At 36.5% G+C, this 72089-nt stretch overlaps 1 protein-coding gene and 2 long non-coding RNA genes across 4 annotated transcripts; all 3 read left to right on the top strand.

Moving 5' to 3' along the window:
* Positions 1–11551: 11551 nt before the first annotated feature.
* LOC112182051 lies at positions 11552–13124 on the top strand. 2 transcript variants are annotated; one of them, XR_002929259.2, is made up of 4 exons: positions 11552–11690; positions 12462–12598; positions 12853–12889; positions 13018–13124. It is a non-coding gene; the product is annotated as an uncharacterized LOC112182051 (long non-coding RNA). The 2 variants fall into 2 exon arrangements; XR_005805078.1 differs by lacking the exon at positions 13018–13124 and adding an exon at positions 12995–13016.
* Positions 13125–14157: 1033 nt separating this feature from the next.
* LOC121050754 lies at positions 14158–16259 on the top strand. Its single transcript, XR_005803787.1, has 3 exons — positions 14158–14530; positions 14787–15915; positions 15993–16259. It is a non-coding gene; the product is annotated as an uncharacterized LOC121050754 (long non-coding RNA).
* A 14464-nt stretch (positions 16260–30723) lies between these two features.
* Positions 30724–36093, top strand: LOC112194410 (protein NRT1/ PTR FAMILY 7.2). Its single transcript, XM_024334651.2, has 5 exons — positions 30724–30890; positions 31059–31185; positions 32334–32551; positions 32807–33372; positions 34909–36093. Exons 1-5 carry the CDS (start codon positions 30858–30860, stop codon positions 35786–35788), a joined length of 1824 nt encoding a protein of 607 aa, XP_024190419.1. The 5' UTR covers positions 30724–30857; the 3' UTR covers positions 35789–36093.
* Positions 36094–72089: the final 35996 nt, after the last annotated feature.

Here is a 72089-nt window from a genome sequence, read left to right on the forward strand (position 1 = left end):
AAATGTTCTCTTAAATATATTGAATGATTAAGAGGGAGTGCATGAGCATGAGTTTCAAGAGGTAAGTTGAGTACTCATGGCAAGTGAGGGCTTGAATTTTGAGTAATTGCTTGTTGCATCATGTAAATTTGAAAAGATTGCTCATATTTATGACTTCCATTAGATTCTACTTTAGGATTGTATATGAATTATGAACATATTTATGACTTCCATTGGATTCATAAAGCATGATTCAATTAAGTGCATGACTGAGGCGTGCAAATTTCAATTGACAAGCAAGTAGCTTCAATGTAGGTGTGGATCTTCACTGATTGAGGTGAACATTACGGCAACTGGCCGCCTCAATCGCATAGCCCCCAAGTGTCAAAGCATATTATTCTGATATACTTATTGTTTTCGAGTGTGATGATGATACCGCGTTTTGCTTGGAATTGGCTTGACTGAGCATTGATTGCTTCCTTTAATGATTTTGGCTTGATTGAGTATTGCTTGCGGCATGATTGAGTATTGTCTGCATGCTTTAATCGTTTCCTTAAAAATGTGTTTTGCATGTGAAATCAACATTGGTAACTTGCATGTATGCTTTGATAAAATAGACAAATAATTTGAATATATGTACCATTTAAGCGAAGTGTACAAAGCCATATAGTTAGTCAATCACAAACCCATTGGTCATATATAAATCTACTTTGTCTTTTGAATTGGTAAGCTAGCGTACAAAGCTCATTATGTTTAATGATACGGCAACTATGTATGAATGTATCAATAATGCATGGTATATGTCATCTTGATCTATTCATGCAGCAGCTATATGGAAGTTTGTCTTTGTACTTTGATAAAATACTAAGAATGATGTATAAGCAATGTAAAAGTGTAGTAGCTGATGACAAATTGATATATTTGACTGTATTCTTCTAATGTGACTTTCAAGTAGCTGATGATATCTTAAGGAAGCATTTCTAGTGAAACAATGTGTGTAGGCATTGAGGCCTATATATAGAATTATGCACAAGTACACTGGTATTACATATAATAATGCAAATAGTGATCTAGAATGGCTAGATTGGGTTTGGACCAAAATTCATTCTGTTTGGAATGGCAGAATGCATAATCTGACCTGTGGTGAGAGATAGAACTCTGAGTATATAAAAGACAATATAATTCAAGCATAATATATATATATATATATATATATATATATCTTTAGGCTTTTGAAATAAAGCCATTAATCAAGGGTGAGCGTGTTATGTGTATAAGCTGTATATTCAACTTGCACCCACCAAGAGAAAAACATATATATATATATATATATGTGTGTGTGTGTGACTAAATTTTACATGATGAGACTTGGACATGGCATCCACAGTAACACAATTAAGCTGCTTATGTGTACCAACTGGTGGTGGTTTAGTTTGAAATTGGTTGAATGTGGACATCCCTATGTGATAAGTCTTTGCATATTAGGGAATGATAAATGGACAGCAGCTATGTGGGGAGATTCAGACGTGGTGAGCAACGCAGCTCGCACGTGATGAACACACAACAAATATTCTAGTGAACAGATAAAGCAATGGTGGAATGTTTCAGCAAGAGGAACATGATGAGTTATGCAGGCATGTAGCAATAGTGAGAAGAAACTCAAATTTTCAAATACTTTCGGGAACAGATCGATGGTTATATACACTTGGATTATGGGCAAAAGGTGCCCAGGGAGCAGAGGACATATGATTATTGATGACTGAAGAAGAAAAGGGTATGAGAACTTAGCTTTCGTTTGTAGCAGTTTGTTGCTTGGAGCAAAATGCACAGTTTTGGAGCATCTCTAGGATTTACTCTGAGGCGTGGAGAAATAGGGTTGTGGATGAGCACACAATTGCTATTGGTCATGGGTATGTATAAATGCAATGTCATATCCTTATCAATCGTCACTGATGATAACGAACTCAACATGTATCATGTAGAGTGTGGTAGTGATTAGGTATTAAGTAAAGCAATACTTTAAACCATTTGAAATAAGCACTTGAGTAGTGTGATGCTGGGAAGTCTCTATACAGATGTCTTAATAAAACGTGTCAGATGTTTGAATATCAACTGATTAAGCACAGTATAGGTATCTTATACGTGTGTGTGAAGCAAGTATAAATACATAACGTGTGTGGCTTTGTGTAGTGAGCACATTGGAGAAGATTAAATAAGCATGCTAAGAAGATAAATATAGATAGCATATTAAGAAGACAAGTACTCATGGCATGTATGATGCATCTTTAGCTAATGAATAGCAGTCATTCGTTTAGTAACAGAAGCAAAATGAGCTGTTGTGCAAGGATATAGCAGTAGCAAGAAGAAAACAGATTGATGCATGTTGACCCGTGTTGTGTGAGTATTACCTCCGAGGAATAAATAAGCGATTAGTAACTTATCCATGTAAATGTATGTGATTGAGATTTTTTGTGGATGTATTGAAGCATAGTATAATTATGACTTCATGGCATTGATTGACAACCGGATGCTTAGATTTCACGAAAATGAGCAAGTGTACATTTGTGTGCCATTTGAAGTGTGAAGCCAAAAGTGAAATATGCTTGGATTCATAATTGTATAGATGGGAGGCATGCTCAGTAACAACTATGGCATGTGTTCATGAGCTATTATCTATTATGTACATGCAGCAATAGCTATACAAGTATTTAAAACAAGAAAAAAGGGTGTCATTGCCGGTGCTTTTAGCTTTGAGAACTTGATGGTGAATAATGTAGCAAGCACAATAATAGGAAAACACACATGTGGTCAATAGCCATCCAGTAGCAATGAAATTTGATTTGTGCATAAAATTTTAAGGCTACATGTTTCCTCCCTCATGATGTGTCAAGAGGCAGCGAGTGTTTATAGCTATGTATGTATATACAAAATTGAGAGACGTAAACGTGGAGGCATGTATAAGGCGGTGGAAGTAAGTAGAAAAGAAAAACTTATCTGCATATTGTAATTTTCTAGCTGATGCTCCGTGTGACTATATGACATTTGTGTGATTGAGCATGTGATCATCAATTATAAAGGGTAAAATGTACTCACAGCAAAGCTATTTGGGGTTTGGAATTAATACTTAAATGTAAAGCAAAGCTATTGCTTAAATGTAGGTATGAATGTTTGGAGGTAGCAAATGATTGGCAAGGGAGCTAGTTTGTATGTGAGACAGCTATTTAACAATTAATGCAGCAATAAACTTCAGCCTATAGAACATCATGTATATTGATCATAGAATATGTAAAAAGGACATGTGTGTGTTGATATGGGAAAATCGTTCCAATAACACTTATAAACATAGTAGTGACTTGAATACACATTTACGCAAGCGTACGTATCATTGTCAAGATAGGGAAATATTATGCCCAAAGTTTATCGTACCACGGGGATTAGTGGCTAACCCACAATCCTTGGGTAATCGGAAATAAAGACACTTAGCAAACAAAGAAAAGAAAAAGAAAATAAATAAAAATGTTAATCTAAGGCACCAAGCCCTAGCAATGCTCGGTTTTGGTTCTCACCAAAGCCTAATCACAACTAAGAGCCTAGTGATGATTATCTACAATGAGTCGAAATTCAATATTTTGAGAGATAATTTTATATTAACAAAATGTAATGAAATGTAAAGCAATAAAAAATAAAAATGAAATGTAAACAATAAAAATGAGAATGTCGGGTATTAGGGAGGTTCCTTCACCCAAATTCTATGTGTCGGAAGCTAATATAATGTGGATGCAAATCCCTACTTTGGCGGTAGTCGTATCCAAGGCGGTTCAAGGCTCAAGGACCGAAATTCCCTTTCATGGTATTCCTACTCCGGTTCAAGGGCGGTAGGAACTCACTTGACATGAATTAGAGCCGGTTCAAGGGTCACTAATTCACATCAAGAGGCGTAAAGATTGAGGAATTAGACTACTAAGCGACCCGCCCGTGCAATCACTCAACGGGTGTAAATCACCATGCTTATAACCCCTCGAATACGAAATTGAAGGTTTCTAGCTTAGGAATTAGAGGGGGTCAAGCCTCTAACTCGGTCCTAGACATGCTCAAAATACACACCCTAGAGTTGACTAGGCTCCTAGACATGCATTTTAACCCAACAAAAATAGATATAAGCATCCATCATATGAAAATTGCATCATTACATTAAATTAAACATCTTTTACACAAAATTTGGGTTAGGGACACAACCCTAAACCCCAACAAGGAAATTACTCACAAACCATAATCATAGACATTAAAATTACAAAATAAAGAGTAGAGAAGTGTAGGAGAAAACAAGAAAAATCATAAATAGCTAAAAAGCTAGCATGACTAGTCTTGAATTACAACTCCCACAAAATACCCAAATATTGAATCTTGTAGAGGTTGAGCCATTTGATAGATTCTTGAAGCTTTGGGTGAGTAAATCCTTGAAATCCCTAAACTAAAACTAAAGAAAAGAGGAAAAATGGAGGAAAAGAAGGAGAGGAGAGAGAGAGAGCAGCCCAAAGGGGCTGCCTCTGTTTTGTGTGGTGCGGCTACTGTTCGTGTTAGAGAGGAATGAATAGGGTTGGAGCTATATATACATATCAAGAGACAAGAGAGAATGGGTTGGATATGTGGCTGGTCGTGAGAGAAAGGAAGAAGAGAGGGACATGTGGCAGCATGGGATAGGAGAGAGGAAAAAGAAAAGAAAAAGAAAAGAAATAAAAAAAAATAAAGAAAGAAGAAGAGGCAGCACGTTGGGGGGGGGGGGGGTGAAGTATTCTGATGCTGACGTCATAAAGCCTTTTTTTTTTTTTTTACTTCTTTTTTTCTTTTCTTCTTCCTTCTTTTGCTTTCTTCTTCTCTCTTCTCAATACACTTCCGCATATGTTATCAGAGACAATTGGATTCCACTCCCTTGATAGCGTTGACCATGTTGACCCTCATTGACTATTTCGTCCTTTTCTCGAAAACTCCAATTTATTCCAATTTTACTTCATTTTCTCTTGTTTCTGTAATTCCGCTTATTTGTACAAAATAATGAAAATGAATTAATTACATATTAATTGACAAGGGGATTGACTTATTTCTAGTGTTTTAGATACAATTAGACGCATATAAATGCGTATAATCAAGTAGCGAGTGGAATTACACGTGGCCACCCTTGACTTTCATTCATAGCTCACGCTTGTTGTGTGAATAGGTGTGTCCAGTACTCTAGTAACCCATATGTCATAGATTTAACTTGGCTGAAATATGTAACCAAGCTAGATGTAGTGGCATGGTGGCACTATAGTACGAATACTTATTCAGCAACAACGTGATTGGATAGGCATGTGGTCTCCCAGAGAGATAATCAACATGATCACAATATGCTTTGACACGATGACTACCGATGCAATTGTACTCTTGTAGTGTGCATAGGTGCAGAAAATATATGTGTGTGCATATAGACAAATGATAGGTGTCTAGCAAACAAGTTGTTCTGTGGACATACGGAATCAGAATAAAGTATACTCGTGTGCATAGCAGGGGAGGCGTTATGCATGTGCAGACACCAAGCATGATTGTATAACCAGCATATATGTTTAATTAATCGCGACTTCGAAACATTGGCAGAATTGCCTATGAAAGAGAAAGGAACTAAGTTTGTGAATTGAGCACCTAAGTGGTGTGCACAAGCCGGAGAAGCAAGGAAGATGAGAGAAAAATCTCTACAAGGTCAAGTGTATTGAGCAGTTGATTGTTTGCCGCAACTCTTCGATTCGCCCCGCTCCCTTTTTTTCTTTTTTTTTCTTTTTAGGACAGTGAAGGCCGCTGAGACGCTGAGTGATTGAACAAAGTTGGAGCCCGCTGCTACCCATTATACCGAGAGAGTTGCAATATAGAGATGGTGCGTGTCGCTGCCGGACACCGAGAATTGGGTACCGAGAGTACGAAGCTTGAGAGTGCTAGTCCGATAATTGTATACCGAGATTGGGTCTTCTTTGAACGTTGCCAAGAGTGACAAGGCTGCCACCGAGAGCGCGAACCTAAATGTGTCTTTGCTCTTTTGCAAAGTGGTAGTAACGAGTCACCGAGACGCTACCAGAGAACTCAAATCCGAGACTTGGTGTGGTAGCAGGTGTGCCAAATTTGATACCGGGATGAGGAGCCGATACCCAATGAAGTCACTGGTAGTGTCGTTGAGATGAAGATCATTGAGAGATGAAGATCAGGAACTAGATTTCAGATCTCTCCCGTCTCTCTCTCATCGATAAAACTGGGACTATGAGATTTCCAGGTACTGTAGGTTGATGGAGGTGAGGGATGATAATGCTAGCCAAAGAAGAGATGACTTAAAGTGACGACCGGTGAAGGAGGCGGAGGTCGTGGGTGACCTTAACTCAGGCAAGGGCTCGTCGCCGGCGATTTGATGGTTGGGCCTGACCCACTGATTCCTTGCGAAGACGATGGTGGCCGTGGTGAGCTTCGATTGCGACCGGAGTTCGTCGAATACGGAGAGGTAGAATTTGAGATTCAGTTTCTCTCTCCTTGTTACTCTCACAAATTCACAGATGCCAATGGTTTTGTGATACTTGTGGTGGAGACAGGTGCCTTACTGAGTTGATGGAAAAGAGTTGTAGCAGTCAGGGAGGAGATAGGTTGCTGGCTTTCGTGAGAAAACTCTGGGTGTCCAGAGAGGTTTTCTAGGTATTGTGTGTCGACACGTGACCTCTCCCCCGACATCGTCGGACATCGCGGAGGCTGAGGTGGACTCGTCGGAGGCCTGTAAGCATGGTGGTAGTGGAGGTGAGTTGTGGTGGAGACCGGAAGTAGGTGGTGGAGGAGAGAGAGAAAAGCCCAGATCCGTTTTCTCTCTCCTCAAACTCTCTGTAAATTGCAACATTGATTACAACTTGCACAGGGTGTTTATAACTTGCGCCTAGCATTGATTATCAAGATCAGAGATTAGCTTGGCATACGTTGAGCAAGGAAGAGGTTAGCTGCTGGAATAATGGCCTAGTCCCCAGTGAAGTCGCCAAAAATGTGGGGGCATTTTGATCGGAGTTGTACGGCAGTGAAAATTCATGGGTAAGGACCCAAGACTTTGCCCATTCGTCTGAGTAAGCAGCAACTAGGCCCAGCAAACCTCAAAGGATAATAAATCCTAAGAAGAATGTTGTTGATTTCTTCCGAGCAGCTCCTCTCCATGTTCACGGCAGTGAATTAGTGTGCAATTTTAGTAAAGGCTTGGCAAGATGTGCGTGGCGTGGGAGCTAGAAAAGTATGAGTTTCAGAAGAAGAGATTCCGACAATGGTATGATTTTCTGGGTTTTTGGGTTAAGGTTGATTGGGAGGAATTAATGGCTAGGGATTCAAAGATAGGGCTGATCTCTTGCTTGGGTTGTTGTGGCTTCTGTCCCTCTAGTGGGAGAGTTGCTTGGGCTGTTTTGTAGTTAGCCCTCCTCTTTTCACAGCATCTATCACCATCGATTTATAGAGTAGTGGTGGCTTAGGTCTGCTGCTGTTCCCAGGAATCCTGCTGCTGTGTTTCCAGGATTCCGGTGTCCTCAAGATCTCATTGCTAATTCCAAGAATCCTGCTATTGTGATCCAAGGATTATGTGATTCCAAGGTTTTGTTGCTGGGATAAGAGAGGTCATTGTTTTGTCTCGGTTCAAAGGTATAGTTTTGGTAATTGTGTAAAAGAATGTAGTATGGTATTTGAGATGTATGGTTATTAAGTAAAATGGTTTGGTGTTGGGTAAAAGAAGTGTTGCTGTGATTAGGGATTTTTGGGTTCTTTCTTCTTCACTCACCCATAATCAGAATTGGGCTGTTGGGCTTGAATTTCAGTCCCCAAGCCCGAAATTACCAACAAGCCTAAAACTAATAATGGGCCTCATGCATTTCTGTTACCTTCCACACCACACCCGCTCTTGCAAGCCCCAAATGAGTGAATGTGGCTGGGGTCCACATGCGTGGCATGATAATTGTCGGTATAATTTGCTTATTAGGCTTGAGAAATGAATTGGGCCTGATAGCTAGATTTTTGGGCATCAACACAACCAAAATAGAAACGCATGCTTATAAAATATCCACTCGAAATTAAATAAGGTAACACTAACTTCACATAATCACATTTTCAACTCACGAAAAAATAAATCAACACGATGATCATTTCCAGAACTCAATATCATTTTCAAACTCACAAATTGTCAACACTATGACGTATTCAAAATTCACACTGTAATCCCTGCATAGAAAATTAGTTCAAGAGATTATCCAACTCACTCAAAATCACTATTTCTTTATCTTACAAGAAAACATGAGTCACCTTAGCGTCATTTCAAGTGAATATTCTCTCAACAAATCAAAAGAAATCGACGTTCCTCATGAACAATAAAAGACATAAGGGCTTTTTTGCACCAACAGTGTTTGGACACTTAGAAGACTTTTAAAATAATACATGAACTCTCAATGTTATTAATGTAATACCTAGACTTATTTTTTCTTATCAATGTGGTACCTCCGATCATTTTCCGTCACGGAGCAGTTAACCTAAGCACATGTGACGCACGTGAGGTATCCAAGGATGGCAAAAAGACTGATTTGCCCTTAATATAGCGCTATATCTGACATTTTACCTATTTTTAATTAAAAAAATTAGAGTTTATCTAAATATATGACCGGTTTACTTTTTGTTTTTTAAATCATTTTTCCCACCCTCTCCACCTATCGTCTTCTTCCTCTACCCTCTCCGCCTCTCGTCTTCTCATTGTTCTATTCATCTTTCTTTCTCATTATTCTGGGCATAACCAAAGAAATGATTTTAATTGATCAAATTAATTTTCCCCAAAACTCTTTTGAGAAAATTCTAGTTTAGATCCAAATAAAAAAAAAAAAAAAATCGTGTGTATCTTCTTGTTTGGTCATGAAATAAAATGAATTTCATAGAAAGAGGGCATTAATTAACTAATCAGATAGCAAAAGCCATTATATGTTATAGCTGGTGGAAGAGAGAAATTTTAAAAGAATCAAAGTCTGATAAATGAAAAAGAATGAAGAAGAAGATGAGGAGGCTTTCCTTTGCTGGATATTGAAAGGGTATGGACAATTCCTTGTTTGATAGAGATGAAACAGATCTGGAACTTTTTGATGGTGGAACTGTAGAACAAAATAATGGGAGTATGAGAACGGTGAAGGATAGAGATTAAGGAGAAAACGTAGTGTTTGGTAGCCGTCATCCATTGAACCATACACTCTCCTAGAAGAAGAATTAAACCCCATAAAGATGCAATTTCTTTCTTTCTCACTCCCTCCCTCTCTCTCTTAGCAATTAAATGCAATTGCACCCTCTCAATACGCTCTGCAATTATAAAGAGAGAGAAATACGAGATCTTCCTCCCCAGCAAACCCAGAAACATAGAGAACCCAGTTTTCAAATATGATTTCCATTATTAATTTTACAAACCAAGGATTGATTGAATACCAAAACGTCCCAATTCCAATTGTAAGAGAGAAAAGCCGTCTCAGAGAGAACAAATTCTCTGGTCGCTAGTTTCTTTGAGGGACCTTCACCACAACAAACCCATCATCTCCGCCATCACTATCTCCGTTAGCGAAAAGCTTCGACCTTGACATCGCCGACGACGTCCAAATAGAAATGTCTCTAAGCCTCACCAACCAAAAAATGTCGTCCTCTTCTTCGTCTCGGTAGCTGGAGAAGGAGTTGGGGGACTTGTGGTCGTCTCAGTAGCTGAAGAGGCTAATTGTTTTATTAAATAATAATAATTATATTAATTAATAAAACATTTCAAAATTTTTTTTTAGAAATTAGTGTAAGAAGACAATTTTACCCTTCAAAATTAAGTCACATGCATAGCACATGCTTCATTTTAACGGCTTTGTGACAGAAAATGATCGGAGGTACGACGTTGATAAGAAAAAAAACGAGTTCAGGTATCACATTGATAACATTGAGAGTTCAGGTATCATTTTAAAACTCCACTAAGTGTTCAGACACTGTTGGTGCTAAAAACCCAAGAAATAATACACTTGAAACTTCTTTTAAAAACTATTCATGAGTCGCAATAACTGCCGCAGTTACCCCACGAATAAATTGGCAAACTGACTAGAGGTCTAACTGGATCTTAACCATTCACCCAAGGGCAATGTTATCTCGATTTCCTCGGCAGGGTCACACTAGACGCATGGTCACACAAGACCAAAATATTTAAACAGGTCACACAAGACCAAAAACAGTTAAGAAGGTCATACTAGACCCATAACGTTTCACAAAACTTAACAAAATGATATCACAATTATACACTTTACAGCTATCGTTTTCACAACTTAGAGCATTTTCAAAACAATATATATCACCCTTTCACAATATATTGTTTTCCTCAAAGAATTAAGTCTCAAAACAACCAAATGATCCAAATTGCAAAAATTATTTTCAACACAAAATATTTCCACCAAGATATATATATATATATATATATATATATATATATATAGACACACACAGAGTCTTTCTATGCTAAGGACCCTCCTTAGATTTTAAAATATAAGGATTTCTTTGAAGGAAAATACTTCAATATATTAATGTACCGATACATCAAGTAGACTAGGTTCAATATAGAGATAGACTAGCTCGGTACAAGGGTAGACTAACTCCATGCATGTCTACCCATGTACTAAGGTAGTCTACCTTTGTATTGAACCTAGTCTACTTAATGTATCGGTACATTAATGTACTGTAGATGATCCATTCTTTGAATTCTTTGAATAGACTCTCTTTTTGATCGCATATCCACATCTCGACCATTCAGTTATAGATCATTTCTGCAAATTTTCAGCCAAAATTGATGATCGTTAAGGTATCAAACTAGATTAAATCAATGAACGAACTGAATCTGTCCAACATGAACCTTTCGTGTTCATAATTGTAAATCACAGTTTTGAATGTCTTAATGATTATCAATTTGACTGAAAATTTACAGAGATGATCTACTCATATATATTTAAAAACTGAACGGTTAAGATGTAAATATACAATCGAAAAATGAGTTTATTTGAGAAAATCCTTAGTAGAAAGACTTCATATATATATATATATATATATATATATATATATATATATATATACAGTGGTGTTCATCTGGTCAGTTGCTAACCAAATAATTTATGCTCAACAACCCTTAGATTTACATTCGGGTGGAAAACAAAACACCTTAACTTAATAATAATTCTCTCTGCCCTTGGATGTAAATCCAAGGGTAGTTGAGCATTATTTTCTTGGTCAATAACTGACCAGGTGAACGTTTTCGTGTGTGTATATATATATAAAGCTAAGCCAAAGTACTGTTCATTGTTGGTGAAATTTTTGAACTTCTGATATAAAGCAAGCGCCTATTAGTCTGTTACTGTTCATTGTTTGGTCAAATTTTCGAACTTCTCAAATTGCCCATGGTGCGGGTGAGGTGGCAGATAGCAAGGAGGGTTAGGAACGTAAATGCAGAAAGAATGGAGAGGTGGAAGATCATGGAGAAAGCAAGAGAAGAGACGGACGCCTGGCTTCTGCCGACACCAAGAAAGAATGAGAGAGAAGAGAACAAGCGAGAAAGCAAGAAAACAGAAGAAAAGAAAAGAAGAAGAAGAAGAAGAATGATGGTCGATTTGAACAGAAATCGAGTAAACTGATCATCCCAGGTACTCTCCACTATCTGGGATCAGTTTATATCCATAAAAAAAAAATCTCAGATAAAGCAGTATAAATCACCGGCCGTTTTGATTTTTTCCTGTTGAAGAACCAATCCAAGTTCTTACTAATTAAGGTTGTTTCAAGAAGTTCCCAGCTTTTGTTTATTCTGTTTATTGCGTTGCTGAGTTTCGAGTTTGCTATGATTCAGTGATTTCAATCTATAAGATACAAGCAAGGATGTGGTTAATTTAGTATAGAATTGGAATTGCATGTTGCATTAGTTTATAGTTGCTTTTGCTATTGACTTCGTGTAAATAACAGCAACATTTAGATCATTATTAGATTTATCCTTAAGCTTGAAGTGATTTTTGGCTTTCTGCATGTATTGTTGTTTTTAACTTTTCCTTTGGGTATATCTCTATTTTGCTATTGGTGGCTGTTAACTCAATTCTTTTATTTGATCCACGTTTATTGGTGGACCATTAGGTGCCTTTTTTGTTTGCCTGCTTAATAATATGAATCAGCTTATGCATAAAAAAAGACCTTTTGTTTTTGTTCATATTTTCGGTTTACAGCTTTTTGATTAATCATGTTTCTGACCTTCTTATTAAAGTTTCTGCAAATTAAACAGTCCTTTTTCCCTATCAGTTTTCATTTTGTTCTGTTGCGGTTATAATGCAATTTAAAGTGAAGATTTTAACCTACTTTACATTTGGTAACTTTTTATTTCTTCTGAAATTTTAGATTCTGATGCTATAGAAGCTTTCACCTTTGTGTAGAATCGGCAACAAGATGGAGCTATTAGGACAAAAGTAAGCTCTTGGTTAGATGATACCCACAATTGTGCATTCGACCAACTGCGAGTTGTCAAAGTAAGCGACATTTCCCGCATGAAAGCTGAACTAGCACTCTTCAGGTTTCTGCTTTTAAATTCAGTTGTGCTTGAGAAGATGATTGCTGATGATTGGTTTGATACCTTGATGCAAAAACTTCTTTGTTACATAAACTTTTTTGACAATTTAATATTGGGACCTCTTCTACTGTCCAAAATCATGACCAATTTTTTACTTTATGTTTTAGAAGGGTAGGTAGGATGCACAAGTGAACGCAGAAAAAAAAAATGAAACCTTTGATGAGTTTTTGTTAAATTAGTTTATCTTCTATTTGCAGAAACAACGATGCAGACATTCAAGATTATGACATGAAAGTCTACCAACTATGTTAATTAGGGTACTGCTATCAGTTATCACAAAGAATTGAATTTTGCTTCCTCATCTCCTATAATTTTAAAGCATCTATTTGAGCTGTGCAGTGTTATTTCTTTGTTATTGACAGGTGATGTCTTCTGTGGAGTTGGTCCAATAGCTATCTCTGCAGCATAGATTGTAGGACGAGTTTATGCTGCTAAATATCTGCAAGGAAATAGTGGTCTCAACAAACTCAATAGGAAGATTAAGGTATGAAAGCAATTATTTCAGTAACATATAATCACAATGCTTTTTTCTATTTTTGATTTAGAGAGGAATCAGGGGAATTGAGAAGTAGAAAACTTATAACACCTTTATCTAACCAAAATGGATTACAAAGGCTAAAGTAAAAACACACTATTAATTATGGCAGTGCTTTTGAATTGAATTATAAATATGTTTTATTACACATTCCCATGAAATAGGTTCAGTTTATCATTTCCTCATGTTCTTGATAAATGATATTTAGCTCTTTACTGTTTCATTACAACAGCATCTATTTGAGAAATTCTTTGGTAAGTTTAACCAGAGTAATATTGGCCGACTTTTGCCTTACTAATTTGCAATGATCTCTTCAGATATATGCAAGAGTATCTTCCCTGTCAGTGCTTCTACTCCTGCTGGATTGTAAATGAAAGAATATCTCCATTTGTAAATGAAAGATCAGTTCGTGTTTTCATTTCCATTTGTAATATCTTCTGTATATACAATAAAACATTTTCATTTACAAGATTTGTTACAATATAAAATAATCATAATAAATCATACATAAATTAATCGCCCCACCTCTGCACGAGCGTAAGCGCGAGCAAGATGGCTAGTATATCTCTACTACTATAAAGCCAGGCCCTCTTTTGGTGTCAAAGGCTTCACCAATTTATTGAAGTCCCCATACTACCCATTATATACAGAACAGTTCAACTTAACTGAAAAATATCAAGCAGGGGTAACCACGTAAAATACAAAAAAAACAAAAACAAATAAGAAATTATAAATATGAAATCGTGCACTTCAAAAACAGAGAGAAAGAGGAAATGATAGCCCGCCATCACCAGAGAAAAGAGTAACCGTCAGGGCGCACGATCGGAGACTGGAGGCAACGTGGGAGATATGGCTTCACCACTATTCACCCGTCTCTCAGTTTACGGTTCATGTAAAAGGAGAAAACTCAGACGGAAGGAGGAGCAGAGCAAACTCAAACCCAGAAGGAGGAAAAGATTAGCGGTGATTGCAGATTTATCTTTGTTTCTATATCTTTCGATTTTGATTTCTTATTCTTATATTGAACTGTTGTTTGGGAATGTCTTTGAATTTTCTAGGTACTTTTCATACTCGGGTAGTCTCTATACGTCTTGAAGGAATCGGAAAATTTTGGTTACAGGTATGGTTTGGGGATTTCATTGATTCTTGGTTTCACATTTTCAATTAATCATAATAAGCAATTGCTGCTCATGAACTGTTCGTCAATTGGGATTTTGCTTCTTTCTTCTTTTTTATTTTTTTATTTTTTACCGCTTGGTTTTCTTTCAATTGTTGCAGGTAAATTAGATGGGCGATTTCTTAACATTGTGAGCAAATGATGTCTCTAATGTTAGTTCCAGGTATTGTTTCTGTCTCATATGTTCTTCCTTCTTTAAGTAATCAATTGGTATGCAATTTGGGGGGAAGCAAATGAACCAAACAGAACTATGTTTCTCTATTGATTAGGTATGAATGGGAGATGTTTTTCATTGATGACCGTTGTTAGGCCTTTTCATACATGATATCTACCATATTCTAATAATCGAGATTTCATATTCTTTTGTTTTTTCAACGCACAACTTATTCTAATTTGTTTTTGTTCCTGACTTTGAGAAGTAAAGCAAGATAGTAAGTACTACTGTAGCCACCACAGTTGCAGGTGATATTTTGTTTTATTTGGCTTCTTATTGGTTTCTGTAAGATAATGATCCCTTGCTTATATTAATGGTTCTTATGTTCGCTTTATTTTGTTAGTATATTTCTTGCAGAAGTATTAAGACAACAATGTGCACTAGGGCAATTGAGGTATGCAATTCCTCAGTTAAATGCTCTAACTTTTGTTATATTCTCAATTTGGATTTTATTTCTGTTCAGTAGATGCTCAGAAGCATAGTGTCAGTAAATCACAAGTGACTAAAATTAAGTCATTCTTTGAGCAGTTCCTTTTTTAGGAGCCTCTCCTTTGCCTAAATCTTGGAGTTTATTTTTGTTAATCTACATAGTTTTGTCTGCCAAAGAATATTGTTTCTCTAAAGTTTTTCCATTTTCGTAAAGTTTATTCATGTATGGATTGTTAGTCTGACAACTAAAAGGTAGAACAAATTGGTTATTAGTTACTCATATCCCTTCAAATCCCATAGCAACAGCTTCACACTAAAAGGTACGTAGAACAAATTGGTTGTTAGTACTTCTATCTATTTCTTTCAGAGAAGTTTAATTGGTTATATTTTTTGACTGAATTCTTCATTGGTTAGTAGTGTTCTTATTCATTCTGGAGAAATGTAGTTTTGATCTCAGAATTCCTCATGATTTAGTTTGCTTTTGCTTAAATTTGATTGATTTTCTCAAACCCCATCAGCAAGATATGAACTTTTTTGCTCCATATGTGTCAATTTTTGAAGTTATTGATGATTTTGACAGACATGGTTTATTGAGCTGGGTCCCCCAACTCCTAAAGAACAAAATGCTTGCATTCACAAGTAAAAAGGGCTTTAATTAGCTGCTCTTTGTATGATTTCAATTCTATTATTGAGGAATTTGAAAGCTTTAATTGCTTATTAAGCCAGGTTAGGTGGCTTTAACTATAAAGCTAAGTTCAGGGGAGCTACTGCCAAGTCCCTATCTTTCCTACAAGAGCCAAGAAGATAAGGGCCTCCCAAAAAATGGTTTCTTATGCAACCATGTGTGCACTTTGGACAGTTTTGGAGACTTTTGAGAAGGGCAAGAGGACTCGTCAGGATTGAAGGTCAATGCTTCTCTAGATGTGAAGAGATGAGAGGGATGACTTAATGTTATGAGTTACAATTGAGTTTGGTTGTGCAGGCATTTTGGAATAAATTGGGCTTTGATTGATCCAAAGACCTCGGTTGAAGTTTTTGGTTTCTGTCAAGGAGTTGCTGCCATGGGTCATGATGCCTCTTCAGATAGTGTATGTGAATGAAAATAAAAGTAGTAAACAGTCTATGACCTCTTTTCGTTTTTGGGGTGGCACCCTTCAAGGTCAATTGCTACTTAGTTCTTTTTCCATTTTCTTTCGTCTCAGACCCTTCTGCAGTGGTCTTAAATCAATTGAAAATAGTTTGCTATTTATTTTCTTTGGTTTACTTGCTTTGAATTTTTTGCTTTTTGTTTGTATTTTGCTCTCTAATCATGTCTCACTTCTCTTGGTTTATGTTGTTGAGGTAAAGCTTTGCATTGATGACCTCTGTTAGGCTTTTTCATACATGGTTATCTACTGTATTCTAATAGTAGAGATTTCATTTTCTTTTGTTTCTCAATGCCAGCTCATTTTAAATTTTTGTTTGAATTCCAATCCCTTTTTCTAACAGTCTTGGACCAGGAGAGTGACATTTTAAAGTTTGGATGGTTATATGTCAATATGTAGGTGAAAGTCAAATGTTCAACACTCAGAAATGTTTGATCTCAGCTCCCATAATGTTATAGATTCTCTTGAGGTAGTTCCATATTTGAAATACTTATGGGAGGGAACCTGATTGAAGAGGAAATATTTAGGATGACAATTTGTGTTCCATATGGCATTTGCAATTGCATATTCCATGCTTTTGCCCGATAATGTTGAATGATGAACAACCATCAAAGTTTGAACTACAGTAGATACAAGGGGCAACTGACAATCTCCCTTGCTGATATTCTCTATTTTTATTGAACATTAGTTTGTATTTAACATACAAGGAATTTTGGTTGTCATTTTGAGTGGGACAAAGCCATTGGAGGAGTCACATTACAATCATATTGTACTATCTTATAATTGGTTTGTTGCTTTAAGAAAAAGTGGAATAGGTAAATGGCCAAAAAAAGTTGTTTTTTCCATGTAAATATGCTGCGAAAAATTACGATATTTGACAAAATAAGCTTCAATTCTATACTTGCGGCTGATCCTACAACAACAATAAAGGTTGCTTTGTATCTATTGAGAAAATAAATTAAAATAACCATGTATTAATTTGGAGCAAGTAATATAGTAGATTCAAAAATTCTACACACATGCGCATAGAAATTAATGCTAACAAAATTACATTGACACATAAAACAAAATACTACGCATGCAAGTGCGGACCTTCCTATCTTGCCAGTTCCAATTACCAATTTGTATTTACCAGTAGTGTTAACTCAGTTGTTAGAGCACCCACTACCTAAGATTGAGGTCATGGATTCGAGTCACCATGGGGGTGGGAGTGAAATCCTTTATTCTCTTTTTAAATAAAAAAGTAAAAAAAAATACCAATTTGTATTTACCAGTGCATATTTTTGTACAAAGTTTTATGTTTTTTACTAATGGATTTCTAGCGACATATACAATATTTTATAATATCTGTATGGGCTAAGAGTTAGCTAATATGCAACACAGAAATTATATTGCACTCATGAGTAACATTTCAAACATGCGTAGCAAAAGAGGAGGGACAATACGCACGCGCGAGCGCGGCCCAATGTGCGTGCAGGAAGGCTAGTGTATATAAAGCGAAGAGGCCTTCATTGTTCATCCTTGGGTCAAAATTTTGAAATTCCTATATTGCCCTTGATATTTTCCATGATTACAGAGAAATAGAAAGAGACGGTTGGTTCTGGGTTTTGCCGACACAGAGGAAAAGAGAGGAGACGTGGCTAGGGAACTAGGGATGGTTTAGTTTCGCTCTGATAGAGAGACATATGGTTCATTTCTATACAGTGATAGAGAGAGAAAGAGAGGGGGGGGGGGGGGGGGGGAAGAGCAAGGCAACAGGAGCGGAAGAAGGATGCGATTTCCAATATGAAACTGAAAGAGACGACTGATTCGAGAGAGAGAGAGAGAGAGAGAGAGAGAGAGGAGCACAAACATGGCGAATCAAGGCAGTTCTTGGGTTTTGATTTGAGGAAGAACATGGGGGCGGGAAGAGCACGAACAAGGTGAATCTTGGTTTTTGGGTTCATCTGAGAAGAACACGAATCTGGGTATATCGTTTTTTTTTTTTTTTTTAAATTTCTTTTGATCAATTACATCACTTTCATCTTTCGCTTTTGGGTTTTTTCGCTCCATAGAGATAGACAGAGAGAGCGAAGAAAGCAAAGGAAGAAGGGAAATAAGACATTCGGGAGAAGACAGAATAGAGAAGGTAAGCTTGAATTTTGGGTGTGATCAATTTCAGTGCATGCAATTCTGGGTGGTGCCTATGAATGTGGGTGTGTGGGTTTATCTATCTAGGTTTGGTTTGGCATTTGATCCACCTCACCGCTAAACTGAAGCATGTTTTTTTTTTTTTTCACTTCATCAGTACGAATATAACTGCCCCCACATTTTTATATAAAGATCGAGTCTTTAGCTTCATTTTGATATTGGGTTTTGGTATTACTATGTTTGTCTCACTTTCTGCAATCAAGTTTATGTTTTTGCTGCTAAGGCTTGGAATTATCAACAGTATATATCATGGGTTAGCATCAAGTTTGTGTATTTTAATTTGAAGGCTTTTATTTCTGTCTAATTGTCGGGTTTTGAAGTGGGAAGTTTTTCTTATTTTTATTTGTATAGCTTTCTGCTTATTAAATTATAGGTTTGTTAAATTTTGGTGGTGACTTGATTTGTTGGTTTGTATTGAAATACTGTGTATCTGCAGAATGGAACAAAGCAGTGGAGATACTATGATTTTGGTCCAAAAGGAGTAGCTGCACTTATTTGTCTTCTTGCAATAGCAGGGAAGGCGGATATATGTTACAAGAAGATCATGACATTGTCCATGAAGGTAGTACGTTGTCATCTATAAAGATATCTTCATGTTATCTTTCATTTTAAGTCTTTGCAAAGCATATCGGTATTTGACACTGATTTTCTTTTCTTCATTGATAGGCACTTAGATTTTAGTTTAGTTTTCAAGTATTCATGGTTAGTGGCGGACGCAGAAATTTTTGTAAGTGGGGGCAAAAAAAAAGGTTGAACAAACAAATATAAAATACTACAATGAATGAAACATAATTTTTCAATCTTTCGACATGTATAATATTTTCAATTAATACATATTCTAACTCCCTAACACATAAACTAACTTTAAATCAATATATTTCTTGATACATATTTTATTTCTATCTATTTACCATAAAGTACACTTACTATATTTCCTAGCAAAACAAAAAAATGAAAATACAAAATCATCATGCATTAAAAAGAAACCCACTGTTATCTTTGATAGAGCTCAGACTCCTCACCTCTCAAATGAGAGACCAAAGCCTTACCACCCCACCTTATTACAATATAATGTTAGTGATCCTCATGTAGTTCATAAAAAAAAGAAAGTTAAAACTGATTAATTATGAAATCATGCACATGTGAAACTCTTATAAAGTAGAAATATAAAACTAAGAAGAGAAAGACTTGCAGACTTGTAGACAAGTCAAATGTAACCATATATTTACATGTGTAAGTTTCCTTAGTTTAATTGCATTGCTGTGAGGCAGCAGATTACACAATAGTCAAGTCATGGGGCAGCATATTCCTCTTCTTCTAGGGGCAAAACCGATGAACATAGTATATTTATATGAAGCTGTTGAGCAAATGAAAAAAAAAATTCACTGGGGGCAGCTGCCCCCACTCGTCCCAACGTGCGTCCGCCAGTGTTCATGGTCCACAATACATGTTTCAAATTCATTGGGCATTAATTTTGACTGTTCAGTTGCTACTTTGCCAGTAATCGTCAAGTTTTATCACTTCACATACAAATGAGAATTAGGTATTCCATTCCGGACTCCTCTCTCGAGTGTTAACTGTAGGCTGCTTTGTGCAAGATGCTTTACTCCTTGATTTTAACCGAAATTGTTAAATTTTTTGATGTGGTTTTTGTGTGCAAAATTTCTATGAGGATCTATTTTTTTTTGTTTTTTTTGGCGAGTTCTATGAGGGATCTATTTGAGGAGCTGAGCAGGAATGGACAGATCATTCTCAGACTATAATTGAAGAGTTGGTGCATGAAAAACAATGGTATAGACAAGAAATGGATGACTCGACGAAGCAAGTTTCGGACCAAAGTCGAATCAAAGCTGCTGTCCAGTTGGTGAGGGATGAGCTAAAGGTGAAAGGAAGTTGAGAAAGCATTCAGCCACGCGTGTGCTGGAAGGCTCGTGTGTGTGTGTGTGAAGGCCCTTTCACTAAGAAATCTGGTTTTGTTTTGTCATTTGTGTGTGTGTGTGTGAAGGCCCTTTCACTAAGAGATCTGGTTTTGTTTTGTCATTTGAAGGGATTCTTTATGGGATTCACTTTTTGATCTCATTTCGGTATCTTGACCGTTCAGTTTTTAGGTCTATGTGTAGATCACTTATGCAAATTTTTTCATTAAGAGATTTGGTTTTGTTTTGTCATTTGAAGGGATTCTAGTGGGATTTACTTTTTGATCATATTTCAGTATCTTGACCGTTCAGTTTTTAGGTCTCACTGTGTAGATCAATTATGTAATTTTCAGCTAAATTGATGATTATTAAGGTATCAAATTAGATTAAATCAATAGACGAACTAAGTCTGTTTAATTTGAACTGTTCATGTTTATAATTATAAGTCGCAATTATAAATGCATTAATTATTATCAATTTGGTTTAAAATGCTGAGGTGATTTACTTATATATACTTAGAAATTCAACGGTTGAGATGTCGATATGTGATAAAAAAAAATAGGTCTAATAAGAGATCTTTTAAAATGACAAAAAAAAAAAACCCATATAGTGGAAGACCCTACACACATATATTTGCTTCTGCGTATTCATCGGGTACATCAATTATCAAATGGTTTTATCATGCTAAGTAAGCTTAACATGTTGGCGGACAATTGGGCAAACAAAGAGTCGTGTGTGTTGCTGTCATAAAAAAAAAAATATAGGTGCGGTTGCTGTCATAAAAAATAAAACAAAATAAAAATATAGGACCAGTTGCTTTTCAACAATAGTTTCTTTTGCTAGAGATTTTAACTCATTGTTCTTGTAGTTAATAGTTTTCAACAAAATAAAAATAAAAAATTGTTAATTTGGTTATAAAGCATAAAATTTTTCCATTTTTTAAAGATGACTTCTCTTTGACTAGGGTTATAAGTTTGTCGATAGTTTTTTCTTCATGAAATATTATCTTTTGACTCAATATCTTTATTTAAATGTTTCTAATTTATTTTAAATATTTTGTTAATTATATTTAACTCAAGGTGAACGAGAGGAAAAATCTCAAAATCAATAGCTGTGGAGAGGTTTGTTCATTGAGGTATGTTCCAATCATTAAAATCAAATGGACCGCATGTCAATTTGTTAGGTCGGGGACCAAGTCCCTTTTTTTCAGGCCGGGCTCAAATAATGTTTTTCAGTTATAGGGACCGTGAAGGATCGAACCAAATAGGCCTGGGCCGGTCCTGCCGGGTTTTTGGGCCCAAAAGTCCAATTTTGCTTACCTTCATTTTCAGATTTTCTCCACAATTTCATCATGTTTCTGATTTTCTGGGTTTAGAAGAAGAATATAAAATCATACAAGTTACAAACTAAGCTAAAAAATGAAGAGAATAGCATCCAAACTTCATAGTTTCTTCATCACCGCCCTCAGACTGATTGGAAGCCACCACCATCTCGTCCCCACAAACTGGTGAAACTGCAGCTGCTTCGGGTTCCATTGGGAAAGACCCAAAGTGATAAAGAGAGGCTTCAGATTATACAACTGTAGAACAAAGAAGAAATAACAGAACTCTTGAGCAATAAATAAAATCATATTAAATAACTGAAAGCCAATACTTAATCATTTATTGACATATGTTATTTGGAACAGCTGGTCACTCTGAAAACCAATTAAGAACAACTTCCTACATTCTATATTTCAAACAACTAGTTGCTCTAATGAATTAGTTTCTTTAGATAACATACATTAGTTGCTAACTCTAAAGTATATGCAACTTGTAATGGATCTTTCACGTCAACACAAACTCACAACCTTATCACTTATCAACAGAAGAAAAGATTTTACTCATGAAAACCAGTGACAATTCACTAAACGATAACAAAGATGAATAAGATTAAAAACAAAACCCAGACTACTAAACAAAACCAAATTGCATACATTAACAATTGAATCAGATAAGCTTTAATTAACAAAAGAAAGATCAATAACAATCAATACCAACCAATCTGATCAAAAATCACAAAACAAATCCATGAAATCAAGTAAGCCATCATCTAATGTTAGATAAAATTCAAACACATAACTCAATGAAAACCACAATCTGACATAATCGAAGAACATCCAAATCCTACCATGAAAAGAAACCCAACTCTTACCTTGCTTTTGCTGAAAATAAAACTCCTTCCTCTTTTGCTGAAAACTCCTTCCCAAAGTGAATCCAAATATCGACAGCCACCTCTTCCCAGCCAAACCAACACCGACTCCTAGTACTACTACCAAATCCAAATCTCACCAAGCTTTCACGATGAACCCAATATTCTTGTTATAAACTGGAACTACTCAAAACACAAACCACTGGATACAAAACAAAAACAAATTCAAAAAAAAATAACCAATTCAAGGAAAAGAGATTGAGGGCTTCGAGTGGGTTCGAGCTATGAAGGGAAACTGGAAAAGCGATGCGAAGGGAATTGAAGAACTGAAGAAGGCTACAAATAAATTTCCCAGAGCATTGCGTCTGGGAAAGGGTCGGGTACTGGAAACTTGGAGAGTGCTGCGGGTTCGAGCTTCAAAGGGAAACTGGAATCAGAATCCCTTCTGAAGTTCCGATCGCTCCAAGGAAATCAAAACCCGAAGCTGGGTCGAGGTGTTGTGTTGAGTGGGTTCAGGTGTTGCGTTGAGTGTTGACGGCTGAGGGTTTCAGGTTGACTGAGAGTCTAAAAGAGTCTTATTGTCTTGAGACAAAGACTATTAAAACTCTTTCCAAAGGGTATATGGAATCAGGCTTATCTTCGGGCTTTTGGGATTATGGAAACAAGGGCCCAGGACCGAACCATTTAAACTCAAATGGTTCGGGCTTTATTTTTTTGTCTATTTTTTCTCTCAAAGTCCGACCCAGACCTCACAGTCTGGATTGATCCGGTTCGGATTTTCGGGCTAAAATGCCCAGACCTAGGGCGCGCGCGCTCACACATATATATGCTCTACGTATTCATCATGTACATCACTTATCAAATGGTTTATCATGCTAAGAAAGTGATAAGCAACATGTTGGCGGACAACTGGACAAACAAAGAGTCGTGTGTGAATTGAGTATATAGGACCAGTTGCTGTCATAAAAAATATAGGACCAGTTGCTTTTCACGTCCTCTTATTTTGAAAGCGAATATGGCCGGGTTCAAAGTCTAACAACCTATACACAGCTGGATCGATAAGACGGGCTGCCGTTTGAAAATTTTGCCTGAAAATGACTAATGCTGATCTCTGTGAATTAAACTTTTTATTCGGCTATTGACTTGTCTTCTTATTGTTAGAAAACTGAGCATGCATTATATTAGCTTTCAAGCATGACATAACCACTTCCATTCGTTTGTCGTGATAGTTTAGAGAAATCTAAAAATACATCATATAAAAATTAAGAACCTAATTAATTACTCTTGTATCATTCACATGTCTTTTATATATATATATATATATACACACACACGAAAATGTTCACCTGGTCAGTTATTGATCAAGAAAATAATGCTCAACCACCATTGGATGTAAATCCAATGACAGAGAGAATTATTATTAAGTTGAGGTGTTTTGTTTTCTACCATTGGATGTAAATCTAAGGGTTATTGAGCATAAATTCTTTGGTCAGCAACTGACCAGGTGAACACTACTGTATATATACATACTTCATGGTTGGATATATGAAATTAGCCTTTCTGCCTTGCTCCAAACGCAAGTATAGCTTAAATTAATATATTAGATCGTTATATTAGTTCAATTGTAATTGCTTGACCCTTGTTGTATAAATTTAAAAGGATAACTACTTGAAAAAACCTGGAATAGCTCATAAAAACAAGGCCTATTTATTGGAAACGAAACCATAAATGATATTATCAATGGACTTGGACGTACTTCTATTTCAGCTTAGGTTCGAATCCCAACCTAGGTTCGAATCCCAACCTAGGTCCGAAGCTGTCAAAGTGGTCAGGCACTGTGCTGCAATGCATAGTTGGAGCATTTCACATGCGCCGAAGGGGTTAATCTTGGGCCTAGGAAGCCTTTGGGTTCCCCTTGACAAAGTCAAAAAAAAAAAAAAAAAGTATGTTGATCGAAGAAATGTCGATGCCTGCTGAGACCAAGAAATATTTCGTTTTTGATCGAGGGAGCAGGCCGGGAGTGTCAATCGAAAGCAACAATTCCGAAAAGACGTTGAAAATGGCCTACCAAACTTGGGTAAAACTATGGTATGTTAACATTTCTCATACATCAACTATTTTTACCCCACTAAGGACTCATATTATCACTTGGAGGACTAATATTACTATTTTCAGGACTCATATGGTAAACTAAGAAAATTTACCACTTTAAGGACTCATGTTATCACTTTGAGGACTAATATTACTATTTTGAGGACTCATGTGGTAACTAAGAAAATTTACCACTTTAAGGACTCATGTTACTACTTTGAGGACTAATATTACTATTTTGAGGACTCATTTTACTACTTTTAAAACAATTGTATGTATGTCATACGTTAACAAATTGTAGAATTTTCCACCAAACTTTGATAACCAGCTAGCTCTAGCTAGCTAAAGTTTGCACATCGTCTGAACAGAGCCAAATTGAAGTTTAATGTGATCACATAGTTGTTTTCATATATTAAGTGAAATCAGTTTCATATATAATAGAGCCAAAAGCTAGCTGATCGATCGCCTTCAAACAACAATTAAGCGAAAAAATTAACTAATGCACCTACAGGCATATGGCAAATTAGACTGTTATTCTCAAGCCTCTTTCGCTTTGGAATAACAATGCTAGCTCCGTCTGCCCTAAACATGGTTCTAATTATTTGATATATTTCTTTTTGTAGACTCAGGAAGGAGGTTGAACTCGATCTTACTGTCGAATAAATTGCTATATGTCAGTAAGTTATATTGTCTGCCACTAAACCTAGTTAAGGAAGTTCACAAGTAAATTAGGGGTTGGAAAATCTAGCACTAAAACTAGAGAATGTGTCCAAATGCTTTGAACTAAAGAAGACAATTAGCTAGTGCCGGTTGGCTGGCTACTATCTTCAGAAATTTTTCACAGATCAGATAACGCTTTATCTAGTTGCTAGGCCTAGGCTGATAGCTACTCTACCACTTCAGGCTCTAATATGGAGAGTTACCTACCACCACCAAAGAGCAGTACTAGTCTTCATTGGGCACTATTTAGCATTAATTTTCTCTTCTTTACACCTAAGAAGTTTAGTTTTTCTTCTTCTGGTGTAGAATGGAGGCTAAATTCCCAGAAGGAACAACTAAGAATTGTTTGATGAACATTAACCAATCATTTTGTTTATGCATTCAAAAGATTAATTTATTAATCAGCTTGCAAGTCTTAACCATATCTATCTAGTTCTGATCAAGATAGTCCTCATTTGAGTGCTGCCTTTGTAGCCATGTATTAAAACTCATGAATCTGCCGTACATGTTTGTGTAGCAAGCATGTCTGGTCAGTTAGCAACATTAAGGGGTCCAATGGAATGACCTTTTGTTCTTGTTTTAGTGTTTCATCAGCCCCACTGCCACTAAAAAGTTTGACTCAAATCTGCAACAAATTAGCATAAATCTTGTTTTTGTAATTGAATGGTCTTGAGTTAAGTTCGACTAGAGGATGACTAGTTATTGTCTAACCAAAAAAAAAAAAAATTTGTTTAACTTTCTCGTGTTCAAAATTTTTATCTCTCAACACATTTACCACTTCGTGTGTTATGGGTTAATTGACATCTACTACTAATAGTAACAAGGTTGCCAGTTGCTACGCACTGTCTATATTGTCCTACAAACCGACCATAGAGGGCTGCTATATCCATCAATCTAAAGCAAAGGTTTCGATGATGTCAAGTCCAAGTCCCCAAAAGCATCCCGGATAAAGTGGACTAGCACTATGTTTAATTTGGTGGCACTACATAGAAAAATAACTTTTCTACATCCACAGAAGTCGTGCAGAAATCAAGTTCAATAACAACAGAGAAAATGGTTCGTAGAAATTTAAAAGATGAATCTGTTTCAAACAGTGGCGGACACAGGAATAAATATATATGGAGGTAAAAAAAATTAAATGAGACAAAAAATAAAAATATAATAAATGAACACCAATTTCAATTTTTCAATAATGATAATATTTCTAATAATCTGCTTTGATTTTAAGTCAACAACCGATAAGTGGCCGTTATCTCTAATGTTTGAAGTTATGTGTCACATGTTTGATTGCTCAAGAAATGAATATGTAACCCTTGTGACAATTACACAAATTAGGATGATGGGTTTGTTACGTTAAGTTTTAACGGAAGACAAAATTGCACTACGAATAAAATTAACAGTATGCAGGGAATATATAATCAGAGGAGCTCATGTACTGAATTAGAAGTTTCAAGTTAATCTGTTGTTCACTTGACGTATCTGTCTTTTTGAATTATGAACCTAGCATAACTAATATGCCAGATTGTTTCTCCTTGTGGATATAGTGATATAACAATGAAGAAACATTTTCTCATGCATGTTCTGTCAAAAGCAGATAATTCCATGTGGCTAAGGGAGAAAGAATATGAATGCAAAACATCAGAAAGAAAGCATCAAAGACTATTAAAGAATCGAGATCGAAAGCACGAAGTCGGCAAGTCGGAGAGTTAAGAGAAAGATTGAGAATTTGTGAGCTCGTATACTTCGTTTAATACAAGATGAGTGCTCTTATACTTTGTTTAATAGTAGTGGGACGGTAAGTCGTAGCTCTTATCATTAATCATCCATATACAATTATAAATACAAGGTGCGAAGATCGGGGATCAGCCAAAAAAAGAAGACGAGTCAAGTAAGAAAAACCAAAGTCTCACTGGGGGTAGTGGCCCCACTCGGCCCTTACTACCGCGTCACTATTGGTTCAAACATGTTGATGTCATGAACAAAGATTGAAATATCTGCGATATTTCTAATATATCTTCCAATATCTATTTTTTTTTAGGAATCGATATATCAAAAGGGGACAATATCTTATCTTTCATTGTTTCTGCGAAATTTCTCCAATATCGTCAAATATCCTGAATCTATTAGATATTTGCGATATATCCATGATAAAATAAAGAAATATATGTAAAATCTGATAGAGAAAAAAAGAAAAACAAAAAACTCAGTTATTCACAGAGAAACGTACATTATGAATATGGAAGTTAATATCAGGGTGTAAAATTTTAACAACAGTTTCTAGTCATAACATGATCTAATAAAGAGGTAAATTAATCTGTTTGGGAAAAATAGATCGAAGTGAAACCTCTAAAGGCAAATTTGGGTGAAGTGAAATCCCCTCAAGGCGAATTTAGGTGAGGAGAAATCCCCTCAAGGCAATTTTGGGTGAGAAGTAATTCTCTAAATGCAAATATGTGTGAGGAGATATCTCCTCAAGGCGAATCTGGGTGAGGAAAAATCCCCTTAAGGAAATTCTGGGTGAGGAGAAATTCTCTAAATGCAAATCTGTATGAGGAGAGATCTCCTCAAGGTGAATATAGGTGAGGAGAAATCTTCTCAAAGCGAATATGGATGAGGAGAAATATGGCTATGACACTTGTGGATATAATCAATATGAAGAAGTACATGATCAATCATTCAGTTGGATTCATTCTTATTATCCTTATATAGGGGAAACATTCGACAGCTCTAAAGAGATTTATAACTATCATATTCATCATTACAATTCATACTATATTGGTCATATATTTTTGTCTGATTATTGTACTTTCGTACACCAACGAGCGACTTTTCAACCACCTAGAGTCTTTTTTTGGATGTAGATGAAGTTGACATTTATATGTATTTATATGTAATTCTAATATTAATTCTTTCAAAAAATATATATTTTTCCGGATATCGCCGATATATCCCTAATATTTCTGATATCTCTCTTTTTAAAAATTTTGATAAATATGTAGATATAAGGGTTAATTACATATAAGTGCATCTTAGAATGATCTTTTAACCATAAGGCTACTAACTAGTTTTTTCCTTCATAAGGCCACTAGATTAAAAAAGATATTATATTTTGGATATTAAAAACCAATATTTTTACATAAATGTCTCTAGAGTACAAAATAAACATTCATTCTCTCTCTTCTCTACGGCAAGGTCTCCGGCCGACCTCTGGCAAACTCCGACCGACCTCCGGCGGGTCTCTGGTCAACTCCGGAGACCACAAAAGCTACTGTCACTGACACCAAAAGTTACTGTAGCTAGCAACAAAAGCTACTTTGATGAAATTTCTAGCAATCTCCGATGAGGTCACAAAAACTACTATCACTAGCAACAAAAGTTACTATCACTAGCAACAAAAACTATTCTAGTAAGATTTCCGGCAACCTCCGATGAGATAACAAAACCTACTATCACCAACAATAAAAGCTACTGCTTAACAAATAACCTATGCTCCCCAAAACGAAAAGCTACTATCCCCACCAACAAAAGCTACTGTCACAAATATCAAAAGCTACTCTCACTAGCAACAAATGCTATTCTCACCAACAGTAGAAAACAATCTCACCAACAGCAAAAGCTGTTTTCACCAACACCAAAACCTACTCTTACCAACAACAAAAGTTACTGTCACTAACACCAACGAGCTACTCTCACTAACATTAGAGAGTTACTCTTATATCAAAAACTACTCTCACTATCAACAAAAACTACTCTCACCAACGCAAAAAACTATCATCACCACCGCAAAAAACTACTTTCACCACCGACAAAAGCTACTCTCACCATCGTTAAAACTTACTATCATCATCACCAAAAGCTACAATCATCACCACCAAAATATACTCTCATCAACATCAAAAACTCTTCTCACCAACAACAAAATGCTACTTTCACCTAAACCAATCGCTACTCTCACCAACTCCGAAAGCTACTCTCACCAACATTAAAAACTGCTTCACTTGCTCTCTTTTGCCATAATTCAACCACAAAAACAAAAGTACAAACCAGAATAAAACACCATCAGAAACATAGATACCATAAGATCAAAATTGAACAATGAGGCATAAAATTAAGATCCAATTTCATTACCATAACTCAAAACAATACAAAAGCTACTTAGAAATCAAAACAATTGTAAAATTTATAGTAATTACCCAAATCAAACCAAAACTATCACACTGAATGAAAAAAATACAATACAGGAGTTTCTGCCATTTCCAAAAACAGTAGCAATTCATGATTCAAACCACAAATCTATAAAAAAAAATCAAAAACTTAGCACAACGAACCATAGAATGATCAACTCCAGTGAGCTATATTCCGGCAACGTTGTCCTCATGCGCGGAGACGGTGAGAAGCAGGGTGGACTTGTCTCCGTTCGGGTCGGTTTAGACTGAGAAAAGTGATGGAGATGGAATCGACAACAGAATCGGCGATCTGAGATGGACTCCAGTGAGAGAATCGGAGAGATCTGAGTTGGACTCCAGTGAGGTAGCTTTGATAGGAACTTCTTCATCGTTGTCATCATCTTCAGGCAAGGTAGCGTCGTTTCGAGGTTTTGCAAGCTTGGATCCATTGAAATCTCACCAGATCGGAGGTGGTGGTCGTCGGAATCGGGGCGGGGAGAGAGAGCGTCGTTCCTTAATCGTCGATGGGGTGGCTGGGCATTGGTCGAGTTTGTGTTGTGGTTCAATTGATGGTGACGGTGATGAGAGATGCTGGCCGCAATTGATTCTTTCAGGTAATTGCAGCGGGAAGCGAAGAAGAAGAGAGATCGGGGTCGGCGATGGGGTGGCTGGGCTTTAGTCGAGTTTGTGTTGTGGTTCAATTGATGGTGACGGTGATGAGAGATGGTGGCCGAAATTGATTCTTTCCGGTAATTGCAGGGGGGAGAGAGAGAGAGAATGAATTTCTTTTCGTTTTGGCCGGATGATCATGGAGTTAGTGGAAGGGTAAAATTGTCAGGTTGAAAATAATTTAAAACTACAAGTGGCCTTATGTATACAAGAAAACTTCGGTGGTTTTATGACTAATTTAACTTTCAAACTGACACTCGTGTGTAATTTTCTATAGATATATAAATATTTTAATTCTTAATCTTGACAGATCAGCTAAATCGATTCACAGCCGTTTAATTCAATGTCTTCAACTCTTCATGTCGACACATATCGATAAGGATATCTGGTTTACTGTGGATGACTGTATCCAACAACTTGACGTTTCTTACTCATTTTTATGTATGACAGCTTCTTCCTAAACATTTCCTTCTCACCGCGCACCTAATTACTTGCTCAGTTTTCCTGTCAAATCAACCTACGTAGGGTACATGTAAGTATGCAACAATCACAGCCGTTCTTCAAATTTGGCCACCCTCTATATATGCCTCACTATCCCTGCTCCTACTTCCCTCAACTCCAAAAACACCCATCTTGGATAGCTAGCTTTTCGTTCCTCTTGAGTACTTATATCACACTACTCCAACTTTTCTGGGTGGTGCTACTAAGCTAGAGCTAGCTAGTTCTTCTGAGGTACCTTCAATCAGCTATATAGATAGCAATGGCCGACTTAGATACTTTCAAAGACCAGCAGGTTTGTGATGATCGATTTTTCTTCTTCTTTATGTCCCCATTTTTAGTTTCCATACTAGGGTTTGTGATGAATTTGTTTATTAACTGCCATTTACCTTACTAGGGCAATGCATCTAGTCATTAATTGCTAGATGCACCACTAATATTCAATCAATATTATTTATTTCAGGGCTCTGAAGAAGACAAGAACCAAGCGATGACAAAAACTTGTACTATGGATGGAGCCGTTGATTGGAATGGCCGCCCTGCTATCCGAGGGAGAACTGGTTCTTGGGTTGCTGCAATTCTCATATTAGGTACATAATTAACCCTAGCTAATTAAGCTCCATGTATATAGACACACTAATTACAACATGAATTTATCTATTTAATCTCGACATTTTTATGTGATTATACCAAAAGCCACTACGTCTGTACTAAATGTGCAAATTTCGGTCTCAATGACTCTCAATTGTCAAATGTTAAAATAGTAGTTTGGGTTCTTTTCTCCTTCATCAGTGTACATACTTCTTAAATTTTATTGGGTGTTGTTATTAACACACCTTAAATCTCTATTCGTACACCCTCTCTCATTTTTTATTCTTTAAAGTCACATTTATTTTGGTTAATACATCTAAGTAGCATGTGAATGTTACCATTTAAAGAATAAAAAATGACTCATTTTTTAATCTTTAAATTCACATTTATTTTGGTTAATACATCTAAGTAGCATGTGAATTTTACATTTAAAGAATAAAAAATAAAAAAGGGTGTGTGAATAGAGATTCAAGTCCTAACATTATGATAATATTCTAAACCATAATTCATTATGGTATATTGTTATATGTTTCATATAGTTTTCTTTCTTTGGTCAAAGTTGTGTTTCATTATTGATTAAACTTAGGGTGGTTCTAGTTGGACCTCCAAATTTGATATTTGCACCTCTCTTACTTATTAAACCTTAAATTCACTTTTTTTAATACTTAAAAAGCTAAGCACAAATATATTTTTTTTGAATTTCTTTAAAGATGATCAAAGGATTTCACTCCTATTCCTCTGGTGACTTGAACCCAGGACCTGAATTCTAGGTAGTGGATGCTCTAACCACTGAGCTAACACCACATCGTCAGCTAAGTACACCTCCTTAATTTTATCAAAACACCCTTGAACAATTAAATTTGTATTTTCAAAATTTTTTTGTTTTTTTTTTGTTTTTAATGTTTATCAATTCAACCACGAAGAATTTTGTGAGGGAGTTGCCTACATTTTTGGTGTACTTTTATCGGTGAAACCAGAAAGTGATTTTTGGAGGGGACGAACAAGTAGACAATTACAAAATTTTTTGTTAATCCAGATCATAGTTTTTTGTTTGTTTGTTTTGCAATATGGATGTTTCTTTGGTCAAATTGATGTTTCATTATTGGTTAAACTTATATACAATATATTTTTTTTTCTCTAATATTAGCGAATCAAGGATTGGCAACATTGGCATTCTTTGGAGTAGGAGTGAACTTGGTATTGTTCTTGACAAGGGTACTGGGACAAGACAACGCTGAGGCTGCAAACAACGTCAGCAAATGGACCGGAACAGTTTACATTTTCTCTCTTCTTGGGGCTTTTCTTAGTGATTCGTACTGGGGGAGATACAAAACTTGTGCTATCTTTCAACTTATTTTTGTCATTGTAAGTTTCTTGTTACCAATCAAAATCCTATTAATAAATTCCTGTACGATAATTTTTTTGCCATATATGATATGAGCATAGATAGATGATATCATTAAGCAGATATATGGTTCCTCTGTTGGTAAAAATTAGGTTTTTTTTCTATTGTCTTTTGGCCGTAGTTGTGCACACAGAATTATCTAGTTAGCGTTATAATTTATACAAAATTTCTTGCTACTTGCTAGTATATATTCGTGTAATTAATTTCTTTTACAGGGCTTGACATTATTATCAGTAACAACCTACCTATTCCTGCTCAAGCCTAGAGGTTGCGGTGATGAGCAATCTCCATGTAGAGACCATTCGAATTTTGAATTCGCATTGTTTTACATCTCCATATATCTCATTGCACTAGGGAATGGAGGCTACCAACCTACCATAGCTACATTTGGAGCGGACCAGTTTGATGAGGACGACCCCAAAGAAAGTCACTCGAAAATTGCCTTCTTCAGCTATTTCTACTTGGCTTTGAATCTTGGCTCCCTCTTTTCTAACACAATATTAGGGTATTTTGAGGATAAAGGAATATGGACTGTAGGGTTTTGGGCATCTACAGGCTCTGCTGGCATGGCATTGATTTTGTTTCTTTGCGGAACTCCAAGGTATAGGCATTTTAAGCCTCAGGGCAATCCTCTTTCTAGGTTATGTCACGTACTGGTTGCTGCAACAAGAAAATGGAAGGTCAAGATCACGTCAGATGGAGATGATCATTTGTATGAGGAACATGGGAGACAATGCTCTGAAAATCAGAGTCGGAAAATACTTCACACCCAAGGAATCAAGTGAGTTTACATTTTTCAAGTTCTATTGAAATTTAAACTTAGTTATCATTATAGTTGTCGGATCTTCAGGGCCGAACTTGAGATTTTCGAAAAACCTTAAAAGTTGGGCCCTCTAATCGTAGTATGCATTATATTTTTTTCATAAGAATTTTCCTGAAATAAATCTATAAACTCAAAATCAAACAATAAAATAGCAAACAAAATATAATATTCAAAATATTTAAATTCATATAATAAGGATGGAGATGTTCCAAACCAAAATTTAAAAGATTAAGCTAAAGATATTTAAAATTAAAACTATAAAAAATAATTTAAAAGCATCTCCAACAAAGTAGCTAAAGCAAAATTAAATTTAACTTTTAGTAAAATGGGTAACTACGTGTAGCTAGGAATTTTGAATAGTAATATATTTCTATAACTTTTTTTTTCCTTTATCGAAACGGTAATTTATGGTATGATAAAACATTTAAAATAACTAGTATTGTTGCAGCAAAATTGTTAAGTCTATAGCTATATTTCATTTTTTTATTTACTTTAACTTAAATTAAAGCTTATGATGTTAAAGATGCTCAAAAGATGTTCTACACCAAAAAGTTAAAGATGGAATGGTCTACAAAAATGAGAAATTTACTTTTCTTTAACCTTGGGGTAATTGTATTGTTGCATATGATGTATATAAATTTATCCTATAATTAATAAACCTTTTACTCCTAATAGTGATTGGGTTTTATTCCAAATTCTAAGGAGAATGGTTAAATTTTTTAACTACCTCTTACGCCCATGATTTATCCAAATGCAGCAGAAAAATATTCTTATAAAAAATGGGTAAAATAGGAAGAATCGTCGTTAACCACAAAAAGTGGACAAAAAAAACTACTTTTTAATAAAAATTTGTTTTGTATTTTTTTTTTTTTTGTATTTTATATATTAAGCCAGTTCCTCAGGAGAATGGTTAAATTTTTTTAATAACCTCTTATGCCCATGATTTATCAAAATGTAGCAAAGAAACATTTTTATTAAAAATGGGTAGTATAGGAAGAACTGTCATTAACCATGAAAAGTGGACAAAAAAAAACATTTTTATTAGTTTTTTTTTTTTGTAGTAAAACGATAGACCAAATGACACACACTTTGTGTATGGAGATGCTAGAATATATTAAATGAAAGCTCAATCATCATCGTTTAATATATACACACTTTTGGGCTTTCATTTGATATATACTAGCAGGGTCCACCCACTATATGTGTGGAGAGAAGTTAAATGTAGTAGAAAAACTTTCCATACAACTACCACATTTTCTTTTTTTTTTTAGTTTTTTTTCTTCTATTTTTTAATTTACCATATTATCCTTATTGATTAATTATATTTCAGAATTTTTTAATATGTAAAGGTTAAATTGGTAAAAAATTTCAGTTTTGGAGAGCAAAGTCTCTTCTCTTAATAATAGTGTGTGTGTGTGTGTGTATATTAGGCTTTCAAAAAAAATGTTGATAATTCTCGATGTATTTCTAAACAAGATTCATGTTATTCAACAGGTTCTTGGATAGGGCAGCAATCGTCACATCAGAGGAGTTGAAACAAATAGACAGATGTTCTCCAAATCCATGGCGGCTTTGCACAGTGACACAAGTAGAAGAAGTTAAATGTGTACTGAGATTACTTCCAATTTGGCTATGTACAATACTATACTCAGTTGTTTTCACACAAATGGCCTCCCTTTTTGTAGAACAAGGTGCTATAATGAAAACCACCATCTCCAAGTTCCACATTCCCCCAGCGAGCATGTCAAGTTTCGACATCCTTAGCGTGGCAACTTTTATCTTCATCTACCGGCGAGTTCTCGACCCACTAGTTGCCAGGGTACGGAAAAAAGGACTCACCGAGCTTCAAAGAATGGGGATTGGTCTTGTCATTGCCATCATGGCTATGATCTCAGCAGGAGTTGTGGAATGTTTTAGGTTAAAATACGCAAGAACAAATTGCGCCGCTACCGATTGTGAGAGTCCAAGTTCATTGAGCATATTTTGGCAAGTTCCTCAATACGTGCTCGTCGGAGCTTCCGAAGTGTTCATGTACGTGGGTCAGCTAGAATTCTTCAACAGTCAAGCACCTGATGGATTAAAGAGCTTTGGTAGTGCACTTTGCATGACTTCAATATCACTTGGAAACTATGTGAGTAGTTTGCTGGTTACGATAGTGATGAAGTTTTCTAGTAGGGATGCTATGAGTGGATGGATCCCTGGAAACCTTAACAAAGGTCATCTGGATAGGTTTTACTTTCTCTTAGCAGCTTTGACTACTGCTGATCTCATGGTCTATATAGTTTGTTCCAAGTGGTACAAGTATATCAAGTTTGAATCAAAGGGAGGAGATGGCCACAATGAAAATATTTGGCAAGCTGAACTTGGAGTCTGATCATTTTCCTAGTAAAGTAAAGATGTCTGGGATAAGTCGTACAACTTATTTCGGTAAAATCTTTCTTTTATTATTATATAAAACTGTTAATGCAAAACAAACTCATGAGTGGAACTCATAATTTCCCACTTATAAATGGGATCGAGACGAATACGTTTAGACCAAATGATATTGGGCCATTTCTTTCGGTGAAACAAACATTGCCTGCAGTGAAACTAGAAAGATGCTTTTCCATTTTTCCGAGCTGAGCAAAATGTGTTGTAGAAATTATATCATCTGCATAAAAAATAAATTATATTTCTCTATTTTTACCTTCCACTATATTACACCAAATTGTGATCGTCTTATTTTTTTCCTTTCCTCTCAAACTGTTAGATCATATTATATATATATATATATATATATATATATATATTTTTTTTTTTTTTGAATCAAATCTAAAATGATTTATCATTGATACTCAAGCCAGAATGACCATTATATACCTCTCCGCTGCCATTAACTAGACATATAAGAGGTTGTGACGGTACCACAGTGGTACATAGGGATAGGTCCACTCATTAGACATCCATTGGCCACTTAACTACTAGGGTAAAGTTCATAGACATCAGTTCACAACTGATGTTAAAGAAAAAAAATCCGATGTCTTAGTGGGCGATGTTAAAGATCGCCAAAACTAAGACATCGGTTCACAACTGATGTCTATTTTGCAACGAGATATCGGTTTAAGGTTCAGAACCGATGTAAAAACGTTAATGTGATCACCATTTTGGTGTGTTTAGCTATTGTCAAACCTTCATATTTTGGCATTAGATGCTTAATGAAATATAAGTCTAACAACACAATTATCCATTTTAACATCGTTATTGATTTAGAAACGATGTCTGATAATATTTTACACATCGGTTCCTGAAGAAGAACAATGTCCAATGCTATGTTGGACATCGGTTCCTTGGTCTATATCGATGTCTATATTTATGCTAGACATCGGTTTTTGTTTATATATCAATGTCCATAGTAATGCTAGACATTGGTTTTTGTTTAAGAACTGATGTACATTCTCTTTCTTGACATCGATTTTTATTTAGTAACTGATGTATTTTCTCTTTCTTGATATCGGTTTTTGTTTCCAAACTGATGCATTTTCTCTTTTTTGACATCGGTTTTTATTTTCAAACTGATGTAATTTCTGTTTTTTGACATCAATTCTTCATCAGTAACTGATTTTGTTTCTTTTCTTGACATCAGTCTGTGAATTCAAACTGTTGTTATATCCCTTTCGTGCTGTATTTGGTACTAGAAAGCTGATCCACCAATAACATGAAATTCAAATATTAGAGCTTGAGATAGCTTCAAAAGTTTTGCACAATAAACCTTAACCTACTTTAAGGCTAGTCTAGAAGATACCACTACTGCAATAACTACATGTAGTATAATTTGTTCACAATTCATCCTGATATCACTACATCTACTACAAAATGGTCAGCAAAATCTAGCCTTACTCAAAATCATATTGCTAGATCTGCAGCATTGACATGACTATGAACTAAAGAAACAAGTTCATGAAGAGCATGGACGGCAACCAGCTCCAGTTCATGCAAAGTAGTTTCTTGCTTTAGCTCATTTCCTTCAAGATCCTGCCTCTCACTCGCCCGATCCAAATCCTTGTCATTCTGATCTGGGTAACATATAAAATCATGGCTGTCAGCAAAAAGAGAAATGCCGCTTGCATAAACATGCACTTCATCTTATATGTTAGCACATTCCAAAGGATAGTTTAGACCTGATCATCGTCAAGAATTAGCCTGAATAGAACATTTGGATTTCCATCTTATATTATCAAATTCAGCTACATAGTTTACTTCATTTGGAATAAAACAAAACAACCAAGTGCCATGTCCCCAAATTGGCAACTTTGGGCCAAGAAGATCCACTTTGCTGTCCTTGTAGGGCTTGTAGGGCTCAAAAACTGCATAACCAAATTAAAAATCATAACATCAAGAATCTCAAGAACGTGGAAATCCACAATTAGTTTAAATAGCAAAACTCACAGTAAATCACCATATATCAAAATCAGTATTTTTTTTTTCAACAAAAGGTTGAAGTTGAACAAACAAATATAAAATACTACAATGAATGAAACATAATTTTTCAATCCTTCGATATTGATAATATTGCAAGGGTAAAAACTAAATCAGTGGCAGTAAGATATAAACTTAAAACAGATTATAAAAATACATCTAATAGGGTGGCAAAAGCTCAAACAGCTACTGACATACCTCAGATTGTTCAGAGAATCAATGCCCAATGAATACAACTCCTCAACCTGCAAGGTCGTACCAATGCCTTCTCTTCTATCTCTTCAAATTTAGCACACAATATTTCCTTTCCATATCACAATTTTCTATCCCATTCTTTGATTCTTCAATCACACTGAATGTCATTGACCTTGAAGTTCTTTAACTTTTACTTTCACCACAATTTTCTATATTGTTTTGAAGCTCTGAGGCCTAGAAACAGAGACAACTAGGAATCAGTCAAGCAAAAAGATCAAACCAGAATTCAGGTATGCATGCGCTGCATAGCATATATAGTAAATCCATTCTTAGACTTTTGATTTTGAATCACAAGGTAGCGAAGATAAAGAAAAAAATCAGGATTACAAAAGGACAATATTTTGTTGGTCATCACACCCACATGATTGAGCTACTCCAGATTTACAAAAGGACTGTATTTTACTCCTCCCTTTAACTCTGTATTTGCATGAAAAAAATAAGAATGATGGTCAGTTGGTCACATTTGATGGGGGTGGGAGAGATATCAAAGTCAGAGACAAGTCATACCTCTGTGTAAATTTCTGCAGTATCCCTGATAAGGGATTCTTTATGGAAATAATAAAAGCATAATCAGCACAGATGATTTCTTGAATCAATACATCCATGGATATATTCTCATGATCTAGTTTAGCTTTACTACATTTAATAAAAGCTCTTTGATTCCATTTTGAAGCCCAAACCTGTCAAGACTAGGGAAGAAATAAATGTCATAATAGCATCATATGATGGATCTTAAGTCACCATAGTCTTTTATTCTTAGTTTCTTACAAATGCATGTCCAATAGATCTTCCATCAGATACTTTAATAGAAGCCTAATTCAGAGCTTCATTCTCAAATCTTCCATCCATTTCAGGATTGATGATCATGGAACAAAATATTGGCCTATGAAATGTAACCAGGGATATGAGAATTAGCCCATTCTAACAACTGTATGATGATTTTTAGGACAATCAGGAAACGTTTCCTGAAAAGATTGTGCAAATGTATTTGTTTATCAGTATCTACTTGAAGGGAAACCTTGTGATCTGCAAATATATTTATTGCAGAAAAACCTTGTGATTTGGATGTTTTCTATTTTCAACTAATGCACATAAAATTGACATCCTAAAATTTCACATTGTGTAAAGAGACCTACAAACCAAACCATATTGAGTAAAAAGAGGTTGCAGAGATAATATTAGTGACTGAAACAATGACGGTTTCTGGTTGCAATTGCTGCAAGAAAATCAATTCCAATTGAATAGAAAAACTGAAAGAGAGGTTTGATTATTACCTGGAGAAGATGATTGAGGCCTGAGAGCTTCCCGTTCTCTTTCTAGTTCTCTGTGAAGAAGAAGAAGGTGCTTAGCTTCTCAAACACATTACAGCTACCTCAAAACCCATTACATATACCTCAAACACAACCCCCAAAACCCAGAAACACAATCTAGAAACGAAATACCCATCACTCCATCAACAACTACCAGATTATCAGCAAATCATCGACTACCCAATACCCATCACTCCATCACCTCCAAATTACACAAACACCCATTGCAATATCGAAAACCAACAACGAAGGAATCTAAAAGGCACTAAACATGAAGAGAATTTCAAGCAAAATTGAGAGGATAAAGGTGAAAGTGATACCATCGGGGTGGAAGGAGAAAAGAGAAGGAGGAGGGGCAAGGCGGAGCTCCAGCGTGGACTGCGTCTTTGCGGATCGATCTGGTGAATTTGAGAAGAGAGATGAGAGAACAGGTGTGCCAAAGGAAGAGGAGGAGGAGGATAGCGGAGGCGGAGGCGGAGAAGGAGTATATCACAACAAGCCTATAGAATATGCATGATAGCACTAAGACATAGTAAATAGGGTAAATACAATATACTTAAATCTCCAGAATCCCAAATACTAACTAGAAACTTATTGGCCCAAAAGCAGCATTGAAGTAACAAAAATCAACCCAGAAATGGCTCAACACCAAAATCTAGTTGTTGTTGTTGCCCTAGTCCATCCAATAGGGCCCAAGCCCAGTTTTGGGTACCCAGATTCTGGGTACGCAATCCAATTGGTTCTATCCGTGACGCAGTGCACCGTTTGACGACACCCATCTCTAGAGGCCCCTATATCTTTATGGATCATTGTCGTCCTTCACCGTAGTTCCACCAATTAGATCCTCGACGGTTACTGCTGCATCGAGCCTCGCCAGACCCGTAACCATAGCATTATGGAAGCTTAGTGGGCCATCTCTTTAGAAGAAAGAAGGGACTCCATGCTAAACAAGTTCACCTAACATTAAAGAAAAAAAAATTTAATGGGGCTTGATACTAACAAAGAAAGAATAGTCACCGCCATCATACACCAATACCCACCATTGATGCTAGACCCATCGCATGCAACACAAAATACGGTCGATCCATCATAATCAGACCTAATTGAACTGCCAAGATCAATCATCTACCCTAAAGAACTTCCAAGCTGATTTGTGGAGTTAGAAACTCCACAAGCGCCAACATTATGAATGTCACCGCTACAAATTAGATCTATCCATAGATAGCTCCGTAGATCATAACCTTCAAGCATGAGATTGGTGCCATTTATGATCCAAAACTTGTGAGAATTAAAACACCAAAGAGAAAGTATGGTCAAGACCTAAGGAGCATAATAATCAAAACAAAGAAAAATCTTTGATCCTCCACTAAAATTAAATAGATGAGGAGAAAGAAAAGGGAAGAGAGAAAAGAGAAAGGTGAATAGAGAACAAAAATCTTGTTGGTGTTGTCAACATAATGTATCAAAGTGCCTAGAGCTCCAGACAACGGCTGCTAGCTAAGGTATAGGTAAAGAGAGATTATTTATTTATTTTGGCTCATGGTAAAGTTCAAGCTACCATTGAAGAACCAAAGTACATGACTTTGTTACAAAATATTAGATGGATCAGTGAGTGTAGAATTTAATACACACACACACACAGGAACCTTCTATTGAGGGATTTCTTTTTTTGGCCAATTTACGAGATTGCTTGTGTGACCTACTTTTCCGTCAGGTATTGACATCTCGACCATTCAATTGTTAGGTCTCTATAAGTAGATCACTTATGCAAATTTTCAGGCAAATTGATAATCGTTATTAAAACATTCTTAATTGTGATTTGACAAAGTGTTAAATACGGTAGCCGTGCAACATGGCTGATATGGCTACCCAATTAAAACTCATAAAATTTGATTGTATTCTGAAACTACCCTATTTCATTAAAGTGAAATACCCAAAACACCCCTACATGTGCATTGATTGGTCAGCCATACCATGTACCGTACGGAAACTCTTGTGATTTACCATTATGAACATGAACAGTTCATGTTGGGATTGATTTGTTTCATTAATTGATTTGATGAAAATTTACAGAAATGATCTACTCATAGACACCTAAAAATTGAACGGTCGAGATACCGATATTTAAACAAAAAATTATTCTAATAGATGATCCCTTAAAATGACCAAAAAAATGAATTCCTCACTAAAAGGGTCCTATATATATAAAGAATTATTTTTGGATAGTTATTCAGAGCAAATGAGTAGTTACCACAAACGGAAGATAGAAGATGAGAGTGAAATAAGATATTGTGATTATTTTCTAATAACATAAAGGATGAAATGTATGAAATTTCAAGTTATTGTTGAACAACCAACTATATTTCAATCCAATGGCATTTCTCTTTGTAATGAGGTGCTTTGAATCACCCAATTTCAAAGTAGAAAAGAGAGGTTACAAATTTTTTGTAAAATATAAGTAATTTGTTTTAAGTAGGAGTTGTTTTCAAATTCGTTATTGGAGTGAAAATGGGCACTTCTACTAGAAAACTACGTGCTTACTAACACCCCTCATAGTAAATGTAAAATAAATGATTGTATTGCTTTGCTAAGTTTTTTATGTAATATTTAAATATTTTTAGAAAAGTGAAATTCTCATTCTATTTTATAATCTATGCTCCATGTTTAATTTTTTAGTAACTCAAATTTTTTCTTTTTGTAAAAAATTCAACTAATAAAAGAAAAATAATAAGTATGAATTGCAAATTAGGTATGACGAATTTTTTTCCTCCTATTTTTAATAAAAGTGCATAATATAAAGATACACGCAAGCAATAAAACAGCGTCCCTGTGCACATTAAATTTATATAATTGAAGTTTTTTTTTTTTTTGAAACAAAGGGCGACAAACTTTATTGATGAATTAACTTGTACATGAAGTAGAAAAAAGTTCATCAAGTTCTGGAGGGACATGCCCACTCCATGAAACTTGTGCACCAAACAACAAAGCATACTTAGCCACCTTATGTGCTAGTTTATTCGATTCCCTACAAACATGAGAAAAGAATGATCCTGCTAGAGAAGATAATAAAGAAGCGATATCATCAATAATTATACCAAAATCTGAAGTATCCTCACCTTCAGCGCAAATAGCTTGCACAACTTGTAGACAATCAGCCTCAAACATGACTGGCTCCAAATTGTTATCCACTACTACCTTGCATGCCAACTGACAAGCCAAGGCCTCAACTACCATAGGAGAAGCAACATCAGTACAAGTCCCACAGGCACCAGCCACCACTGTGCCCTCAGAATCCCTGATTACCACACCCAAACCCCCAGACCGGGTGGTCATGTCAAATGCCCCATCTATATTGGCCTTAAGCCAACCAGCTGAAGGAGGACACCGAGGCTTAACTTGGCGCCCCAGTTTGACTTTTTCATGAATCCTTGCAGCTTTGAAAGAGTGAAATAAAGTAAAAACTTGGAAGTAAACTTGATGTGCAGAGCGGAACTTACCAGACCACAAACGTTGGTTACGCTCCTTCCACACCCCCCCCCCCCCCCCCCCCCCCCATAATAACATCAATAGTAGAGAGAAAGAACTCAGAGATACTACAGTATAGCACAAAGCCAACCACTCCAACAAGGAACATGGCGGTAGTCCGAACACAGATCCAAGGTCTGGTGCTAGACCAACAACATCCCGCACAAAACTGCACTCCCTACTGACATGGGAAATGGTTTCCTCCTCCCTATTACAGAATAGACACTTATCACCAATAGGCACTCTGCGTTCCCTAAGCTAACAAGCAGTAGGAAAAATGCACAAACCTTCCAAACATGCACCTTAACCTTACCTGGCACAGGCGCAGCCCATAAATGCTTCCAACTTCTTAGGATCACCATAGAGGAGGAATGATCCGAAATAGTAGGGTGTAAAGAAGCAAAAGCCACCTTATAAGCGCTTTTAGTAGAAAAAAAAGACCTTTCTTGTCAAAATGCCAAACATATCTGTCAGGAACCCTATTAATACTAAGTGGGATAGAATAGATTAAAGTAGCATCATCAACATCAAAATTAGCAGCAATCAACTCCCTATTCCAGCCCCCATTCTGAATAAGCTCACTAACCATACAAAGAGAAGAGGGAGCATACCTCACAGGCCTGAAAAATGTGGGTCTCGGAATCTAAGGAGATTCCCAGATTTTGATAGAGGTTCCATCACCTACCTGCCAACGGATCCCACCTCTCAACACAGAACTAGCAGCAAAAATACCTCTCCAACACACAGAAGCATGATTTGGGGCTGGAGCCTCCAAAAAAAGGAGCCAGGAAAGTATCTAGTCTTAAACAAACGACTGACTAAGGTGCCTGGATTTCGAAGCAACCTCCATTCCTGTTTAGCAAGTAAAGCTAGGTTATGGCCGTGCAGATCACGGAACCCCATACCACCCTCCTCTTTGGAACGACAAAGATGTTCCCAAGACATCCAATGAATTTTACGTTCATTGGACTTACTCCCCCACCAGAATCGAGCACACATATGATGTAAATCATCACAAAACTCCTTCGGAAGCAAAAAACAACTCATAGCATAGGATGGCAAAGCCTGTGCCACCACCCTTATAAGTAGGTCCTTACCAACACTACTTAGTAGTTTTCCTTGCCAACCAGCTAACTTTTTACTCAAGCTCTCCTTGATATAAGTAAAAGGCTCAGTCATATTCCTCCCCAAATAAGTAGGCAATCCCAAATACTTCTCATGCTTGGCTTCAATAGAGACACCCAAGAAACCTGCAATAGCACACTTGTCCACCTCTGGAACTCTCTTACTAAAAACAATACTGCTCTTAGAAAAATTAATCTGCTGACCAGAAGCTAACTCATAATCATGCAGAACATTCTGGATACGAAGACACTCATGCAAAGTAGCTTTTCCAAACAACAAACTATCATCTGCAAATAATAAATGATGAATAGTAAGATCACCCTCACAGACTTTAATGCCCTGCAGGTCACCATTCTCGACTTTACACTGAAGCAAAGCTGAAAAAACTTTCGTACACAGAAGAAACAAGTAAGGTGAGAAAAGATCACCTTGTCGAAGCCCCCTAGTAGGAGTCAAATGGCCCCTAGGCTGACCGTTTATCAGAAAGGCATACTTCACAATAGTCACACACTTCATAATCACACCCACCCACGACTCTACATAGCCCAATCTCAAAAGAACAGCTTCCAGAAAACTCCACTCCATACGATCATAAGCCTTACTCATATCAAGCTTCAAACAGAAGACCCCTCAGTGCGAGAGTAACAATTATGAATAAAATGTGATAACTCATTTGCCACAAGAGTATTATCTGTAATTAATCTCCCAGGGATAAAAGCACTCTAAAATGGAGAAATAATCTTCGATAAAATCTTCTTCAGCCCAGTAGCAATCACTTTTGAACAAATCTTATAGATCACATTACACAATGCAATACACTGTAAATCAGTAACCGACACTGGATCTTTAACTTTGGGAATCAAACAAATATGTGTAAAATTGATATCACCAAGGATTTGCCCAGTATGCAGAAAATTTTGAACTGCTGACACAACATCCCCACCTACTACCTCCCAATACTTCTGAAAAAACATAGGTGGCATACCATCAGGTCCTGGGGCTTTCGTCGGATATATTTGAAACAAAGCAGCCCTAATTTCCAAAGCAGAATAAGGAGCACACAAATCGAAATTCATATCACCAGTCACCTTAGGCTGTAGAAGCCCAACAACATTTTGCATATGAGTAGAATTAATATCATTAGATTTAAACATACTAGAGAAATAGTGCAACACCACATCCTCCATCCCTTGAGATGTATCCTACCAGACACCATTATAATCAAATAAACTAGTCAATCTGTTTTTAGCTCTGCGGTTTGAAGCTTTCCTGTGAAAAAACTTAGTGTTCCTGTCTCCATCAGCTAACCAAGTCACTTTGGAGCGCTGCTCCCAGTACACATCCTCTTCAACCAATAAACCTTCCAACTTTGCATTAAGTGCAACTTTCCAGCCTACTCCTCATCCCCGGCCCGCGCCATGTGAATGGCGAGCCATGAAAGCCCAGATCAAAGAGGTCACACTAAGACAATACATCCCTAAAAGGCTGCATCTGCCTTTCCCGGCGCACCACGCCACCTTCCTTCTCATAAGCATGCAACAACTCATTCATATCTCCGACAACTACCCAAGGCAGCGCAGACTCGGCCCACAGAGATCGTAGCTGCGCCCAAGTCAAATGGCGGTCTGTCGTCGCTGGATTACCGTACAAACCTGTCAGCCTCCATACCACACCAGACCCATCAATCTCTCTGACCTCCACATCAATATGGCTTTTTGATTTTGATGGGAAGCAAACATCTAAACCATCAGCCCAGAAAAGAGCAACTCCACCGGACTAACCCTCACTGAAAACAACCTCACAATTCAAGTACCCAATTTGTAGACGTAAGGAATTCATGTACTCCCAATCATCAATCTTGGTCCCTGACAGGAAGATAAAAGGAGGCTTCCTCTGTTGAATCAAAATTTTCAACGCCTGTACTGCCGCTGGGTTATTCAAACCACGACAATTCCACGCCAAAATCTCCATACCTAGGGCTGAGGATTCTAACCCTGTCGTGCTCAATGAGTGAGAAGAGCCTGATTTTCGCTGCAAGGCAGCGAGATATGTGGGAAGCCGACCACCGTGAAGCAGCAACACCAAAGAGCAGCATCTGATAGCTTTGACAGCAGTGACGCAAAATGTTGCTATCTGCGATGAGATAGCCTTGTGCAATGATGACAGACGTCGCCCTTGGAGAAGAGCTGGGACAGCCATCCTTAGAGGTACAGCGGAAACCGTGGACAGATACTGGACGACCTGCAATTGAAGCCTGCGTGTTTTCTGGAAAAAAAACTATCGCGCGCTTGAGGCGCGTTCTAGTATTTAGTAAAAAACTTCTTAATTGAAGTTGTATTTATGTACATGTTTTATTTCTTCTGTGATTCATGACTGTATAACAACTTATTGAGTCAAAAATCCAAATGGAATAATGGGAAAAAACTTCAAAATTGGTCCCACTTGACAAGAGTTTTTGGCTCCATCTCTGTAACCAAGTAGATCGATATTGATCTATCTAAAGGAATTTTTTCTTTAATCAAATGATGTGTTGTTATCCAGTTTATAGCTTGATCATAGTTTTTTCTGTCCTTTCTTCTTCGTTTCTATCTTATTTTCACACTCAACATTTGATGGAATCCAATGTTTTTTTATGACATATATGTCATCTATCTGCTTCAATTGACAAGGTGCTTCTTCAATCAACATCACAACTATATATATTCAATACTATTTAAATAAGAGTGCTCAAAGAGCAATGTGTAGGTAACCCTAACTAGCTCAGATTTAATTAACTACGAGATGAAGAACGACAACAGAGACCAAGATCGAACCGAACTCTCTCTATCACTCTCTCTTTCTGTTGATTTCAATTTTCTCTCTTCTGACTATGAGATAGATAAGAACGAACTGATAATAGCAGCAGTCGTTGAGTTTTTTTTTTTTTTTTTGATGAGATAACTTCTAATAGAGAGGAAGCAGGGGAAATTTGTAAAAGGGAGAATTCCACAAATGGTCACTCAACTATGACTCATTCGACATTTTGGTCACTGAAGTTTCAAATATATCACTTTAGTCACTCAACTATTACACTGTCAATCACTTAAGTCACCCAAATAGTATTTTTTATATTTTTTTTTAATGAAAAAATTAACAAAGTGACTTAAGTGATTGACAATGTAATAGTTGAGTGATCAAAGTGATATATTTAAAACTTCAGTTACCAAAGTGTCGAATGAGTCATAGTTGAGTGACCATTTGTGAAATTTTCCCTTTGTAAAAATAGAGAGGAAACAGGGGCAAAACCACCAATCAACTATTCATAAGGAAAACACTCCTTTAGTATATATATATATATATACAATAATATAATATATATATATATATATATAATTAGCCAAAACTTTAATCAACTGGATTTCTCCAGTTGGTTAAGCTGAACTCAAGATCCACTACAGTATAATTAAATAAATAAAAAATTTTGGTATCTCTCTCTCTCTCTGTCTCTCTCTCTCACAGGTAAGGCATAGGTTTCAATTTCCTCTATATACTATTTCTTGTAGATCTGCTTAATTTTGCTGGTTCTAATAGGGTCTTTTGACATCGTGGAAGCTTAGATAAACCCAGTAGGAAATTGAGCCAAAATTTTTTGATCTTTCTGAGCAAATAAAACTCAAAGTCTCTCTTAAAGAAAATTAAACTCTCTAAAGGGTTCTTTTTCTTGGATCCCAAATGATGAAAAAATTAAAACTTTTTCCCTTTTCACATATGTAGAAAAGATTTGGCTTGTTTTGTCAGATTTCTCTATAATTAGATTGTTGCACGTATATTGTACTACTACAAAAAGGTCATCAGACGACGGTGGATTTGTGTTGTGTGATGACCAAGCTCACCGTGGTCTAAGTGAGTGTTGTGTGATTGAAACATCAGACAACGGTGATTTCACCGTTGTGTGATAGTACTTTGCTCAACAGAATACTAGTTTCCATTGTGTGAATTCTGCGCAGGCATGTGCCTGGCATGGCATGTGCGGGGATGTGTCGGCACATTCAGACAACAGAAGAAGGAATTCGCCGTTGTCTGAGATTCATAACACACAACAGATATAATTCATTCTTTGTTGTCTGAGGTTCATAACACACAACAAATATTACTCATTCTTTGTTGTCTGAGATATGTAACACACAATTGATATTACTCATTTTTTGTTGTCTGAGATGAATAACACACAACTAAAGTAATATTTTCTCCCTTGTCTGTTGATTACTCAGACAACAGAGATGATTTCATTTCTGTTGTGTGTTATGAATCTCACACAACAGAACTTTGTTTTCTTTTGTTGTTGGTTGTTAGTTCACACAACAAATTCTTTGTATCAACCATTGTGTGAGCAATATAAGGTTTGTTGTTTGAGCTTGGTTCTCACAACATTATTTTGAGCTATTGTTTGTTCATTATGTAATTCATACTTGGAATCTCTTTCCAAAAATAATGCTCCATATTACCATATAAAACCACACACTAATCCATATCATTCAAGTAGCATTTTTCAAACATCCAAACATTCAAGTTAATTACTAGATAATATACCAAACAAGAAAGTATTCCTAGTTGCTATCTACACATGAATCAAAAGCATCCCTAGCTATTCCTAGCTGCTAGCTAGACCCATGAATCAAACTTGGTAGCTCAGATGCTGAAAGGAGGTAATCCATAGTACTTGATTCTCGAGCTCTAATATCCCACTCCAACTCATTTATGTTGCTTCTTGAGCTTTGGATTATTACAGCAGAGGAGGCATCCTTCCCAGTCCTCACTCTCATATACCGGCATAGTCTTTGTGTCATATGAAAAAGGACTAGGAATAACCCTGCAAGTTGGACAAATCAAATAGGTTAGCAAATCAGTATGTGCTATAAAAAAAAAAAACAAATCAGTATCTTTTTGGATCACATATTACACAATAATTCATATATATATAAAAGAACTAACTTGAATCCTAGTTAACTTAAATGAGAAAGAACATACACGAGTCCAATAGGTTATCAAACTCTAACATAGTAAATGCATAGCAAGAACTATAGCTAAACCATCCCAATTTTCATTGATAACTTACGAGGCAACTAGCAACATTGAAGAAGCACCAAGTAACTTAAGAATTTTCTGATTGAGAGCATTTTCCAATTGCTTTATACTCTCTACAGATTTAGGATCATGAGGAATGAGATCAAATTCCTTCATTGTACACAAGGCCCTAGTTTTTCGGCAATATATTTAGAAGAAGTAATCAGCAGAAGAAAATAACAACAAAACTGCAAGCAACAAATACCAAACAGAACTGCAACCAACAAAATCAAAACTGAGAAATGCCTTAATTACTAACCAAAAACTTAGAACTTGTTCTGGATACTATGCAAGTAAATTAACCCCATTACATATTAAGAAAAAAGAGAAATTACCCGAATCTGAGCTCGAGATCGAGGATTCAAGAACTGAGAGGATCGAGAGGCAAGTACTATAGAGATCTAAGCTCATAGCTTGTATGCTGAAAGCAGAGCCTCAAGGCAACCTGAAGCGAAACCAAGGCAGAGAAGTTCATGAAAACAATGATAAAAGATATGAGACACCAAAGTAAAGAAATTTGCTGTGGACACCCAATTAATGAGAAGTAACTGTGAATCTAGCATACTACAAACATTAAATTTCTCCTAGACAACTATAAAGTTCAGAAGTACATGTACGCATTAGCATACTAGATAGCAGCACCAATAAGATGAAACAGGGGAAGCTAGTGCCTACCAAAAATGAATCCAAAACTAGGTTTCTAGGAATATAGCGCACCGCATCCGTGAAAATTACAGATGCATGGCTGTTTGGATAATTGTACGCTATAAGAAAATAGTAAAATTTATTTGAAACAAGAGCATTTTTCTAAGGCATTCTCAATATGATTTAGTGGCATATTGACACAGAATGATATATGTTTAGAGAGAGTCCATATATATGTCATCACAATACCTTTACTAATTATAGTGGTAATGCACAGAATGCAAAAAGCATTACCTCCATGTCTCTTGGTTCTCAAAGTTGTTCATGTGCTTTAAGACGACTTTTCCCCTGCCGAAAAGCAGACAACATTTGTCTATGAACATAGAATAATCGTATTAAAGCATAACATTGTAACAGGCCTTGAATAAATGAAATATGACCATTTTCTCCAAAATCTGAGCATACTCCAGGATATACTTTGCCAATTCAATTCCTTTTACTACAATAAGCAAGTTCTACGTCATGAGAAGTAAATAATTGTTTATGAGGTGTAATAACAATATCTATCCACCCAGTACTTCTATTTACTCTTCTAATTAGACATAATTAAACAACCCAGTTGGCTTCCCAACTTGACCTGACAAAGACTGACCTACAGTAAACATTTGTTTACTCAATCCTACTCTTATTGTGTGTTAGTTCTTTGTTTAAAATGACAGGAAAGATAAATCAGCCAGAGCAAGTAAAGAAACTACTTCAGTAACTTCATATTAATACCACGAGAATGGGTCTTAACATCTTGAAAAAAGAAGAAGCAGCCAAAAGTTATGTGATCTAGTTTCAAAACTTAATAGCAAACATGTAAAGAAAAAAATCAGATTTCAATAGCAAAGCTGCACATGATATAAACATCTATAATATATATATACATATATATATATATATATATATGGGTTCGTTGCAGCAACCAAATCCTTGGAAGGAGAGCAAGACTACCAATATGGTTTCTTGTGTGCACCTTAGAATTTCTAGCAATCATAAATCAAGACTAGTTTCATATCAATGTAAAACACCAAGGAAAGTACATAATCAATTAGCAATATCTCCTACTAGTTTGTAGGAATCACTGATTATTCAAGATTACTAATTGAACAGCAAGAAGTAATAGTCAAAGATAGCAAACAATGGTCACTTTGGAAAAGCTGTAACCAAACACTTGAAGGAAAAGAAAAATAAATGTAACCATGTGCACACCTAAATGACCTTTGAAAAATGTAAGTCAAAAACTCTCTTTTCAATGAGAACTGAAGATGATTTTGACACCATAGTCGATAGATCATTTGCTACAACGAAGAAAACAATGCACTAATATAGTTTTCCTTGTGTATTCTTTAAAATGAGTTTCACCAATTGTGGTCAAAAGCTGGCTCCACTCCAATGAAAACTCGATAGATCACTTACCGAAGCTAGCTGCATAAAGAGGAAGAAATTTCAGTTTCTTTGACAATGAAAACTCATGGAGAATTCTCTTTTCACTTTTGTCTTGGTAGCTAGTTGTGGATTGATTGTCAATGAATTAGAGATTAGACTCATTGGTACCAGAAAAGAAGAGTGTAGAGAAAAGGAGAAGGAAGAGGAGGAGAATACGTGCCTAGTACTAAACTAGGTGTTCATGCAAATTTAACTCACGTTTTTAACAAAGTTAATAACCCAAACTAAAAATAATAATTAAACTCAAATTTTTAACAATATGAGTAGGGAAAACAATTTTCCTAAATTTAATACTAGGTCATCACATATACCATGAAAGAAATAGAGAGTGACCTTCTGGGGTGACAGCAAAAAACATATAAACCTCGCCTTCAAAATTGAGAGTGAGCTATCCTACATACACATTACAGAGTCAATGAGTATCTGGTGAAAGAAAAGATTGAGTGCCAATTGAGCAGATATAAATATTGAAGTGTGGAATGAGAATGCACTGACATGAATGAAGAAAGATAAATCTTCTCAAACTATATGGTCAGCTAAATGAAACATACAATGTTTCTGTTAAGAACATAATTGTATGAAATAAAATAGCACAAACATGAATCAATAACCTCTCCTAAGAACTTGATTCCCTATTAAGATTAATAATATAGTATCAATGACATGGTAAAGTGAAGATCACATATGTAAGTCATTTACCTTTGGATAAATCCCATGAGGGTTCTTAGGACAGTCCTTGCTCAGGTGACCAGTCTCGTTATAGATGAATCACTTGCCAAATTTAGTTCCTCCTGCATCACCAAATGAACAAATATGAATAACATAACAATGACATGAGCATAACTGTCATGTTGATCTATAATCAGTTCATCAAACATGTACAATACATCACTAAGCAAGCACACTAAAACGTAGCCCCTTAATATATTCTGCAAACACCACATAAGGATCAAACCAACTCATCTGTAATCTAAATACAACAGTAACTTACCATCTTGAAGAGGTAAGGGGTATCTAGAAAATGAATGCCCGGTTTCCCCACAATTATAACATAACTTCCCTCCATATCATTCTCATTCTTCTTTCTGCAATTCTTCAAACTATGCCCGCGTTGTCGACAAAACAAGCATATATATCTGCAAAGTATAATTTAAACACAAACCCTTCAACATAAGTTCAATCCACAACATAAGTATTTACATCACTAATTATACACATTTGAAATCCATATTTCCATCTGCTAGTAACCAATTTCTGCTTCCCTCACCAATCTCATACAGAACCCACATAAACCCAAAAAGACAAAACAGAAACTAAACCAGAATTGGGTACGAGAATCATAGCACCTTGTGCTTATCCCACTCAGCTTTCATAGGGCAAAGCTTGGCAATATAGTCTGTGCCTTTACAAGTGTTTGTTATCGTTGGAGTTGTCATTTCCATTTTCTCTTCATCAGATTGAGTTTTATGCATAAAAACCGGTGTGGTCATCTCTATTTTCTCCTTTGTGGTATTCTGGAAAAGCAAAAGAACAAGGTAACAGTCGAATGAAAAAGAAAAAAAAAAATGGTATTAAGTGATTCATTAAGAGTTTAAGACAAAACATTATATACTAAATCATTAGGAGAATAGAGAAATCCTCAAAATTAAAAAGGAAGAAATTTCAAGGTACCTTACCAAACAGGTATTCAGCTAAGACATTGAATGATTGTGAAGCACCATTGAAATCAAAACCAGTCTTTCCCGGCATCGTTGCCCCTGCTATGAAGTAAGGCTAATTTCACACAATCACAAAAACTGAATTAAATAATGACAAAAAACCTGAAGATAGCAAAAACATTCAAAATAGTGAACTTTCAAAATTTTTAACTTCACCGTCTCCAACAAAATTCATGGTCAAAAATTCCCAATTTAGACTCTAAAATGAATAACTCAATAGAGAAGCTAACCAATTGCGACCAATGACCTTCTTGGCTCTGTAACCCACACTATTTGAAAGACGGTGTTGACAAATCCATCAGCTGCTCTTCCAAGTTGATAGAAACCATGACGACGAAATTCTCATGGCACAGTTTGGAGAAAATTCTGAACCGTAAGGCATCGTCTTCCTTTTTAGGGTTTTTTGATGAAGAGAGAGGCAGACAAGTGCAAGGGAGGAGGAAGAAGCAACGAAGGTTTTAAGGGTAGAAAGCGTTTTGGGTGTTTGGGTGGTTTGAGATCTCAATGTGATTCATGAAATTTCTAGAGAATTTTGGGGTTTCAGAACTACTAGAGAGAGATGACAAGAGAAAGATATATGAGAGAATGAGGGACTTGATTGTTTGATGGCTTCACAATAGTCATGGCCGTCGTGGAGCTTGGGGTGCTTAGGGAAGAAAAGGCGTAGTTTGAGGTTGAAATGGAGTGATTTGGGAACTGGCTAAGGTTCTTGGAAAGGATTGAAGATGAAAAATTGGGTTTATAGGGTTTGATGGAAGAAGGGAAAGGTTCGGGTCGAAGAAGTCTTATTTTGACTGGAGCGCGAAAGAGAGAGAATGAAAGGAAAAGAAATGATTTGAACTTCAAATATTACTTCTCAAGTCGATCCCACAACAGAAACACAACACACTGTCGTAAGAGTGTATGACATAAAATCAAAATGTCAAAACATGGAGGGAAATCTGCCGCCTGCTGCATTTTGAGCCAAAATGCTGCCGCCTATGTTCCGACTTCACACAACAGAAAAGTATAACTTCTGTTGTCTAATTTCTACAGGTTGCACAAGGTTTACCTTGTGGAAGATATCCAAGTAAGCTTTTTCAATCACACAACAGAAAATGTCAAGCACCGTTGTACTAAGTACCCCAAATTTCAGATTTCAAGAGCCAACCAAGACTCCAAAGTGGAAGGAAATCTGCCGCTAAATTTTTTAAGACTCAGACGACAGACATTACTTCATTTCCGTTGTGCAATGTAGTTCTGATAAAAAAGTTTTCACTTTGTTGGCATTCACACAACAGAATATAACAAGTACTGTTGTGCAATAAAGCTTACTTAAACACACAACAGATGATTTATTTTCCGTTGTGTGATTAGTGTTGTGTGATTAACTTTTTGTTGTAGTGGTGATTGATTTCAATGAATTGGTTTGTCATAAAATCGATGTCTCATTCGCTAGTGGATATTGAAATTTTACAACCCCACCAAACAAGTTTTACATCTATTTTTGTATCTTAAAGCAAAAAACTATTTAGAATAAACATTACCAAACACGCTTTAAGACTTCTCAGCTATTTTTTCTTCTTCTAGGCAATTGTTCGGAACTTGTCAAAGTATAAGCTATATACGTATATAAACATAATACTAATTTATGTTGGACAAAATTAATAGCATAACAAGAATTCTATTTACATGAAGTATATAGATAATTGATACAAGTACATAGAGGAAGTTAGAGGAAGAAATGCTAGCACATTTCTTGTACTAAGCTACTAGAAAAATGGACTAAGGTAACACCAAATAATCGCCCTAGCTAACCTGCTGAATCCGGCAACTATGAGGCTAGGCTAAGTGAAATGTACATTGATTCGGTGATAGACTTCTTTTGAGTGTTGTAGCAATATAAACTATTTTTTTGATATTGCTAATCTGCTATCCATACAGGGCATTGCTAATTGATATTGTTGAATATCTCTCCAGTATAACTATGTTACCAAGCAAGATTAACACGCTCTTAATAGGCCCATGAGTCATGGTGGGGCCCGATTGCGACATGTATCTCGAAAGTCGACATACAAGCTACGTCATGAAAGTCTGAAACGGTCAAGACCTCAATGGGAGGCTGCCCTCTCGCAGCACCAAATTGCTTTATAAATAACAGTTTGTATACTAGAATAATCTTTGTATGTTAGAATAGCACTTTTGTATCCCACATAGAAGATGAGGGAAATGAGGGAGCCTCACTTACCCATATAAGGGGACTCCCTCACACTCAGAGAGCATTCATTACGATATGGTAGAAATTTTCAAGTGGATATAGCCTTCTCAAAATGAGTGGTGAACCACTATATATTGTGTGACCCTCTCTCTCACTCTCTCCTCCGAAATTACTCACTAACATTTGTGTGACTTTCTCTCTCCCCCCTCCGAAATCACTCACTAACATCCTGTTGGAAAATGTGGGAGGGACTCCCTTATCTAAGAAATGGGATAAGGGATTTGTCCTTATTAGTGTTGCCTTGCTACACTTAATAAATGGACAAATAGAGGCAAGGCCCAATATTGGGTGGAATGTGTGTGTGTGTCTATATTTATTTATTTACATATCAAATATGGGCCTTGGGCCAAAACAAAATAAATTCCTTTTTTGCATTGGCATAATGACCATTTCCACAATTTGAGGATAAAAATTTCCCACTTACCCAAATACTATAAGAGATTGCACATTTACCCAAACACTCTAAGAGATTGCACATTTACCTAAATACTCTAAGAGTTCATTTCCCTAATACCCAATTAATTATTTTTTTACTCATTTTTATTTATTTTTGAGATATTTTTGCCCTCTCCTTCTTTGTCACTTAGAGAGAGAAGTCATTGGAGACCTTGCCGAACTCCAGTGACCAATAGCCGGCAACGGACTCCGGTGACCGGAATCCAGCGATCGGTGACTGGAATCAGGCAAATGGTCACCGAAATCCGGCAACCAGTCTGGTGACCGGATTCCGGCGTCTGAATTTATTGTCCCCTAATACCTAGGGCTGGGACTTTAGACCCAAAAAACCGAGGAACCGGTCTAAACCGATCCGAACGGGTCGGTTCGGGTCGGTTTTTTCTCTCTAGTTGTTTTTTTTTCCGGTTCGGTTCCCTTTTGATAGTAATCGGTTCGGTTTCGGTTCTCATATTTGCCTTTTGTCTTTACCCGAACCGAGGTGTTTTTCTCTTTTTTCGGTGTCATTATTTCCCTACACTGTTATCCTCTGATGCCCATGTGCCATGATTTCTTTAACCTACCTACCTACCCCATCCCCATCACTTTCTTTTTCTATGCCGCACAAACCCATTTCCTTCTTTAATTAAACATTTTAAACTTATATATCCTCCCACTTTCTTCTCCTACTGATCATCCTCCCACTTTCATATATCATTAGTATATTGATTAGTATATTGGTTTGTTCATAGATCATTTCATCACAAACATTGAAAGGTTCAGCCGCCCAGGTATTTCCATTCATTGTAATTCCATTCCAGCTTTCCGTTTCTCAGCTTTGAATTTTCTTCTCTGTTTCTCTGCAATAACAACAGTCAAGAATGGCAGCTGTGATTTTGTCTTCAACGATGTTTGCAATCTCAACCTGCTGCTCCTCTTCATCTTTCAAAGTAAGGACTTTGAGGAGCTCAACTTTTTCTTCATCCTTGTTCTGTCTCAACTCGTTTCCCTTGCAATCTAATCTCAATTCTTCCGTCATTTTCCAGGTATTGAATCTTCATTTCTTCACTGACTTTGCATGTTGAAAAAATTTGAAGCTATTATTGAAGGGATTTGAACCCATGTTCTCTTATTCTTCATATCTATTGGTCTACAGTCTTCTCTTCTTCTTCTTCATGTTTTTAACTATCTTATTATTGCCCCCCAATAATCTTATTATTGCCCAATAAATATTTTACTGCCCCCCAATAATCTCATTATTATCTTCCAATAATCGTTTTTTGGTCCCCCAATAATCTTATTATTGCCCAACCAAATCATAATAAACAAAACAATCACTACTAGCAACATCCCATATTGAAATTGGCCATTTTTTTGGAGAAACAAACCACCACAACAACATGGACGACGTTGGAGTATAATTTGATATAAGCACAAAAAAAAAAAAAAACAATAACGAAAAAAAAAGCCAGAATGAAAAAAGAAGAAGCCAAAACGACGGGAAAATCATGTTTTGAGAACATACGCCGTCGTTGCCATTATCGGAGAGACTGGTGTCATTCAACCTCGCCGTGTCTTTCACAGAAGAGGCTACCAAGTTCGGCATTGTCGGCGTCACTCAGCCTCACCATGTAGTTGCCGTCTCCATTGCCATCAGGATCCGAACCTGCTAAGGCAGAATCGATCCAAAACAGAGCGTCCCCTACCCCGGCGACTTAGCGCCGACGACCACCAATCAGCGTTCATCGTTCCCTGCGGTGGCAACCCAGACTGAAACCTCAACCCAAAGCCGACAACATTGACCACCATCGCTCTTTGACCTAAAATTTCTAATCCTATCGGTCGTCGGTGACCAGAATGGTGAGTGTGAGTTGCTCGTTGGGGATGTTCCTCACCGGGAAGAGATGAGAGAGGGAGAGAGAGAGAGGGATCGGACTGCAAAGAGAGATAGAGGAGAAAGAGTGAAGTTGTAATTTTTTAATTAATTGAAGGTTAAAATTATCACGTAACACTGAATTGGGTAAATGAGGTTAAAAAACTCTTAGTGGAGTAAGTGGGCAATTTTGAAGCTGAAATTAGGTAAGTGGTCACGACCCCTTTTGCATTTTGTTTATATTTCTTGTTTGATTTTCGGATAAATATCTAACATCAATTATCAATCGTTACAATGGTTGATTGAGTTTGAATTTAAATGAACCGTTGCAACTTTTCATCCGTGGTCTATATATGCAACACAAGAAGAAACAGAACGCATGCTTTTCCTCTCCTTTCCCCCTTCTTCTTCTAAATTCAAGTTGAAGTGCTTCGACTTGAATCTGATAGTTGTATCCTGCAAGATAGACGTCCAAGGAACTACAAGCAGAAGAGAAAAGATGAATTTCTGTCTTAGGAGATTGCTGCAAGCAAGCCTCTATCAATCGCAAATCAAGTTAGTGATTTCATTCCTTCTTTCTTTGGTTTCAAGCAAATTGATTTCGTACACACACACACACACACACACACACTATTATTAAGAGAAGAGGCTTTGTTGGCCAAAATAGGCAAAAAAATTCAATTTTCATGCACATAGTGTGTGGGGCCATCTAGTGTGTGTGTGTGTGTGTGTGTATATATATATATATATTAGAATTGTTCATATATATATTAGGATTGAATTACATTGGTCATTTGATTTTTTTTAATTATATTTATATCTATTTACAATTAATTGTGATATACGATCCATTGCTTATTGTGCATTGTTCTAACAATCTAAGATAGAAATTTCGTATTATCATGCAATGGATCCTGCTGGTGTTAAATCCCACATTGAGAAGCCTGAGAAATTCAAAGGTGTGGATTTCAAATGATGGAAGCAAAAGATGTTATTCTACTTGATCACGTTGAACCTGGTCCATGTCATTACTTTTGAGGCTCCTTAAGTACTAAAAGAGGGAGACATCCCTGTTGCAACTCTTAAGGCTGTTGAAACATGGAATCAAAGCGAGTTTCTGTGCAAGAATTACATTCTGAATGCCTTAGATGATTCATTGTATGATGTATTTTCATCATTCAAGACAGCTAAGGAGTTGTGGGAATCCCTCGAGAAGATCAGTACAAATCTGAGGTTGCAAGTGCCAAGAAGTTCGTCATTGGAAGGTTCCTAAACTTCAAGATGAACAACATCAACTCTGTTGTGAAACAAGTGGAAGAACTCCAGATCATTGATCACGAGTTAGATGATGAAGTTATGGGACTGAACAAGACTTTCTTATTGGTTCAATCATTGAAAAATTACCCCCTTCTAGGAAGGATTTCAAAATTTATCTCAAGCACCTAACTGAAGATATGAATCTTGATGAGCTTATTCTCAAACTTCGTGTAAAAGAGAATCACCGAAAGAATGAGAAATCTGATGTGACTTCTATGGAAGCAAAAGCCAACATAATTGAAGGCAGCAACCATACGCCTAAGTTTTCTCACAATCAAAAGAAGAAGGGAAAAGTTGCTGCCAAGAAAGCATTCACTGCCCCAAAGGCTAATACTTTCAAGAAGAAAATTCAAGGTGGCTACTAGGTGTGTGGGAAGCATGGTCATAGAGCCAAGGACTATCGCCACAAGAAGGAAGGGAATTATGGAACTTCTAACCAAGCAAATATGGCAGAAGATCAGTTTGTTGCTGTTATGTCTAAGGTCAAGCTAATGACTAATACCAATGAATGATGGGTTGACACAGGTGAAACAAGGCATGTATGTGCTAAGAAGGACATGTTTGCTACATATGAACAAGTATTTGGTGGAGAGAATCTGTACATGGGGAATGTTAGTACTGCTGCTGTTGAAGGAAAGGGAAAAGTGGTTCTCAAACTCACTTCCGAAAAAGAACTCACAATCACTAATGTGCTGAATGTTCCTGAGATTCAAAAGAATCTGATTTCTGATTCCCTTCTTAGCAACAAAGGCTTCAAGTTAGTGTTTGAATTTGATAAGTTTGTACTCACCAAGGGTGGGATGTATGTAGGAAAGGGCTACCTTATGGAGGGGCTCTTCAAGCTTAATGTACTACCTATTATTAATAATAACAATGCAGGCCCATTCTCCTCGACGTAAACACAACTTGCTCTTTTCGTAGGCCTTTAGTCAAAGGATCGGCTATATTTTCCTTTAATTTGATATAATCCAGTGATATAATTCCATTAGAGAGCAATTGTCGTATTGTTCGATGTCGTCACCTTATATGCCTTGATTTGCCATTGTATAACTTGTTTTTGGCTCTATTTATTACAGCCATACTATCACAATGAATACAAAGGGCAGTTAAAGGCTTAGGCCATAATGGAATATCTTCCACGAAATTTCTAAGCCATTCGGCTTCTTCAGCAGCTTTTTCGAAAACTATAAATTCAGATTCCATTGTAGAACGTGCTATACATGTTTGCTTAGATGACTTCCTCAAGCCAATTCAATATTGAGTCAAACTTGGCGGAAACCTAACCTAGCTAATTGGAGATCCCATTGTCTAGGTTCAATAGGCAAACTAGTTGAGGAAGACTCAAAGTGAAATACACGCGATTACACTCATTCCTATGACAAAGAATTATGTGTTCTTGTAAGATGAATAGGATGAATTAATTTTCTTAATGACGCTAATATCTTATAATTAAGAGGAGTAATACAAGATACCCTTAATTAGCGTTACCTATATGAGAGTGATGTGGGGTTGCATCCATGAGAATTGATATGGCTAAATTCTCTAGAGCTCTCATGAAGTCAAGATTTGTTCAGGACCAAAATGAACACAACGGTATAAAATTGAAATGTGTCAAGATGATATATGTGTGATACTTATTGTCTTGTATTACTACACAATAGTGAACAGTTCAAGATGTTCATTCACTGCCTCACTAAGTAATCCCGATGTAAGCCCCGGAAAAGTTTAACGAGCTAAATTGAGATCGTTCGATAAACAACTTAACGATCTCGGTAATTGTCAAAGTGCTCGAGAATATTTTCTGAAATTCTCACAAAGTGAAATCCTCGATTTAAGGATTGATAATAAAGTACATGACATGACGAGTTCGTGTAAATTTTTGGAGATTTTTTCGGAATTCGGAAGTTGGGAAACATTGAAATGATTATGGAAAAAGAAACGAAATTCTATGGTGCGATCTGGACCGTTGATCAAGCACTGCTTCATCCTAGCCCTTGAAATAGAATCATTTATACCCCCTTGATCAGATGAAGGCGCTAGATTGCTCTAGAGCAACCAGCAAGCTCGAGCTCTCTCGGCCCGAGAGAGAGAGAAACCCGACGACCCGCAAGGCAATCCGGCCACAACTCCGGCGTCCAGCCACCGATCGATAACGCAAGACCACCAATCTCTTCCTCTCGTCGCCATCATCACGCCTGTGACCTCAGATCGTCCATGCACCGGACGAGAAAGAAGAATCGACGGTGAGAATGTCTAACTACTCCAGGGAGTTTCAGCAAATTCCTGCGATCGATTGGGCTGTATGTGGTATGAAAATCGCTTTTCTCGTCATGCTTTACAAGTCTGTGTAATTATTTTTCGAATTGGATTAAGTTTTGATGATTTGAGTTTCTGGGTTCCTCTAAGTTTCGAAGCTGTTACAGACGCCGGCGACTTCTCCGGCACTTCCTGGCTTGGTCTCTGGTTCGACTGCACCTATAAGCGAGGGCTGACCTTGATTGAGGATAAAGTCATAGGTGACTATCAGATTGTGCTTCATCACCAATTAAGCTTCGTCGAGTTTCCGGAAAACGTTTAAGATCAAAACAAGGTGAGTTGAGGTGCTTTCGGCTTTGGTGAATTATGATTCTTGTTGCGATGTTGATGGGTTATTGTTTTGGTGGAGTTGTAAATTCAGAAACTTTAAATTGTGGACATTGAGGCTTGGATTGCCAGTTCAACATCGAGTGCTTGGAAGGCTGCTGCGAGGGAGTTAAGGTTCAACTTGCAGATTGTAGTACTGAAGGTAAATTCGAGTTTCTAGATGGAAATGTTTATGTTTGGCTTGAGAGATTGACTGAATTGTAGCTATGGTTAGTTAAGAAGTGGGAGTACAGAAATTATGAGTTGGTTGTGTTGCTGAAAATGGGAATGGTTGTATATCGGTCAAGGAAAGAAAAAGAATATGTTTTTGGTGTCTTTAGTAGTTGGGGGCACTCCTTGTTTAAGATTGAGATTGTGTTGGGTGTCCATAGTAAATTCCGTGGAATTACTATGCGATGAAATTGTTAAGTGAATTTGGGATCTTTCATTGACGAAATTTACTATATACTAAAGATGAGTTCCACTGTGCCACTGTTCCTGAGGCAACAGTGCGGAACAGTGCGTGGGCTTGGAAGAGACGGTTTTGCCTTCATTTGAGATTTTTTTGATGTTCTGCCATTGACACAAGATGCTTCCATTCTTCTACAGCTGTATAACCAAGAGAGAGTGAGAGAGGGAATGGGTTCTGCTTCCGCATCTAGGCCGATTGAGGGTTAAGGGACTCATCCAATTCGCAGTAGCATCATGTTATCAAAATGAAAATTAACTAAGAATCAACGAGTGTGGAAGAGGAGGGTTTTACTTGATGTCCTGCAAATATTCGTGTTACGCTATTTGCAGAGAAGAGTGTACAGGCTTGCCATCACTGTTGAGGTCCAAAGAACAAGTCTCCTGTAAGTAGATTTGCTTGATTCTTCTCCGTTAGTTTATGAGTTCTTAATTTGGATTGGATTTTAAAGTTTCAGTCTTGATTTCAATTGGGTACTTTTTGCTCTTTGATTTCTACTAATTTTATTCAATTGGGTATAGCATGAGAAGTTTAGGCATATTTGATAGAGTGAGCCATTGATTTTCTATTATAGTTTGCATAATAGTGGCTTTTGGGTTTTCAGAGGGCAAAACCATTTGGCTTCTGTGGACGAAGAGAAAAAGAAAAAAAGAGAGAGAGAGAGAGAGAGAAAAAGGGACAAGAGAACAGAGGAAGAAGGAAAAAATGAAGAGATTCAGAGGGAGAAAGAAAATGGGAGAGAGGAAGAACAAAAGAAAGAAAAGTGGTTCTCTCTCTCTGGCGAGTTTCCTTAATGCATGTTTTATGGAAAGAAGTAGTTAAGTTCATAGAAAATTGGATGCAAGTTTTTTAATTTTCAGTTGCAACGGGATTAGTATTGATGCTTTGAATTGTGATTTTGCAGGGAGCAAGACGATAGTGGATCAATGCGTTTGTGCTTAAAGGAATGAGCTTTTTTGTTGTTTGAATACACTAAGCATCTAATCGATGGCCAATTTGTTGATTCTACATCAGGTAATAGTTCTTCTTTTCACTGAAAGAAATGTTCTATTATTGTTTCCCAATGTTCTACCTGTTAGTTGTCCAACCTGTAAATTCACAATAGGTTATTTCTTCATTTAGTATAGTTTCAAACTTTCAATTGAAAATTATTTCTCTAAAGGGGTAGTACTTCCTTAGAATGAAAAACATCACTCTAATAATCATTCTTTTATGTAACTGAGGGTCTGAGGCCACCAATCACTCAAACATGTTATACTATTTGGTGCATTGTAGAAAAGAATTGGTCAGAGGAAGCAAAGGAAGATCTTCAATAGGGAATAAGACAACAATTTCAGATAATGGTACTTCAATCTTTCGTAGATGAATCAAGCTATCTTCACTCATTTTCATCATTTATGATGTCATGTAACAATAACATTTTGGAATGCGTTTTGTGAAACAAATTGCAATTGGTGAAAGTTCAGAATGAACCTACATATGAATAGGTTATGTGATTTTTTAGCATTTGCTAAAAGTAGGCACAAAGCCTGCCTTTGTATTTTGTTGGTATGTATATTCCAACTGGATGCTTCAAAAGAGATTATAATGGTATATGATATTGTCACGCCCCTGATTTTACACTCATGAAAATCGATATATATAATCCCATAATTATACATGCGTGAATGTTTAGTCATCAATACAAATACCTGGAACATCTTTCCTTTATAACAAGTACATACTGATGCCCTGAAACCATCCGAGTTAATATACACTCGCTCCATAGAGTTATATATTACACAAATTTACGAATTAAATTGTCATCACAAAATAAGCGTAAATGCTCCTCAGAGCTTATTACATAGCGGAAGTCATAACAATGGCAAAGCCAACAAAATTTGCTTCCTACCCGTTCAGCTGCCAACAAGCTCCCTCAGCTTCAGCCACGATTTTCCTGACCTGCAGGATTAACCCCTACACCAAAAGAATGGTGCACTGGGTTTCCACACAACAAAACCCGGTAAGCTTATGAAAGCTCGTATGAGTAATTCATGAACATCAATCAACAACTCTCACACATCAGCTAAAGGAAACCATGCAGCCATGATTCCTTCTAACACTCCATAACCTTTCCATCTAAAGGACGACATAAATCACCGCTGTGACAATGTTCTATTTGCTAACTTAACCATCAAGGAGCAAATCAAGTCTCATCTAGACAATAAAAGAAGAATACTCAAGGAATTCTCCTTTAACTACATACTTATGCGTCTCCAGCAACCTCGACCGTTACTCCCATAATCTATAATGGCAGACAGACTATCGCTCTATGGCCGACTACAGACGTGATTACCTATTTCCTGCCTTGGTCACCATCTGCGACCTGTCACCATCTGTGACATGTGGTTTCAGACCCCGTCTGGTCTCAAAATCAACATTTAGGTCACCATCTGTGCTCTATCACCATCTGTGCTCTGTCACCATCTGTGACACATGATCTTCAGACCCCATCTGGTCATGAAATCAAAAGTCAAGGTCACCGTCTGCAACCTGTCACCATCTGTGCTCTGTCACCATCTGTGATATGTAATCTTCTTAGACCCTATCTGGTCTTAAAGCTAAACGTTAAATAAGTCGCAACCGACCTAAAAACGTTATGACATCTAGCTTCGGCTTTCCTAACCCCTACTCACCATCTGTGACTCTTGGTACAAGGACCAATACATTTAAAATGAGTCACGCTTGACTCAAAAATGTAACATCACGCTCAATACTTTTCAAACAATAGAAAACATCTTTTTCCACAATATTGTTTCCTGAAAAGTCACATTCAACAATAATATGAACATCATCATGCATATTATTATTCATCACAACCATCCATAATGATATATATATTTCACGTAAATATATATATATATATATATACGTAGACATTCGCTCAGGAATGCCTACTAATACCAACTATAGTTTGCAGTTAAATGATTAACGCCGAAACAATAATGGTAATTCTGTTCATAAAGAACCTTGTGAGATTACTCACCTCGAACTCCTGCTGCGTCTTCAATAAAGCACAAAACCGCCAATTCACAAATAATCGTCCACTGTACTTCGTCAAGTACCTATTCACATACGTTTCCAATTTAGTGACGATTCACATTTGATTTAAGTTCGAAACCCCCTGTTTTGAACTAAAACCCCCAAAGTGGTGCCAATCGAGGCAAAACCACATCCGAGACCTCCCAAAGTCTCCGGAATACTTCCACGATCGATGTGACCAAACCACAAGTCGATCGGACGCTCGAATCCTCACAGATCGAATAAATCGATCGGTATGAAACTGTAAAAATCATAATAATTTCATACGAACATCAAAATTTGCATATTATATATCGAAACGCTCGTATCAACGACTAGAACATATATAATACCACAAACAGTCCCATACACCGCCGGAACGCCGCCACAGGAGGTGGCGCACCGCCGCCAGCCAAAACTCAATATTTCACAAAACTACCAACATTAAAAAGCTTCATCTAAGCATGCTTGTGAACTTTCATAACTGGATCGAAGTCAGAAAACAAGCTTAAGGGATCGAAAACTACCTCACAAGCTGTGAACAGTAATTCCAACTGAGTTGAACCGATTTCCACGTAAATCGATCGAAACAAACACCATAGATCGACTCAGACGACCACCACGAAGCCAAAGAAGGAAACTTGAAGCCTTGACGTCGCCGGAACTGTGTTTTCCGGTCGGGTCCGAAAACACCCAGCTGCACCGCCTTGCTGCGCCGTGCACGGTGGTTATCGCCACAAGAGGATGCCACAGAGAAGTCCAGAAGGAGGAGACGAGTCGTTCTGTGCAGGTCTCACGGCTAGAGGTCGCCGGAGATCGCCGGAAAAGCCGGGTCGGATCGGCCGGGTCCGGGTCGGGTCAGTCTGAAAATTTCGTTTCTAAAGGAGTCGACGGAGAGAGAAGAGAGAGAGAAGAAAGAGTTTCCGGAAAAGGAAAGGGAAAAATGAAAGTAATTTCAGATTTTCCCTATTTATACAAAAATAGAAACTTCTTCCCAAAGCCATAACTTCTTCATACGATCTTCGATTTACGCGTTCCGCATGTCCACGAACTCGTATCGACGCGCTCTACAATTTTTGTGAATGAAGTTTTTGGAGAATCCCAACATATAAAAAGTCAAACTTCACACGACCCTCTAAATTGTGAAATTCGAATAATTATACATACAAAAACTATTCCACTTCAAATACAACCTACGAATAAAGCATACTAACAATTATTCGTACAACTGGTCCATTATTAATTACCAAAATTACATAATGAAAATCCAAGTCATCACAGATATCCTTTTTTGTCTAGCTCAAGCCTTGCTTCAATCCAAAAGTGGAAATTTTTGGTTTAATCATACTTACCTATACTGCATCAGTGTACATAGATTTGTGATACTCCACGATGTTTCCTGAACCTGCCTTCCCTGGCTTCATTTATCCTTGACAGTTATTCTGAAACACCTCATGGGGAGTCAACCGACATTGATAACATTTTGGCTTCAATCAAGGATCTTTGAATTAACCCATATATATAGCATTAGAAAGTTCCTGCCTAAGGTTATTATGTTCTTGGACGCTCTGGTGGAGAATGTAAGCAAGGCATGACTTTTTGTAATGGTACACCTCTCATGGCTTTGAATTTCTAATGGAGTTATTTATATATATGTTTGTAAGTTGCAAATAAATAAAAAAGTAAAACTCAAAATGTTGATAACCCAATTTACTAATTGCAGCTTATTGCATGAAAATTTTTCTGCTTTATGTTTCTATCTTTTGTTTTTTGCTTTGATTCTTATTTTTTGCTTTATTCGTCCAAATGTGCCAAAGTTATGTTTTGATTTGCATAAATGACTAAGTGGCAACTTTCAACTTTTACTACAGATTGATCAGTCTTTCCAAATTCACTGTAGTTATGAAAGCATGCTCGAGGGTGAGACTGATGAACTCAAGGTATTTCTCATTTCTTTTACTTGGGATACTTTCTTCAATTTCCATATGATAATTTTTTTTTTTTTTTTTGCTATACTTTCTACAGTGCTCATATCCAATTCAATTTCGATGAGTATGATCGAGAACTACTTTTTAAAGTTTTTTGGAGTCTATAAAACAAAAATAAGATGTTATCCATACTATATTTAATGACCTTGCACATTGTATGTTTTAAACAGCAATTCAATGATGAGGGTTATGTCAAACTAATAAATGAAAATCCCATAGTCATGGTTACCGCCCCACTTTACTCTTTGCAGTAACTTCTATCACCACATGCTTAGCATTTCCTTAAAGGTCGGGTAATCCAGATCAGTTACTAACACATTAAATTGTGCAATCTTAATCTGCAGTGGGGTTTTGGGCGGTGGGAGACTACCAAGAGCATATTGGAGGTATAGGCCATGCTAGAGATGTGTCTCTCAATTTATATTAGATCTTTTGTAATGTCAAGAAAGTGTTGTGCAGAGCATATTGAAGGTATAGGCCATGCTAGAGATGTGTCTCTCAATTTATATTAGATCTTTTGTAATGTCAAGAAAGTGTTGTGCAGGGTTTGTTAATTGAATTGTATAAGATTAATGATTCTATCCTTGGGTTACTTAAAAATAAATTTTCTTCATCTTCTGAACTTATTCATTTCAAACAGTTCCTATTGTTATTAAGAGTGAGTAGATTAAATTGTTATTTATCTACATGAGCATGTTACTAACCGCACCTCACAATGTAGATAAATATTTTCGTTACAACAATTTTTCATCAATAACAACCTTGCTAGAATGTATTACTAAAATTAGATCAATTGACAATAAAATCCCGCGGCATCGTGCGGCCGCTCTTTCTAGTTGTTATTGGTTTGCTGGTGCATATGTTAAAGTAGTCGTAAGTAAAGAAAATAAATTAATATAGGGTGTGGCTATTGCCACCTTACTATTTTCTTTGTTCACCTTACTTACTCATTATACCTTACATTTTAAATTCAATTATTAAATTTACTTATTTAACCAATTTCTCTCTCCAAGAATATCCTTATATGACATATCCAATTAAAAAATAAATATTTTTAACGAAAATCTCTCTTATAATTTATACTCACAAAAAATTAAAATTTATTAAAGTTTCCTAATAAAATTATAATTAAATTTACTCCCATTTTTTAATTTTTCTTTCAATTTCAATGTTCTCTATTTCAATATATGTAAAAAGATTAGTAAATTTACAACTATGATCAATGAAGAAAATATTGATTTTTTTTCTTCATGTTTTAAATTTGGATAAATTTCAGTTTAGTATCCTGTGGTTTGGGGGTAACATCATGTCAGTCCCTGCTCTTTCAATTTGATCAGCAACACCCCTATGCTTTCAATTTCAATCAGCCGTGCCTAAATTTTACTGGTCCGTCCAATTTGAAAGTTAACTTTGACTGGATTGACAAAGTAAAATTTGGGCACGGCTGATTGAAATTGAAAGCACAGGGGTGTTCCTGATCAAATTGAAAGAGTAGGGACTGACATGATGTTACCCCCAAACCACAGGGTACGAAACTGAAATTAATCCTTTAAATTTTTACTTTCGTTCATAAAGAATATTGCAAACATTTTGATGAAGTTAAAGATAATAATTTTGTGAATTGAATAACGAATTAACAATGAGGAGGCAACAAAGAGACAAAAAAATAATAATAAATTCAAATTTGGGTGGAGAAGATAAAGATTAATGTTATCCAATGAGAAATTAAGTAGTCTTGTATTTAATTAATTACTTATATATTTATTTTTTCTTACATATTTGGATTTTTAGAAAATTAGTGTACTTATTAGTCATTTTGCACTTGGGTAATATAGTCTTTCAATAATTCAAATATTTGTAGGGTGAACTAAGAAAATGATAGAGTGGCAATAGCTAGACCTGTAAATGGAACGAATTTGGATCGGATCGACCTAAATCCAAATCCGTTTACTTAAAAAAAAAATCAATCTAAACCCGCTCCGTTAACCCGACGGATCATTGATAGCTCGATCCAAATCCGTAACCCGCCGGATTAACGGATATCTGATCCGCTAATCCGACCCGTTTATAATTTCAAATATTTTAAAATTTTAAATAGTAATATTAAATTTATATCATGATACCTCATAAGATATTAATAAAATATTAAAACATGAAAAGTAGTACCAAAACTAGAATTACATTATCAAAATTCTTAATGCTTCTTGGAATCTTCGGTGATAGACTGTCCCTTAGATTTCTGCAAAAAAATTGTATTTAGAAATTCTTCATATTTTATATTTAATATTTTAAAAAAATAATAATATATTAATAAAAAATAATATTTTATTATTACGAAAACGGGCCGGATCATTAACGGATCAGATCGACCTAAATCCTTATTTGATCTGTTAAATAAACGGGTTAATGGATTCGGATCATTAACGGATCAATGGATCAAAATTTTCGATCCAAACCCGTCCAATAGCCACAGATCCGAAGCGGGTCTGGATCAAAATCCGGTCCATTTACAGGTCTAGCAATAGCCGCACCCATTAATATATTGGGTGGCCTGAGTAAAATTTTGGTGCACCTAATATATCGGGTCGATATCGTAATATCAAATAATTGTTCGGTAATCTGAGTTAATTATAGAACCTGTATCGATTGGTCAAAATTGGTCAATCTTGGTCAAACCAGGAAAGGTTAGTTAAACCTTGGTCAACTCCTGGTCAAATCACGAATAGTTGGTTGTACGATTTGTTAATCGTCGATATTTCAATTATTAGTTCAATGAGATATTAACCATCGAAATGTCGGATCATAGGACTCCAGTTACCCGAGAAACTAAACGTTCGCGACTCTCGGAGTATGTGAGAGAAAGCATCATAATCCAGATAGGGATTTGGGACTCTCCTCGATTAGTGGTTTTATTATATTACAGTTTTTATAAAATTATGCATGTTAAGTCTATGTGGTTTCGTTATGTTAAAATGCAATGCATACTAACCAAACTGTGAGAGATGTGATAGCTTGAGAGCGAAAAGTGGCACTGACTTTCTTGGATTCGATCCCCTTAACCTCTGGAAGGTTAGTTACGCCGGTCGTCCGGGTGTTCCGATCATAATGATGGACTCGGTACGTGTGTGTAACTAGGTAGTGGACGCTCTCGCTACGCTTACCTGGTTATTAAATAATTCGAGGTAAGGTCGTGTAGTGGGTCTATGGGACCGGCCATCAAGTAATACTTGGATTTGGCGCCATATTTATTTAAGCATCATGCATCGGTTTTCAAATTGAAAAATATATATTATAAAGTTTGTCGTTCCTTTAAATATTTGGTTTAAATATGTTTTCATACTGGGAAGCCCAAAACTTTATTTATTAGTTTTAATTCTAGTTGGGATAGAGTTTCTGTTGAGCAGCGAGGACGAAAGCTCACTCCTACAACAGTGTGAATGCAGGTATTGTGCACTGGTGACGTGACAATAGCGAACGAAGTTGGGTGTGCGGAACAAGTTCGGTAAATCGTCTTATGGACTTTATTCTGATTTCTATTTCTCAAACTTTGTATCCCGGAACTTGTATGAAACTATTCTTGTGTCGAACCTAGTTAAATTCTTATTCCTTGAATGTTGTTCCTCCCAAGTGAGCATTCATTTCAAGTCTAGACAAACAAATTGAATTTAGTGATTCAAGGATTTTCACCTCAAAAATAATTGTAGCGTCCGCTGTGTTCATACAAAAAGTTATTCAAACAAAATGCCGAGCAGTTCTCTAGAATGTAAATCGAGCGTTCGGTTTATGTTTTAGAGACTCGCGGCACTGTGACGTGCTTAAGATGATAATTAAGGTGCAGCTTGGGGCGTTACACTCGATAAGTTATCACTAGGAAAGGTTCAAGTCCAAATGACAACTTTTTCGACGCATATTGATTCTAAGTTCTCTAAAATGACGATAAGTTACAAAATCATTTTCGTAGTTTATTTTCTATTCAAATGTGGGGTATTGTCAAGTTTGAATAGAAAATGTAGGGTATTGTTGGAAAATGTGGGAGTCCCTCCCACATCTAAAAAATGGGATAAGGAATTTGTCCTTATTAGTGTTGCCTTGCAACACTTATTAAATGGACAAAGAGAGGCAAGGCCCAATATTGGGTGGAATATAGACCTATGCCCTATTGTAAATATATATATATATATATATATATATTTATATATTTATATATTTATTTATTTACATATCAAAGATGGGCCTTGGGCCAAAACAAAATAAATTCCTTTTTTGCATTTTGTTTCTATTTCTTATTTGATTTTCGGATAAATATCAAACATCAGTTATCAACAGTTACAACTGTTGATTGAGTTTGAATTTAAACGAACAGTTGCAACTGTACTTTCATGGTCTATATATGCAACACGAGAAGAAACAGAACGCATGCTTCTCCTCTCCTCTCCCCCTCCTTCTGAAAGAGAAACACATAGAGTTTGCCAGGATTGTATCCTGCAAGATAGACGTCCAAGAAACTACAAGCACAAGAGTAGGGACGAATTTCTATCTTAAGAGATTGCTGCAAGCAAGCCTCTATCAATCGCAAATCAAGTTAGTGATTTCATTCCTTCTTTCTTTGATTTCAAGCAAATTGATTTCGCGCGCGCGTGTGTATATATATATTAGAATTGTTCATATATTAGGATTGAATACGATCCATTACTTATTGTGCACATCCCCTCTGAAATCACTTACTAACATTTGACGCCGTTTGTGGGATCGTGAGCAAAGTGCATCCTCAGGCGGACATGAAAATAAAATTAGCAGATTTATAGTTCAGCGGTCATCCGCTCAAAAAAGAAATTGGTGTGGGTGCCGGTTTGTGCCCGACACCCATGGTCTTCTTCTAGCTGCTCCCACAGGCCACAGGCCGGGCATCCAGCAGCCACACCCCCTTACCTGGACAACCATCTTCTTTACTCTATCTTCCTCGGTATACCAGCGGTCAATCCGAAATCGAAAGCTTTGGCCACCACACTCTTTACTCTTTGCTCCGTACA

This window comes from Rosa chinensis, chromosome 1, assembly GCF_002994745.2.
Source record: "Rosa chinensis cultivar Old Blush chromosome 1, RchiOBHm-V2, whole genome shotgun sequence".
In the NCBI taxonomy this organism is placed as follows: domain Eukaryota; kingdom Viridiplantae; phylum Streptophyta; class Magnoliopsida; order Rosales; family Rosaceae; genus Rosa; species Rosa chinensis.

Bases quoted from the DNA above. Each gene is read 5' to 3' on its own strand.
- LOC112194410 (XM_024334651.2), top strand. From the start codon at position 30,858: ATGGCCGACTTAGATACTTTCAAAGACCAGCAG. The intron at 31,186-32,333 runs GTACATAATTAA...CTCTAATATTAG, and splicing joins TGCTGCAATTCTCATATTAG to CGAATCAAGGATTGGCAACA. The intron at 33,373-34,908 runs GTGAGTTTACAT...GTTATTCAACAG, and splicing joins CTTCACACCCAAGGAATCAA to GTTCTTGGATAGGGCAGCAA.